Source organism: Balaenoptera ricei, chromosome 4, assembly GCF_028023285.1.
Source record: "Balaenoptera ricei isolate mBalRic1 chromosome 4, mBalRic1.hap2, whole genome shotgun sequence".
Classification (NCBI taxonomy): Eukaryota; Metazoa; Chordata; class Mammalia; order Artiodactyla; family Balaenopteridae; genus Balaenoptera; species Balaenoptera ricei.
In genome coordinates, this window is record NC_082642.1 from 149918994 (window position 1) to 149991082 (window position 72089).

Sequence of the window (72089 nt, forward strand, 5' to 3'; positions counted from 1 at the left end):
AATGAAGAAAGTAAAACTTCCTACTAATAAGAAGAGAACAGAGAAAATGGAGAGGAGAAAGTATCTGAAAAGCAGTACAATGATGGGACTCCTGGTTCTGGATCTATATCAATATGCAGCTCAGGACAGCGATCCTTGAGAGAAGAGAAACAACCGAGATAAGTTCTGTGATTGCCCAGGCTGACTTTCTGGAGAGAACTGCCAGGAATCAGCACAGAGAGGAGGAACCCAGAGCCCTGTGGGTTGAGTAGATGGAACTAGGAATCCACGAAGGCTGAAGCAGCTAGATTTCACAGGGCAGAATAACAGGGTATAAAATCTGGATATCAGAAGAGAGATCTAAGTTGAAGACAATTTTGGGAGCCACCGGGATAAATGATAGCCAATGAACTCATGGAGGGGAAGAGGCCATGAGGGGAGATTGCTTAAAATGAGTAAAAAGAGGGGTTAGGACAAAACAGTGAGGGACACCAATATTAAGTAAAAAGCAGTGGTGTGGGTTTGCGATGGAGCTTGAGAATGGCCAGAGAGACAGAAGGAACAGCAAATGAGTGTGAAATCATGAGACCCTGAGAACAAGGGAACAGGGAACGATGTGGTATATATATTCAATGGAATACTAATCAGCCATTAAAAAGAATTAAATTTTGCCATTTGCAACAACATGGATAGACTTGGAGGGTATTATGCTTAGTAAAATAAGTCAGAGAAAGACAAATACTGTATGATATCACTTTAATGTGGAATCTAAAACACACAACAAACTAGTGAATATAACAAAAAAGAAACAGACTCACAGGTATAGAGGACAAACTAGTGGTTACCAGTGGGGAGAGAGAAGGGAGGAGGGGCAAGAAAGGGGTAAGGGATTAAGAGGTACAAACTGCTATGTATAAAATAAATAAGCTACAAGAGTATATTGTACAGCACAGGGAATATAGCTAATATTTTATAAGAACTATAAATGGAGTATAACATTTGAAAATTGTGAATCACTATGTCAAAAAAACAAACAACCCAGTCAAAAAGTGGGTAGAAGATCTAAATAGACATTTCTCCAACGAAGACATACAGATGGCCAAAAAGCACATGAAAAGATGTTCAACCTCACTAATTATCAGAGAAATGCAAATCAAAACTACAGTGATGTATCACCTCACACTGGTCAGAATGGCCATCATCAAAAAGTCTACAGGGAATTCTCTGGCAAACCAGTGGTTAGCGCTCTGTGTGGCACAGGTTGGATCCCTGGTGGGGAATTCCCGCAAGCCACATGGCACAGCCAAAAAAAAAAGCCTGCAAACAATAAATACTGGAGAGGATGTGGAGAAAAGGGAACCCTCCTACACTGCTGGTGGGAATGTAAATGGATACAGCCACTATAGAGAACAGTATGGAGGTTCCTTAAAAAACTAAAAATAGAACTACCATATGATCTAGCAATCCCACTCCTGGGCATCTATCTAGAGAAAATCATAATAGAAAAGATACATGCACCCCCAATGTTCATTGCAGCACTATTTACAAAAGCCAAAACATGGAAGCAACCAAAATGTCCATTAACAGAGGAATAGATAAAGAAGATGTGGTACATATATACAATGGAATATTACTCAGTCATAAAAAAGAAAGAAATAATGCCATTTGCAGCAACATGGATGGATCTAGAGATTGTCATACTGAGTGAAGTAAGTCAGACAGAGAAAGACAAATATCGTATGATATTTCTTATATGTGGAACCTAAAAAAATGGTACAAATGAACTTACAAAACAGAGTCGCAGATGTAAAAAACAAATTTATGGTTACCAAAGGGGAAACGTGGTGTAGAGGGATAAATCAGGAGCTTGGGCTAACGTACACACACTATTATATATAAGATAGATAACCAACAAGGACCTACTGTATAGCACAGGGAACTCTACTCAGTATTCTGTGATAACCTACATGAGAAAAGAAATGAAAAAGAATGAATATATGTATATGTATAACTGACCTGAAACTAACACAATGTTGTAAATCACCTCTACTCCAATAAAATTTTTTTAAAAATTATAAATCACTATGTTGTACCCCTGAAACATATAATATTGTACATCATCTATACTGCAATTTTTAAAAAATTAATAAATAAGAAAGAAAAAGAAAGAAAGGCTGTGTCACTCCCTTGGTTTCCCTTTTTTCTCTGGATGGCTATTCTGGGACCCATTTGTAGATTCTTCTTTTCCTTCCTGAATTTATGTGTCTGTGTTCCTTAGTTCTCTATCATTCTCATTCCATACACTTTCCCTCTTAGGGACCTCATATGCATGCATGGATTCATTTAATAAAATATAAAGCTGATGACTACCAAATCTATTTTTCCAACTCAGACCTCTACATGCAACATTTACCTGCTAAAGCAGGTAATGTGTCTCAACATAAACTCATTGTCTTTTCCACCCTACTCTTCATTCCTCTTCTATTTTCTGTCTTGGTGATGGGCTCACCGTCAAGTCATTCTTCAAAGTGGAAACCTAGGAGTTATCCTTGTTGACAGAAATAATCAATAAACAGTCTATAACTGGAATAGAAAATAATTTTATTTGCGCCAAACTGAGGACTATTGCCTGGGAGACACAGATTCAAGAAGCACTTGAATTCTGTTCCGCTGGACTACAAAAAAGGGGAGGCTTATAAAAGTAAAACCCACAAAATTATATAAATTTGTCAAGAATTATAATTGGAACTGGCAAGAAGTAAGGGTGTTTGTGAAGCAAGGATTGGTTGGGGTCTGAAATGGTTGCATAGTTACAAGGGGAGACCTCGAGACCAGAAGGTTGCAGCTGGCAGCCGCTAACAGATATTGTTTTGAGAATGGCTGTTGGTGTCCTTGAGTCTGATACAGTTCAGAAAATTCAAGTTCTCAGTAATGCAGGAACATGTCTGAAACCACATCCACAATGGCCACCCAGTTCCATTTTGAATGGTTGAACTACAGCTACTCCATTTTGAGTTTTAAATGCATTCTTTTCTTTAATGGTTAAAGCAGATGTACAATGCATGTTTAATAAGCCACAAAACAGGCTGTTCTAGTTAGCATAAAGTTAAGCCAGAATGACTTCCCCATATCTCAACATGTGAAAATTTCTTCCATCATCCTCAACTACAACCTCTTCCACAACTAATTAGCAAAAGATAGACGCTGCTCCCTAGTATTCACTAGCTCCTTACCTTATCCATGACTCCAATCCTACCTTAAAGGCCATCCCTTTTACCCTGGCCTAACCGCAACCATATTTTAAGAAATCTTTCAGTCTCCCACTGTTCTCTCTAACTCACTCTCCACACTGCTGCCAGAGTGTTTCTACTGGAAAATTGGATCAGGTTATTTCTCCTTTTAAAGAAATCCATTTATATATTCTCCATAGCCTTCAATTCCAAAATTAAACCTCTCAACTTAAAAAGGGTTTAAAAAAAGAAGAAAGAAAGAAAGAAAGAAAAGGAAAGAAGAGCTGCAAGTTCAGATGCATGTGAGATTTTGGTGGTGAGAAACTAAAGTCTGATCTGTGGTTGCTTGAATTTTCCAAGAAAGTAGGAGTTGAGTGGGACATCTGTTGAAAATGAGAAGTGGTGGGGCAGAGATTTGCAGTGAGTGCAGAAGGTTTTAAATGTCAGCCCAGTTGAGGTTAGACAAGAAAGTTTTGATTTGGGGATCACATGATCCTTCAGAATAGCAGACCTAGATCTTCCCCCTGAGCCTTTCTGAAATAGAAAATACAAAAACCATAATGGCCAGGGGAAAAATTAGCCAATATTTATTGAACACCTTGTGCCAGATTCTGGTGTTGGGGTTCAGGGAGGGTCACCCCAAAATATGCTGATGGCATGTTGATTATTTTGAATTGAAGTTGTTTGAGAAGCAGTGGATGCAAGAAGAAAACGGACCCTCCTCTGTCCCCCTGAAAGCAGGAAATAAATCTTCCATGTGAAAGGTGCACTCCCTTGCATCTGGAAGTAGGACACCCTTATCACAAGAGATAGGGAATTCAGGCCCAAGAAGCCTATATAAACCAACTTTGTTACTTCTTTAATTTACTACCCCAAACCCAAACTCTGTTTAATATTTATTTATTTATTTGGCTGTGCCAGGTCTTAGCTGCAGCATGCAGGCTCTTAGTTGAGGCACGCAGGATCTAATTCCCTGACCAGGGATCGAACCCAGGACCCCTGTATTGGGAGCACAGAGTTTTAACCACTGGACTACCAGGGAAGTCCCCCAAACTTTGTTTAGATTCTGCACTAATTAAGCACCCAAAACTAAGTTTCTTTGTCCTGACAATTCCTCACAAATTTATTATTTCTTTATCAAAAAAGTATAAAAGCTGCCTGCTTTGGCCACTTCTTAGGGCCCATTTCTATGAGAACTCCATATATACAAGTTAAAATTTGTTTCTTTCCTCCTGTTAATCTGTCTAGTGTCAATTTTATTATTAGTCCAGCTGCAAGAACTCAAGAAGGGAGGGGAGGGGGAAATTCCCTCCTCCCTGACAGTTGGTAAGCCAGCCAGGAGACTGGCCAGACCCTTGCCACCCCAAGGCTGCTACAGCTGAGAGATCCTGAGACACCTGACAAAGGCCAGCAGAAGCTAAGATTTCTTATCACATCAGCCTCCCAGATCTCTGCCTGCAGGGTCTGGTTGAAGGGAAAGTGGTGGGAGTCCCTTTTCTCTCTCTCTCTGTTTAGATTAGCAGGAGATTAGTTTTGGAGCTAGTTCCTTGTGACATAGAGCCTCTGGCATTTGGTAAATGAGTACGCTTGCTTTTTATTGATTCTGTCCTCCCAGATGGTCACTGTTTTTCTTTGTCTCTATCTGTTTTGTCATTTGTCAGAAGGAGGAAGAACTATAGGGCAGAACACATGAGTAGGCCCTATAAGCCTGCTGTTCAAGCAATAGTAGAAGTCTTCCCCCCCAGATTAATTGGTCTAAGGTCAAACTATACACTCAGAAGAATGGGGAACATCCAAAAGCCTTTGTTGAACGTTTTATACAAACTTTTCAAAGACACACCGCACTGAACCCAGAAGCCCCAAGAACACAGGAATCTCTTCATATCTGCTTTAGTGGGAAATTTTCTCCCTGTTATTAAAAACAGATTCAAAATAGTGTGGTCAGTTGGTCTGGGCAACCGCTAAGCTAATAATGGAAGCTGTAGCTCAATTCTTTGAAAATAGTTTGCAGGAATGCCAGCGGGGAAAAACAGTTAAAAGCAAGAGTTCTTGCTTTGCAACTGGAATCTTTAGAAAAACAAAAGCATGATTCTAAGAGCAACTCCACGCCCACTCAGAGCTCTTCCAGACAGTTGCAGATACTGTAAGAAATCCAGACATTGGAAGAAAAATTGTCCTGCACTTAAGAGAAAGGAAAGTTTAAGAAACAACCCCTCTAGGTCCCATTACTCCCAGGTTCATTTTTCCCCTCCTGACAGACAATTCCCCCTCAAATGACAGTGTCAGCGGATCCCCAGTTCAACCCCAAAAGCCTACCATTAAACTTAAAACAGAGGTTCCGAACTGGATTTCTTAATTGACGCTGGTGAGATTTTCTCTACCATCTGCTCAGAGGATTTATCTCTACCTGTCACCTCTGAGTCTATTCAAGCAGCTGGAGTCTCTGGGCAGCCTACCTCATTACCCATGTCTCAGCCCACCCTAATATCTTGAGGGCCTCTTAACACCTGTCATGCTTTTCTAGCTTCAAACTCCTCACCAGCAAGCCTTTTGCTACCTCCTTTGCAGCCTTAAAATTAGCTCTGGCTATACCTCCAGCTCTTGGCTTACCTCATTTTGACTAACCTTTTCATCCATACTGCCATGAAAATAATGGAATTACTGCAGGCATTATAGGACAGTCTTTTGCCTCTCAGATGAGTCCTATAGCATATTTCTCATGCCAGTTAGACACTGTAGCATTAGGTAAGGCCCCACATTTACATGTGGTGGCCACAGCTGCCACCTTGATTGACAAAGCCAGTACTCTAACAATAGGGTCTCCCATGCAACTTTCTGTTCCCCATGCTGTGTCTGCTATCTTGCGAGTTCATAGGATGCAGCATCTCCCTACATGGGCAACCAACCACCTATGAGCAGGCTCGCTTATTCATTCATTCATTCATTCATTCATTTATTGGTCACGTTGCATGGCATGCAGGATCTTAGTTCCCAGACCAGGGATCGAACCCACGCCCCCTGCAGGGGAAGCACAGAGTCCTAACCACTGGACCACCAAGGAAGTCCCCAGGCGCTTTTTTTTTTTTTTTAATAGATCTTTTTTGGAGTATAATTACTTCACAATACTGTGTTAGTTTCTGTTGCACAACAAAGTGAATCAGCCATATGCATACACATGTCCCCATATCCCCTGCCTCTTGAGCCTCCCTCCCACCCTCCCTATCCCACCCCTCTAGGTCATCGCAAAGCACCACCCAGGCTCTTTTAATTAACCCTTCCGTCATCTTCCATCGTTGTAATACTCTAAATCCAGCTACTTCATGCCCCCTCCCTGGTGATGGAGAGCCTGAGTCCATTCTACATGATTGCCTTGAAACTACAAAAGTGGTCTCAAAGCCACAAGAAGATCTCTCAGACATCCCTTCAGACAACCAAGGCTTACTTCTATTTTGTGATGGCTCTTATAAATGAAATTTTGAGAGAAACATAATAACTAGTTATGCCATGGGTTCCCCACATGAAACACCTGAGGCATAATCTTTGCCCACTGTCAAACCAGCCCAAGCTGCTGAACTTGTAGCTTTTACTAGAGTGTGTACATGAGAAAAAGGGAAAACCACCTCTCTTTTGCAGTCTGCCAAGCTGTTGGCTCAATTTGGAAATCCCGTGGATTCTTAACCTCTGCAGGGACTCCTATTGCTAATGGGCATATAATTGCTGCCCTATAACAAGCTATCCACCTCCCTTCTAAAACTGCTACTGTTCACTGTTCAGCCCATACTGAGAAGACAGATTCTATACCTTTAGGGAACAATAGGGCTGGCAGAGCAAAACGGACCCCCTTATCCTTTCTCCAGACAGTTTTTAAACCTGCCTTCATCCCTGACTGATATTATCAGGCAAATGTCCCACAATCTGAAAAAAAAACAAATAAAAATAAAATGGTACCAGACAATTATGAGATGGATTAGACATTGAGCCAAACGAATTTCCCGTAGCTCCTTTTCTTTTGACTTTTTGATTTGCACTTCTTTAATTAAAACAAAAGTTTTAGTGCCCCCATCTTGGTTTCTAAATACTATTTCCCACTAAAAGAAGCCTGGGCCCCTTGGAGAAATGGTTGATTTCAGGGCTGGGGCAGGAAAAGTATAAAATGAGCCTAGAACATTTTATGCCCAAAGGTAAAGAAGTGCTCAAAAAAAAAAAAAAGATGGGATGTATCAAAAGAAACAGGAGCCAGCTTGAAATGGCTCCCCCTGGCCAAGACTGGGACAATTTGAGCACTAAAATAAAAAGGGTGAATAGCTGGAGTACAGGGGATTTTGGGAGCAGTAAAACTATTCTTTTTTTTTAATAAATTTAATTATTTATTTATTTTTGGCCGCATTGGGTCTTCGTTGCTGCACGTGGGCTTTCTCTAGTTGCAGCGAGTGGGAGCTACTCTTCATTGTGGTGCACGGCCTTCTCATTGCAGTGGCTTCTCTTGTTGTGGAGCACGGGCTCTAGGTGTGCGGGCTTCAGTAGTTGTGGCACGTGGGGTCAGTACTTGTGGCACATGGGCTTAGTTGCTCCGCAGCATGGGATCTTCCCAGACCAGGGCTCGAACTTGTGTCCCCTGCATTGGCAGGCAGATTCTTTTTTTTTTTTTTTTTTAGAAATTTCATGTAATGTCTGAAACATTTATATTAACATATTTCCATACAAATAACCCAATGAAAGTTTAGTATTAGTTGTTTTGCTTGTTTGTTTGTTTTTATACTGCAGGTCTTGTTAGTCATCAATTTTATACACATCAGTGTATACATGTGAATCCAAATCGCCCAATTCAGCACACCACCATCCCCACCCCACCGCAGTTTTCCCCGCTTGGTGTCCATATGTCTGTTCTCTACATGGCAGACAGATTCTTAACCACTGGAGCAGTAAAACTATTCTGTATGATACTGTAGTGGTAGATTAATGACATTAACCATTTGGCAAAACCCATAGAACTATACAACACAAAGAGAGAACCCTAATGTAAACTATGCACTTTAGTTAATAATAACGTATCAGTATAGAATCATTAATTGTAACAAGTGCACCATACCATTGCAAGATATTAACAATAGGTGAAAGGTGGTGTGGGGGGGGGGGATGGAAGGGAATATATGGGAACTGTTTATACTTTCTGCTCAATTTTTCTATAAATCTAAAACTGCTCTAAAAAGTGAAGTCTATTAATTTAAAAAGTTTTTAAATAAATAAGGATTGGGACTTCCCCGGTGGCTTAGTGGTTAAGAATCCGCCTGCCAATGCAGGGGACACGGGTTCAAGCCCTGGTCCGGGAAGATTCCACATGCCTTGGAGCAACTAAGCCCGTGCACCACAACTACTGAGCCTGTGCTCTAGACCTCGCGTGCTGCAACTACTGAGCCCACGTGCCACAACTACTGAAGCCCGCGCGCCTAGAGCCCGTGCTCCACAAGAGAAGCCACCACAATGAGAAGCCCACGCACAGCAACGAAGAGTAGCCTCTGCTCACCACAACTAGAGAAAGCCTGCACGCAGCAACGAAGACCCAACGCAGCCAAAAAATAAATAAAATTTTTTAAAAATCATTTTTAAAAATAAATAAGGATCGTAATGAACTATAAACACTGAATAAAATAAGAATCTATGAATCCATACTGATAATAAATGGAAAGAAGAGAAAGCTCTCTCCTATAATATGTCAACCAATACCTGCATTTGGAGAGGCAGGGTTGAAATAGGAATTTCACAACCATCAGAGTAGACTGGTTCAGGCAGGCATCATTAATGGATGCTAATTCTAGATGTAAAAGTTTGATGAAAAGCTGGGTATTTGCAGCATCTTAGGGCATCTCTCCATAGATTATTGCAAGGAGACGAAGGACTACAGAGTGGAGACATTGGATTAACATCTTGATCATCTGTTCAAAATGAGCATCACCAGTGAGGGGCTAGGAACATGGTGTGCCTTCAGATGGAATATCTGAGAACACAACACAATTTATGCAGTATTCCAGCCAGGAATGCATAGTCTGATCCCAATCATGAAGAAACATCAGACAAGCCCAAATTGAAAAGCATTCTGTAAAATAATTCGCCTGTATAAAAAAAAAAGTCGGTGTTGTGAAAGACCAAGGCCAGGTAACTGCTCCAGATTAAAGAAAGCTAAAGAAGTTCAGGGAAAAAGAAGTTTGTATGCATACTTGTATGTGTAGACAGAGATGACACATGTGACAAAGTATCAATTTGGTGAATCTGGGCAAAGGGTATGCAGGAGTTCTCTTACTATTTTTGCAACTTTTCTGTAAGTTTGAAATTATTTCTGTGGGAAGCATGCAGTCTTAGCCGGAGGTAACTCCTGGAGGAGACAGTATGTCTCTCACAAAAAGCAAAGCCCTTACCTTGGAATGCACTCTTTTTCCCAGGCCTGAGGAATGTAAAAGAGATTAGCAAAGCTATCTCAAGCCAGGAGACCTCAGGGAGCTGAGAGTCCTGGTTGTTCCTTATGGCTGGGGGCTGTGTGTGAGCCTGGTTAAGGGAAGATAATGTTCAAGGATAGTTGTTGTAAACTTGTTGACGTCTGTCAGTGGTAGTGACTGAACTGAGACAATAAGCAATTCCATGGGATTATTGTCTAATAATGAGCTCCTCTTCTGTCTATATAAGATTCAGTAAATTCTAAATAAAGTGCCTTGCAACCATCAGTTGTCTTGATCCTTCTGACCCCCATACTCACGGTGCTATTCAGTCCCTTACCCCTCTCCGTTGGGACCTGGAAGACCCCCTGCGGTGGCTGGACCATCGCAATTTCAGAATAAAAAGTTTAAAAGAACATGTTTTATGGAAAAACTGCAAGTGTAACTGATGCCGAATTTCAGCCTCTGCACACTGGTGCTGGATGAAATCTTGGAGACAGAGTTTTGGGTGAAGTAGAAAGAAATAGCTTTATTGCTTTGCCTGGCAAAGGGGGCCACAGTGGGCTAAAGCCCTCAAGCCTGTGTATCCCGTCCTGCAGCGGGTAGTGAAGAGTCTTATAGTGTTCAGGGAGCAGGGTGTGATCAGCTTGTGGACATTCTTCTGATTGGTTGGTGGTGAGGTAATCGGGAGTCAACACTATCAACCTTCTGGTTCCAACCAGTCTGAGGTCTACATGCTTGTGGGCAGCATGCAGTTAACTTCTTCCACCTGGCGGGGGTTTCAGTATCTGCAAAACAGCTCAAAGGCTGTGGCTCAGAATATTATCTATAGCCCTTGAGAAGGAACTAAAGGTTCTTGACTCTGTTTAATGACTAAACTATTATTATTTTGCCTTGCTTGACTGCCTTCCTTTCTTTCTGCATTTTCTCCCTTCTCAGGTCAAACTTATTCTTTGACTAAAGTTTTTCTACAGACAAAAGACAGGTGGAGGACATGGAGGGGTGGGAGTAGGGTCTATTCTGGGAAGGCCTGATAGGGTCCTGCTCAGTTACATAACCTCTGATGGATCATTTTGACTTGAATAAAGGGGGCGAGGGGGAGGTTCTAAGTTAAGGTTACAGAGCTAGCACCACACAGGAAATTAATTCATGTTTCATCCAGAGACAAACTATCACAGCAAACAAGTTGAAACTGAAGTGCACAAAGTACTACAGGGTGTCACGCCTGTGGTAATTTTTTAAAATTCAATCCAATTTTATTAAGATACAATCCAATCTTTACAATTATTGTATTAAGATGGGAAAAACTATGAAAGTCTTCTGTGCCATTCAACTGGTTTTACAAAATATATTTACTGACCTTTTCTTTAATAAGTGTAAAACATTAGCATGTCATGTAGCAATACTGAAAAACAAAACAAAGCATTTAATCCATTAAAATTGCTTTTATTGTGAACAAATGAAAATCAAAAGAAACTATACAGGTATTCAGTATATATAATTCTTGCATTTTAAAATAGATTTGGAGGACTTCCCTGGTGGCGCAGTGGTTAAGAATCTGCCTGCCAATGCAGGGGACATGGGTTCGAGCCCTGGTCCGGGAAGATCCCACATGCTGCGGAGCAACTAAGCCTGTGCTCCACAACTACTGAGCCTGTGCTCTAGAGCCGACGAGCCACAACTACTGAGCCCACGTGCCAAAACTACTGAAGCCCGCATGGCTACAGCCCGTGCTCCGCAACAAGAGAAGCCACCCAATGAGAAGCCCGCGCACCGCACCCCACTCGCCGCAACTAGAGAAAGCCCGAGCGCAGCAACGAAGCCCCAACGCAGTCAAAAATAAATCAATTTTAATAAAATAAAATATACTTGGAAATATTTCCATTTGAATGTGATTTTTGTTGCCAAAAATGCTATGTGCATCTAAAAAACCTCGAGCTGCCCACCAAAGTGGAGGGAAATTTTTCAACATATTTTAAAATATTTCGAATGAAATGTTTCAGTCCATGAAATACTTTGGGCCCATTGTTCTATTCCAACTAGTTTGCAAGAACAACTTTTGGACGGCAGGAAATAAAAACTTTAATGAAAACCATAAGCCGTTGTCAAGGCTTTTAATGAGAGTATGATTAATAAGTGCAATCAGGAACTTCCTTCTTCCATTTAGAGCCACATATTCTCATCTGGTATTTTTCCATCTATGACCTCAATGGAAGCAAGACACTGACATACTCAGAACCAAACCTAAAATTTTATGAATCACAAATTAATAATCCAAGGTTTTTAAAAATGAGGGCTAACAACTGGACAGATTTACTAAAAATCATTGTTCACTTAAAATGGGTGAATTTCATGGTATTCAAATTATACCTCAGTTGTTTATAAGGCAATATTCAAGCACATAGTTCTTTACCAAAACTCATTTGACTTTATAATTGAGCATTAAATTTAGTTCTTATAATTAACAGCTACGCCTTTGACTACTTATTTCATCTTTCGTCCTTTACATTTTCCCTTTTGTGTATTTTTATAATGTACATAATCTGTTATTAACGTACTTAAATAACCATTGAATAATGGACTCAAATTATTTACTGATAAGGGTAGGCGATCAAAAGACCTTAGAGACCTCTGTTCCGGACACCACCCCCAAGGCCCGGACGCCGTCACGACCCTCTCCAAGGGACCCGTGCTGCCCCCGGCCAGATCGCTCGGAAAACGGGAGCTCAAAGTGTCTAGGCTTAACTCTGGACACGCCTACCCTTCGCGGCCTGACCCGCTCGGAAGCTTCCTCATTGCTTTCTCCCTTAATCCCCAAGCCTCCCCAACACCGCTTTCCCAGGCTCCCTTGTCCGCTACCCGGGCTGGGGAGGGCGAGGGACGAGAGCGCCCGACAGTGGCCTCCGGCTGCTACTAGCGGGAAGTGCGGGGGAGGCGAGGAGGACGGGGGAGCGGAGGCCAGGCCGCGAGGCTTGCGCAGACGCACTGGCAAAGTTCCGCGTTCCCGCCCGGGTCAAAGCCTCCGGTTAGACGCGGTCTTCCCGGAACCCGAGGCTGCACCGCGAGCGTGCAGTCTCGGGCCGGAAAGAGGGGTCAGAGAGACGGCAACGGAGGCTGTGCAGCCCACCAGTGTCCGACGCGCGTGCGCGGACGCTGGCACGCGCGCAGAAAGAACGGCGCGTGCGCGGGAGTCGGTGGGCAGAGGGGCGGGGCGACGCGGAGGTGGGCTCGGCGAGTTTGGGGCGCCGGCCCGGGGCCAGCCAGTGCGCCCAACTTTCCTTCGCGCCGCCTCGCCCTACCTGCGGTGGCAGAAGATGTGACTGGAGGGCTGCCGGCGGCCCGCGGACGATGCTCGCGCTCCTGGGCGCGACGACCCTGGTGCTGGTCGCTGGGGCGCCGTGGGTGTTGCCCGCAGCCTCAGGTGAGAGATGGGGGTCCATGGGTCGGGGGCTGGGCGCGAGGCTGGACAGCGGCGGCGTGGGAAACCTCGGACCCGGGAGGGACAGAGGTCCTCTCTGGGAGACCTCTGGTTGTCCGTGGTCGCAGCGCTCACATTGAAACCGACTTAGGCTCGAAAATCAAACGAGAGAAAGTGATGTTCAAGATCCTTCCACACCGCTTGCTTGGGGGCGCCCTCCTCGCCATCCCTTCGGCCCTGTGCCTGTTCCCTGGGCTCCTACCCCGCGGGGCTGGGTGTGGGAGGGCTTTGGTGTCGAGTTTGTTTCCGTCCGGAAATTCCGGCAGCTCGACTGGACTTTTTAATAATAAACAAGGCTTTAGCCACGAGCTATGTGCTGCTGTTTCCTCAATTTAGTAAACAGTTACTTGGTCCCATGTGGGAGGGGGATAAGGTTTGCAAGCATTTCTCTGCCCTCAGGATTCGTACAATCTAATCAAAAATAATAATAATAAAAGAAAAATACAAAGCCAAAATACAAAGGCTGGGAGCCACCAAGCTAATTTGCTGCCTTTCTGAACTTAGCTGGGGTGCATGGAGGAATGGCAGCTATCATACGGTTGACTTTGTAGTGAGAAGGGGACTCGGTGGCCCCCTTTGTCTTTGGAGGCCCAAAGACAAACAGGGCCTAGCAGCTGAGAGCAGGAATCCAGGAGTTGGTGAGGCTGCCTCGTGGGCTTAAGATACCTGTTTGTTTAGAAAAGCATATCCTTATTTTCTGGGGTACATGGTATCCTATCTATCTTGTCCTAAAAAATAAAACAGCCAGTTAGTTATTTTACCAGCATAATGGGTTTCTTCCAGAATAGCAGAGGAATTGCAATTTGGGACAAGCAAGTTAGGTCAAAAACCTTAGGCAAGTCCAACAACAAAAAGAGAAGAAGGTTACTTTATAGAGAAAAAGGAGGAAGTTGGGTGGGGCTGTTTTGAGAGTAAGTCCATTGGAGGAAAGCAAGAGTTCAGGATGGTACTGCTTTTCCCATTGGCTGGGCTTGTTGCTGGTAGAGGAGAATTCTTCCTCCTGGGGTCTGGAATTGATGGTGAGTGAAAGTGCATGAAGGCTCCAGCTTCTGGCCTCCTGACTTCATTTTAAATGATGTTTCCTTTATTCTGTTTCACACCTATTTCTCAAACTCTTCCACATACATAGTATATAGTATATGGGTACTAGGGTCCTGGTGTAACCCCTGGTAATTTCTTTGGAGTCTTTTGTTCATGAAAATTTTGCCTTCAACTCATGTTTGCTTTCGTATAAAAAGTCTTTCCCCAGAATTTTCATGTAAAATTAACATTCCAGGAGGTTGTTCATTAAGATCACAATTTTAATCTAGATTAGAGGAGAGCTAAAATAAACTTCATACACAAGTGGCATTTATTGTCCTCTTAACTATGTACCAGGCACTACTCTTAGTGTTTTAAAGGTATGAACTCATTCAGCTTTCAGAACAAAGCTAGGCACTGTTATCCTAATTTTACAGAGGAGTGGACTGAGACCATATAGCTAACCAGTGCTTTAGGAGGAAATCAAACCCTGAGAATCTGGCCTCAAAGCCCTGGGGCCTAAGGCTAGACTTTTTCAAAAGGTCACACAATTTAGTTCTTGATTATCCACCTATATGTTAAGGGCTTAGTTATCTTTCAATTAACTAATCTACTTTTTTCTCAAAGGAATAGCAGTGTTGAAAACTAAATGAAATGTTAACCCTAACTTGAGATCATAATGTTGCTCTATGTTTCAAAATCATCAAACTGTTCATACTTTCAAACCTAGTAAATGCAACTCTGGGATCCTAGTCTAAGAAAACTATCCAAAATATGGGAGGAAATTTATATTTGTATAGATGTATGTGTCTGGATTTATGTCAGACTTAAAAATATAGTAAACCATGGGACTTCCCTGGTGCCGCAGTGGATAAGACTCTGCACTCCCAGTGCAGGGGGCCCGGGTTCAATCCCTGGTCAGGGAACTAGATCCCACATGCATGCCGCCACTAAGAGTTTGCATGCCACAACTAAGGAGCCCACGTGCCGCAACTAAGGAGCCCATGTGTTGCAACTAAGGAGCTGGTGAGCCGCAACTAAGGAGCCCATGAGCCACAACTAAGGAGCCCACCTGCCGCAACTAAGACCCAGCGCAACCAAATAAATAAATACTAAAAATGTATATATATAATAAACCATTTCTAGTCATCAATATGAATGTGAAGGGTTGAAGCAACCAATTTTATAAATAGAAATATTGGATTAAGTACCCTTTTATATACTTTACATGCTAAATGTTGAAATAAACTGTTATCAAAGGGATATTGCTAATACTAATAGAACAAAATCTATGAACTCTAAAATCCTATTTAATACCTATTTCCAAGTCCCTGTCCATTTATCAGTCAATTATTTGTTTGTCTCCCAAATGCCAAGATGCCTCTAACTCCAGGGTCTCCTTCCCTTAGTAGCAGAAGGATTTCATCTCTGAGGAAATACCTGGCTGTACCCCAGGTATCAAATTGCTGCATCCTATCTCAGGGCCCAGAATTACTAGAATTAGAATATTCTGGGCTGGAGACTACAGATGCCATCAGGCCTTTTGTTAACCCCATAAACGCAGTCACTGTCCTCTGGCTGCACAGAATCTCTAAAATTCCAACAACTGGGATGGGGATTAAGTTTAGAGTGGGACACGGGGTAGTAATTCTATTCGGTGATGAAGTCTCGGAGAATAGGAGTGTAAAATAGAAAAATGTGGATGAGGAGACTCAATGAGTACCTCCCCAAATTAAAAAGAAAAGTCAGAGAATGTTTCCTCAGGTGTCACTTCTTTTTTTGACTCCATACCATAATATCTCTAACTGGAAAGTAGAGGCAGCAATCCCAATAAAAAAAAGTTCTATACAAGGACCCCTGTAGTAGAAAGTCTGTGAGGAGATAACATCCTTGTCCTGAAGCAGAAGTAAAGGCTAGAAATGTTGTAGGGAAAAGAGTAAACTTAAAAGCTGGTCTTTTAAAAATTGTAATTTATCATCATGAAAGATCAGTCCTTTGTGATATGGAAAAAGTTCCTGTGAACTCAGCGTTAGTCTGAGGACTCTGAAAAATGCAGGTTAAGTGTGAAGCTGTATATACCTTGCCTTAAGGAACTTCCAGTCTGGTTGGAGGTTGTGTTTAACATAAAGAAGCAATTTTTTTTTTAATAAATGTATTTATTTTATTTATTTATTTTTGGCTGCGTTGGGTCTTCGTTGCTATGCGCAGGCTTTCTCTAGTTGCAGTGAGCAGGGGCTACTCTTCGTTGCGGTGCGCGGGCTTGTCATTGCGGTGGCTTCTCTTGTTGCGGAGCACGGGCTCTAGGCGCGCAGGCTTCAGTAGTTGTGGCTCACGGGCTCTAGAGCACAGACAGGCTCAGTAGTTGTGGTGCACAGGCTTAGTTGCTCCACGGCATATGGGATCTTCCCGGACCAGGGCTCAAACCCGTGTCCCCTGCATTGGCAGGTGGATTCTTAACCACTGCGCCACCAGCAAAGTCCCAAAGAAGCAATTTTTAAAAAGACATCTTCAGTCAGCAAGTTTTGGGAGCCTGTTAGATGTCGGGTACTGTGCTGAGTACATCTACTTTAGTGTGAAATTGAGTGGTGCAGATTCATGATGCAATGTGTAAAGAAAGAGCAAGGTTGGCATGAACTGCAGTATTTGAGGAAGGTTTTCTGTTAGGGGGCAAACTTGAGCTGGGTCTTGGAGGATTTGGGCGGTCAGAGAGGAAGAGAAACGCTATTTGGAGGGGCCAAAAAGGAAAAATCAGAAGAGAGGGCATCCAACTGGTGGAAGATTTGTACTAGAAGTATAAGAAATAAAGGGCAAAAAAAAAAAAATAGAAATGGCAAGGGGGGGTTATAAATTAGGAGTATGGGAGTAACTGATACAAACTACTATACATAAAATAAGCAACAAGGATTTACTGTATAACACAGGGAAGTATATTCAGTATCTTGTGATAACCTAAAATGGAAAATAATCTGCAACATGTATATATAAAACTCAATCACTTTGCTGTACACCTGAAGCTAACACAATATTGTAAATCAACTACACTTCAGTTTTTTAAAAAAGCATAAGAAATAAAATAGGTCTCTAGATGGAAGTCCTTAAAAATAAACAGAAAGGTTCAGACTTGATACGTTCAGTGGTCAAGAACTTTTCAGGTTCCTGTAGGGCTTGGGTGACGTGATAAACTTATGTATCTCTATTGATTTTGTTATGTGAATGTTTGGTTCCTATGAATAGTTGTCAGCTCTGAAACCACATCTGTTCAGCTCTCTATCAGAGTATATCCCTCTCTGAACATAATATGCGAAACCAAATTGAGGCTGTTAAACAGTCCAACCCCGTATCCTTTACGTCAGTATCACTTCTAAGACCAAAGAAAAATACTACTTTTATACAGAGACTTTTTTTCCAATTAAAAGACAATGCTTACCTTTTTATGATTTATTTTTTCCACCTTTATTGAGATATAATTGATATATAATGTTTGCTTTTTATAGATTTTAAAAACTCAACCATTTTCCAACTCTCTCGAATGCAGAGATAGAAATAATTAGCAGCCTCCCCATGCTGAGAGCAAGCACTAGGTTTTTTTAGATTTTTTTTATATGCTTAACTTTTATATTTTATATTTAAATGTATTCATTCTCCAATCAGTGATGTGAAGAATAACATTTTAAAATATATAAAATATCTTTAGTATGTGTATATGTATGTATGTATAACTGTCTTCTTTCTTATTGCCTTGACAGGGGGAACAAATCTAAAATCTCCTGAAAATGGCAGGGTCTGCATCATTGATGACAACTTTATCCTGAAGTGGAACAGCAACAGTGAGTCTGTCAGGAATGTGACTTTTTCAGCAGAGTATAAAATGTACGTTACTCTACTTATTGATTTGCTGAATAATTTTTACCATTTCAACACCATAAATTTTTTTTTCAGATTTCGGAAACATTTGGTTTTTCCATTTTTTTAAAGAAAATGTATGGCTATTTTGCATAACACTTATAACTTCATTTCTACAAATAGAGACTCAGTCAAATTCATCCTTGGGTATTGAAACAAGAGATTTTGGGGACGAGGCTAGCAGACAACTTCTGTAGTCCACAGCCATACCTTCTCTGTTCTGTATGCTCCAACTTCTTTAAATATAAATTAGGGGCTGACCTAGAGCATACCTTGAGGATAGGGGAGAGTGCCCCTAAAGGCCTAGCCACAGTCTTGGAATAGGCTTCTGTGGTCAGGCTTTCCTCTTGTCTCCATCATACACAAAGTTTTAATTCTAGATACACTTTATAAACATCAGTATATTGGACCCTGCCTTCCCACAGACTCAGTGTTTCTGGTGTTTCTGCCTCTTCCCTAGTGCTAACTTTCTACTTAACGATTGCCAAGAGGATAGGCAGACAGGGAGTTGCGGAAGAAGGGATTACAGAAGGAAATGCCGCTCAGGAAGTACAGTACTTTGCTTTGGGTTCTGGGCCCTGTCTGCTAACCATGATCCCTGTCCAAGAAAGAGCAGGCAGGGAATCAGGCAGTGAAGAAACAGGGTGTAGGACCTCTAGAACCAGGATTCCACCACTTCAACCACAGCCCGGTTATTCTCCAGTTGTTGATGAGTAATTTGTGCGTGTGTGTATACACAGTTGACCCTTGAACAATGGCGGGGGTTAGGGATGGTCACCCCACCCTACCCCCGTCCCGTGCAGTCGGAAATCTGAGTATAACTTTACAGTAGGCCCTCCGTAATCTGCGGTTACGCATCTGTGGATTCAACCAACCCTAGATCGTGTAGTGCTGTAACATGTATTTATTGAAAGAAACCTGCGTGTAAGTGGGCTCACACAGTTCAAACCCGTGTTGCTCAAGGGTCAACCATATATATGTATACACATACACACACACACACACATATGTGGTTTTTCTCAGAACTGATAATTTAACAGTTTTCATCTTTAGAGATTTTCTTTAAATTGAACTCTGAGTTTTGTTACCAAATTTGTTCTTTGCCTTAGTTCAGAATGTTCTTATGAAACAACTATTTTAGGTATAACAGAGATTATTTCAGATTCCTTTATTTAAAATTACCCTTGTAGGGGCTTCCCTGGTGGCGCAGTGGTTAAGAATCCGCCTGCCAATGCAGGGGACACGGGTTCGAGCCCTGGTCCGGGAAGATCCCACATGCCGCGGAGCAACTGAGCCCGTGCACCACAACTACTGAGCCTGTGCTCTAGAGCCCATGAGCCATAACTACTGAAGCCCGCATGCCTAGAGCCTGTGCTCTGCAACAAGAGAAGTCACCGCAATGAGAAGCCCGCACACCGCAACAAAGAGTAGCCCCCGCTCGCCGCAACTAGAGAAAGCCTGCGTGCAGCAACGAAGACCCAACATAGCCACAAAATAAAAAAAAAAAAAAAAAAATTTTTTTTAAATAAATAAATAAATAAAATTTAAAAATAAAATAAAATTACCCTTGTAATAAAGAACAGAGCCATAGACAGTGCACTCGTGTTCTTGTTCCTTCACACATTCTGTCACTTCTACTGAATTCTCCAGTTCATGATAATCTGTCCGTTCTGATTTTAGTATCCAATGCACTATTTCAGCGTGTTCTTTCTCTATTCTGTTCTGCTTGCTTTATAAACAATTGCCTTGTGAGAACATGCCAGGTCACAAGTTTGCGGAGCCAGTTTAGCGGTTAGTGTGGTGTAGTGTTGTATGAACTTGAGCCAGGCTGCTTGGGTTTAAATCCATCCTCTGCTACTTATTCTCTCTGTCACAGTTTCCTTATCTGTTAAGTAAAGATAAAAAATTAGTATGATCATATGTAATTTATCATTGAAACCAGGATACTTCTGAGAGTGAACAGAAGCACTTGATTTTAGATAAGCTGGAACAGTAAGCTTAAACCAGGGCAGTCCCAGGCAGACTGGCCTGGGACACCCCAGTGATGAAGCATCTAACTCGGAAGGCTGTTGTGAGTGTTGCACAATTGTGTATCAAGTGCGCATAACAGTGGTGTGGAGAATGTGATCAACCAAAGTGTAGTTAATGTCAGCAGCGGACAGATATTTTTTTCCATATAGTGTTTCTCAGAACATTAGACATATCACTGGTGATAAATGATACACAGACACATAAATAAGCTACTGGGATACCAGTGCCTGTAGAACATATGCTTATCTAAGACGTCAGTGTTTGTGACTTATACCTAAAATGTATTATGGGGACTTCCCTGGTGGCACAGTGGGTTAAGAATCCACCTGCCAATGCAGGGGACACGGGTTTGAGCCCTGGTCCGGGAAGATCCCACATGCCATGGAGCAACTAAGCCCGTGTGCCGCAACTACTAAGCCCCCGTGCCACAACTACTGAAGCCCTTGCGCCTAGAGCCCGTGCTCCGCAACAAGAGAAGCCACCACAATGAGAAGCTTGCGCACTGCAATGAAGAGTAGCCCCCACTCGCTGCAACTAGAGAAAGCCCACATGCAGCAACAAAGACCCAACACAGCCAAAAATAATAAATTAACTAAAAAAAGAATTTATTTATTTATTTAAAATAAATAAAATAAAATGTATTATGACGTATGTAGTGTGCAGTCTTCATTCAACAAACATTGAATGCTTTTTATGCCAAACACTCTTCTGGGTACTTGGAATACATTAGTGAATAGGAGAGACAAAGATGGCATGAAGTTTTATTATGAAACTGGTTTTATGAAATGAATTTTCTATTGGTTACACATTTATTTTCAAGTTATATTTCTGTTGTGATCAAACACTGTATATGATAAAGTTTGGGGTTTTTTTTAAGAAAATGTAAATGTAGCTACCACTGCAGTAGCTCCCTTACATGCAAAAGCAGTTGTAATAGAGTGGGCAGCTGCATCTCCTGGAGCAGGATAGACAGATGTAAAGAGTGAGGGTGGGTTGAAACCATATCAAGGCTTAGTTTTAAATTTTTTATAAGGTTTTCTGTTGAGTATAATAAAAGTTCTCCATATAAATGGACCAGAAATGCTATACTGGCTTTTTGCCTGGAGCTTATTTTATTTTGACCCTCTGTGCACCTGATTTAAAGAGGTCTGTGTACCATACCCACTTCCCAGACTTCCTTAATCTCCTAATTTCTCTGGAATTATATTTTCTAATAAATGACATTTGAGGAGAAAAACAATCTGAATTTTTGGTTTAGATTTTTAAAGTCTGGATTTTAAAAAAATAGATTCTGTTGTGGAGGAGTTTCTCAGGAAGATTTGTATTTAAATCAAGGTATTATCAATGCCAACTCTAATCTCAAAGCTCAGATAGGTAAAGAAGGGGAAACTCGCCAGGAATGAAGTGTATATGGTAGTGTATATTTTTGGTAACTTTTTTTTTTCTTTTTGGCTGTGTTGGGTCTTCATTGCTCCAAGCGGGCTTTCTCCAATTGTGGCGAGTGTGGGCTATTCTTCATTGTGGTGCACGGGCTTCTCACTGTGGTGGCTTCTCTTGTTGCGGAGCACAGGTGTTAGGTGCGCGGGCTTCAGTAGTTGTGGCACGCAGGCTCAGTAGTTGTGGCTCGCGGGCTCTAGAGCACAGGCTCAGCAGTTGTGGCTCACGGGCTTAGTTGCTCCATGGCATGTGGGATCTTCCCAGACCAGGGATCGAACCCTTGTCCCCTGCATGGGCAGGCAGATTCTTAACCACTGTGCCACCAGGGAAGTCCCAGTAACTTTTTAAAAATGTTTCTTTTTTGAAAAATAAGGTAGACTTGAATTGGAGTCAGCACAAACATTGTTTAGATATCATCCCTAATTTCTATTAGCTTTTAATAGAGCATCCTTAGCTTTTTATTAAAGATGCTTTAGGGACTTCCCTGGTGGTCCAGTGGTTAAGACTACATGCTCCCAGTGCAGGGGACCTGGGTTCAACCCCTGGTCAGGGAACTAGATCCCACATGCATGCCGCCACTAAGAGTTCGCATGCCACAACTAAGGAGCCGGCAAGCTGCAACTAAGAGCCCGCATGCCGCAACTAAAAACAAAAAAAGATCCCGCATGCTGCAGTGAAGATCCCCAGTGCCACAATTAAGACTCAGTGCAGCCAAATAAATAAATATTTTTAAAAATAAATAAATTTTTTAAAAAATAAAGATGCTTTAGCATCTTTAAAAAGAGGTCTACAATATTACCCAAAAAATAGAAATCAGCTAGTGCTAGAACTATGAATTAGGCTTGACAAAAATGCCTTCTCAGAGGATAGTTTCTCTCTTTGGTTTAAGGCAGACAGGGCTTACCACAGGCAAAAATTTTGAAACGTAATGTTTGTTTTCTGTCCCTGACCTTCACTTCAGCTCCTGTCCCCTTTGTAACAACATGTCCTTTCTGTTTAAGGCACTCTGTGCCAACTTAATTTCTTCACGTGCTTAAAAAAAATCTAATATCACTCAGACTTTTTAATGGACTAAATCCACATTGAGAAGTTTGTTAGTTTATGTTAACATTTTAAGTTCTTTGTTTCTAGTCATGTAACAAAGGAATTACAGAGATCAGTATGCAGAAGGAATAGTTTGGTTTTGAGAAGAGCAGAGGAAATTCTCAAACCGTACTGATTCTGAGGTCTTCCTTAGGGTTAGTATATCTCTTCATAGGAGGAGGTCAGAAGGGAATCATCAAATCTACTTCCCAAATTTTCAGTAAGGAAGAGAGGATCCAGAATACAAAGTAGTTGGCCAAAAGTCACACAACTATCTTTAACAAAGCCGACAGTAAGTCCACTTTTATCTTACGGGTTCTTTCTTTCTCTGCTTTTTTGAAATCCTAATGCATTAGGATTTTTTATATTAAAAAATTATATGTCAGAATTATTCCATTGTATAAATAATAACTTGGTATATATGTATTGAAAAAGAGTAGAATATTACGCACAAAAATATTGTCAGGACATTAACTCAAGTAGAAGAAATAACTACTTACACTAGCTTTATAATGTTAATGTAAATAGAAAACATGTTTGTCACTCTTGTATTTATAATGTTCATTCATTTATTTGCTATTTTATCTTGAAGACCAGGGATGGATAATTGGAAAAAATTGCCTGGGTGTCAACATATTACTAGTACCGAATGCAACTTTTCTTCAGTCAAGCTTAAAAATGTTTATGAAAAAATCGAATTGCGCATAAGAGCAGAAAAAGGAAACAACGCTTCTCAATGGCATGAGGTTAAGCCATTTATACCATTTCAAAAAGGTAAGAAGTTGCCAGCTGAATTACATTGTATTTTTTATTAAATATTACCAGAACAGTTCTCTTCCCAAACCCATTCATTTGCATGATATAAAGTCTCCCATCTTTAAAAACAAACAAACAAACAAACAAACAAGGATTCCCTTAAACCGGTGTCTCCTTCCTGCTATGGCCTCATTTTCCTGCTTTCCCTATGGTGCAGGGGTCCCCAAGCCACCCCTTCCACCCCAGGCTGCTCAGCAGGAGGTGAGCGTCGGGCAAGCGAGCGAAGCTTCATCTGCCGCTCCCCATTGCTCCCCGCCGCTCCCCGCCTCTCCTCACCGCTCCCCGCTGCTCTCTATCGCTCCCCATCGCTTGCATTACCGCCTGAACCGTCTCCCCCCATCACCACCGCCCCCCCAATCCGTGGAAATATTGTCTTCCACAAAACTGGTCCCTGGTGCCAAAAAGGTTGGGAACCGCTGCTATAGTGGTTGTTCTCAAAGCGTGGTCTCCAAGACCCTTTCAGGAGGTCTATAAAGTCCAAACTATTTTCTTAATAATTCTAAGACTTACTAGTCTTTTTCATTTTCATTCTCTCATGAGTGTACTGTGGAGTTTTCTAGAGGCTGCATGATGTGCAATGGTGACTGACTGAATGCAGAAGTAGGTGTGAGACACAGCTGCCTTCTTTATTAAACCAGACATTAAAGAGATTTGAACAAAATGTGAAATAGCACCACTGTTCTCACTAAGCTTTTTGGGTTGTTTGTTTTGGGAAATATAGTCATTTTTTATCACAAATGTTTTTTATCACGTAGTGGGTTTTATCATTACTATTTTTTAATGAATTGGTAGATATTTTAAATTTTTATCAAGTTGAATGTTTAATATGCTAAATATTCAATGACATAGCCCATGCAAACAAAAGCTCTTTAGGACCCTCAGTTTCTCTAAGAGTGTAAAGGGGTCCCAAGACCAAACAGTTTGAGAACCACTGCCCTGTACCAAAACTCACACAAGAATGATCTGTACCCCCTCTCTGTGCACTTTTCCTCCTACTCCCTCTTCAGCCCTCTCCATTTGAGCTTTGTTCCCCATCACTAACCTAAAACTACTCTTGCGAAGGTCACCGTGACCTCCACAATGCCTGGTGGATTCCCCGTCCTCTTCTGGCCCAGTTCCCCTGTGGCATCGGCGTGATCATCACTCCCTTCTTCTTGCAACCCTTCCATCTCTGATCTCTAGGGCACTGCTCTTTCCTGGCTCTCCTCCTGCTCCTTGGTTGCTCCTTTGTCAGTTTCTTCTCATCCCCCAGACCTTTAAATGTTGGACAGCTGCAGGGCTCAGTCTGCAGGGCTTGGTCGTTGAACGTCTTCTCTCTACACACCCTCCACCAGGAATCGTATGGTTTTCAACATCATCTGTGCTCTTGACTCCCCAAATTATATCTCTCCAGCCTCATTCCTTCCCCTTACCTTAGACTCATATCACCAGCTCCCTATTCAGCATCTCTACTTAGAGGTCTACGAGTTGTTTCAAATTTTAAATGGCCAAACAGAGCTCTTGATTTTCCCCCTCCAGACCTGCTCTTCTTGCAGTGTTTTTCATCTCTGTTAATGACATCACCTATTTATTTGCTCAGGCCAAGAGCCCTGGCATCACCTTTGACATCTCTTTCTCTCATGCAACATCCAGTCCACCAACAAATTCTGAGTGATCAACCTTCAAAGTATATCCTGAATCGGATCCCTTCTCACTTCCACCCCTGCTACCAGCCTTCGCCAGGCCACTTTCATTTGTCACTCAAACTGCTGCAGTAGCTTCCCTGCTTCCTCACACATCAACCAGGGTGATCTTTCCCAGATGTGAATCAGGTCTCAGCAGTCCTCCAGAGACTGCAGACTCAGACTACAGAGTTCTGCCTGTTACCTGGCTTCTAGCTGCCTCTCTGATCTCATTTTCTACCACTCAGCCGTTCGAGCGCCCCCTACTGTCTCTTGAAAATGGTGAGCACATTCCCATCTCAGGGGCTCTGCCCTTGGCGCCCCCTCAGCTGGGGATGCTTTTCCCCTCGAGACTTGCATGACTGACTCCCTCACCTTGTTCAAGTCTCAGCTCAAACGCCTCGGGGAGCCTCCTCCTCACTAACTTACCTAAAACAGCTCTTGCTGCCATTCTCTGTCCCTTGATGTTGCTTCATTTTTTCTTACAGCACACATGACCTTATAACATTATATGCATTTGTTTATTTGGGATTTTTGGCCACATCCGTCACTAAAGTATAAGCTCCATGAGGGATTTTCTCCGTTTTATGTGCCAGGCACATATTAAGTGCTTAGAATTGTTTGTTGTATGAATGTTTTAGCTTGTATTAGTGAACTTATATAGTAAATGTTTTTATTTTTACAGCTCAGATTGGTCCTCTAGATGTACATTTAGAAGCTGAAGATAAGGCAATAATAATAAACATCTCTCCTCCTGGGACAAAAGATAGTATCATGTGGGCTATGGATCATTCCAGCTTTATGTATAGCTTAGTTATCTGGAAAAACTCTTCAAGTCTAGAAGTAAGCATTATTTTTATCTTTGTTTGATGTGAGAGAAGAATGACATGAATTAATTCTAAAACTTGACTTTATACTTTTTTAAAGAACAGACTTCTTTTTTTTTTTTTTAATTATAGGAAAGGACTGAAACTGTTTATTCCAGAGATAAAATTTATAAACTCTCACCAGAGACTACTTATTGTTTAAAAGTTAAAGCAGAACTACGTTCACCAAGAAGAGTTGGTCTCTATAGTCCAGTGTATTGTATAAACACCACAGGTAAGGAGGAAGTCTTGCTTCAGATTCAATAACTATGTATACAAATCGGCAACCTATTAATTTTGGCATTTTTCCAATAGTTGCTAAAGCTTATGTGATGGTTTAATAGACATTAAAACAAAAGCGTTCTAACAGCATTTACGTAAGCAACAAATGTTATTTGGGATTTTTGTCTCAAGTAAATAGTAATGAAAATTTTGCGTAAAATCCAAGTATTTTCTAATGAAAAAAACTGTTTTTATTCAGAATCCACAAGAAAGGGAGGTAGTTGCTAGAAGAACAGTTAGTCTTCCAAAAAGTTTACCTTTATAGATGAAATGTTAAAATATGAAAGCATCCTGATACATTTAATCAGTGACATCTTGCCAACAATTAAGGTTTAAGGGCAGGAGCTTGGATTTATTATTTCAGTTATAAGTTTAATATGCTTTGTTTTTAAAATCAAACAGTATAGAAGGGTTTAAAGGTTTCCTCTCCTGCCTCCTGACCCCCAATTCCATTTACCAGAGATAAGTATCACCAGCAGTCTGTGTACAACCTTTCATACTTTTTTCAGAGCTTATATAAGTATATACTTGGACTTAACAGTTTTGGGGTTTTTGTCTTTTAAATTAAAAAATAAGGTCCTGCCAGATATATTTTAAACTTGCTTGTTTAACCCAATAGATTGAGGCTCTCTTTTTATGTCGGCACATATAGATCTATCACATTCTTTTAAATGGCTGCATAGTATTCCCTTGCGTGAATATACACTATAACTTATTTAGCTATTAGGTCATTATGATAAAATGCGAGCCTTTTATCTTCTTGCTCATGCCATTAGGAATTCTAGCCATCTGTTATCTCACTAAAGAAAATGTGTGTGTGTGTTTTTGTGTGCTCTTTGTCTTCTAGAGAAACATAAAGTGCCTGCACCAGAAAATATACAAATCGATGCTGAAAATCAGGTCTATGTTCTTAAATGGGATTACGCATATGAAAACACGACTTTTCGAGCTCAGTGGTCCCAGTAAGTTCTATTGCATAAATGTCCTTTGGCAGTTTATTTTGCCCAGTTTGTTAGGTTTCTTTTCACCCTGCTTCAGCCACCTGCTGCTCCGTGCACACGTGTGGCCTGATGGAAAGGTGGTTGTGATATACTGGAACTGGAGTGTTTCATTCTAGTCCCAGGATGTCATTGAGCTAATCACTTAACTTCTTAGGGCCTCAGTTTCTTCACTTGTTGTAAAATGGGTACATTCTAATACTATCTAGTGTTCTTACCGGCTCTCTCTCTTTTTTTTTTTTTTTTTTTTAAAGGTGTGATTCTAGTTGCATGTGCTATTTCCTCAGTCTGGAATACTTGACCCATGGCCGTGATCTTTCTTCAGAACCCACTTCTTCCATGAGCCCTTGAAATGATTTGACTCCAGTCACTCTGTCGTGTTCAATTCAAGTTAGCCTTCCCATTGTCTTGATTATTTTCGTGGCTTTGGCAGATTTTTTAGTGATTACTTTAGTGGGAAATTAAGAAAGCTGGAGAGAACTGTGCTCTGTGTGATTGAGTAGAGACCAGCCAAATATGAGTGAAGCTTAGCACCACGTGAGTGGAAAGGGACTGCATATAGTTTATACTGATTGGAAAACTCTAGGGGATAAGTAGAGAGGGAGAAGAGAAGAGGATAATCAAGTGGAAGGTGAAGTGCACCATGGGGAGAAAAGGGACGGGAAAGAAAGAGCTACTGAGGGCAGAGGAATAGAGGCACCAAAGGCAAGTATAGGCAAAGCAGGAAGGGAAGAGTGAGAAGAAAGAGACTAGAAAGACACAGAAAAAATGAGGGAAAAGGGAAGTCAATACTGCTGTGATTGATGACTCTCAACCCTTTGGTGTTAGTTTTGAAGCAATAACAGTTTGTATAATAAACACATTCATGTCATACACGCCCTTACAGATATACATACATACACACACACACACACACATACACACACTGATCAGGAAACTGTACAGGAGTCTTTTATGTATTCTTCACTTTCAAAAGCATGTTAAACATTAGGGCCACAGACTAGACAGGGATAGGGGTTTCTGATGGCTGGTCTCTAAGTTTCTTTTGGGTACTTAGCACACTGTACAAAGCACTGAAGGAATCGTAAAGGTACAGCAGAATAAAACATATGGTGCTAGAAATCCGAAGCAGTTATCTGCCTTTGCATAGCAAAATGTGATTTAGGACTGAGGAGTGGAGTACAGATTTATAAGGGTTACAGAAGTCAGAAATGTAAAGGTGGTTGGGGCTGGAGAGACCAAAGAAGCCCTCTGGAAGGAGATGCAGTGTCAACCAGGCCTTGATTGCTGAGTCACATATTTGTAAACGACAAGAGAGGGCATCCCAGGCAGGGGCTACACACAGGGGAAAGCTCAGGATAAGAAGAGACAAAGTTAGGTCGGGGTAACAAGAAGGGGTTCATTTCCCATTGCTCTGTAATAAACTACCACAAATTTAGCAGCTTAAAACACACTGTTTATTATCTATCTGTCCATGACTTTGGGTGAGGAGTCCAGGTGTGGCTTAGCTGGGTTCTCTGCTCAGGGTCTCGCAAGGCTGCAGTTCAGGTGTCAGCTGGGGTGCTGTCTCGTACACGCTGTCTCGTGCTGTCTCCTTAGCTCATGTGGTAGTTGGCAGAATCCATTTCTTGCAGCTGCAGAACTCATGGTGACCTGCTTCTTGGAGGCCATCAGGAGAGAGAATCTCTGTCCTCTAGACCCTCTTTTAAAGGGCTCATCTGATCAGGTCAGGCCCACCCAGGATAGGCTCTCATTTGATTAACTCATAGTCAACTGGTTTGGGACCTTGATTTCATTTGTAAAATCCCTTCACCTTTGCCAAATAATGTAACCCAATCAAGAGTTCACGGATCCTGCCCACACTGAGGCGGAGGGGATCATGTAGGGCTTGTGCACCAGCGGGTAGGAATTTGGGGGGCCAGTTTGGAATTTTGCCAACAAGAAGGGAGGACCTGCTTTGAGAGTAGCAGAACATTTGGGCCTGGGAGAGCAATGAGAGAGAACATTGAATTAATAGGATGGCATAAGCTTAGGCTTGGCCTCAGACTGCCCTGTAGGCATTTGAGTGCCATTGGGAATTTTGTGTTGAGGGACCGGTAACAGGGCTGTGTTTGAGGAGGGTGAAGGTGGCCACATTGTGTGTGGTGCAGCGGGACTAAGGAGACAGGACAGACAAGGGGACAAGTCAGGAGGCTGTTACAGTTCCAGGCTTGAACTGAGATGCTTGGAGCTGTTTGTTTCTGAGCAGCTTACTTAACCTCTCCAGGCCCAGTCTTACTCTGTGCAGACTTGCTCTTAGGACACTGGTGTGTATCTCTGATACAGCACTCGCCCACAGGTGTGCTGGTACGTTTAGCAGCTGGCTTTCCAGTAGGGAAAAGCCTTATCTGTAGCATTTGCCAGTTTTTATAATATAACTACTCCTATTACGGCCACTGTCAAGCTCCCAACAGCATGTCACTGAACATGCATTTGGGAAGATGCACAGTAAGCCCTCCGTCATGTAGCGTTTCTGCTGTATAGACATGATAGACGTAAATAGCCTTGAGCATAGATAATAAAATGTAGGAAAATAATTAGGACAAGATGAGTTTTGAGTATTTATTACCTTTGTTTTTAATACAATTTATTTATTTGTAAGTTTATGTAACTTAACTTTTAATAATGGCTGTATTTAACAACTAGCTGGCAGCATTCCTGAAAATTTAGCAGTTGTTTTTGTGCACTGGTACGAGCCAGCTCTAGCACACCACTACCTTATCACACTCTGGAGCAAGATCTTTGGTTTTCTTTTGTGAACATGTCTCTTCCACCGTCCTGTGAGTTTCCTGAGGGTGAGGACCGTTTACCTCTGTAACCTTAGCCCCTAACAGAGTGTCTAGTGTATTATAGGTATTCAGTAAATGTTTACTAAATTAATGTGTTTAGAATAAAAAACTTTTTTTTGTCTTAAAAGTGAGTTTTTAAAAAGGATTCCTGGGAGTCATTCAGACAAATGGAAACAAATACCAAACTGTGAAGATGTCAAAACTACCTACTGTGTGATTCCTCAAAATGTTTTCCCAGAAGGAATTCACCGTATCCGTGTCCAAGCATCTAATGGAAATAACACATCTTTTTGGTCTGAAGAGAAAATATTTAATACTGAAATGAAAAGTAAGCCAATAGTTTTTACTTTACATTGTAATTCTCCAAGTTGTTGCGAACTCTTAAAATTGTTTTTTAGTCTAATTTGAACTTTGTGTCTTTGCACATTTTTTCTAGCTATAATATTTCCTCCAGTCATTAGCATGAAATCCGTTAATGGTGACTCACTGCACGTCTCTATCGGTGCTCCAAAAGAGTCTGAAAACAAGTCTGTGAACCAGCTTTACCCACTAATTTATGAAGTTATTTTTCGGGAAAACACTTCAAATGCTGAGGTAAAAAGACTATGTAGTATAGGTTTATAACTTAGAGTTATAACTGTGGTTTGGGTAAACAAAGCTTGAAGTTAAAATTCTAGGGAAATTTTTAAACTTTATGTGATTAACTCAGATATTTACAATAGGAAGAAATGAGCATTTCCCATGTTTTACACAGTAAGAGTTACGATCACCTGCATCTGGGCCCCAGTTAGTTGTTGTTGTTGTTATTGTTGTGTTTTTGGCCACGCCACGTGGCATGTAGGATCTTAGTTCGCCGACCAGGGATGGAACCCGTGCCCCCTGCAGTGGAAACATGGAGTCCTAACCACTAGACCGCCAGGGAATTCACCCCCCCCGCAGTTAGTTTTTAAAATTCAGATCCTGAGTTTATTCCTACTCAGTCAGAATCTCTGGGGGTAGAACTCAGGAATTTGTATTTTTAACAGGATTCTCAGGTATTCATGAACCAGGGTTTCTCAACACTATTGACATTTGGGTTGGCTGAGTCTTTGTTGTGGGAGCTGCCTTGTGCATTATAGGATGGCTAGCAATACCGTTGGCCTCTACCCACTAGGTGCCTGTAGCGCTCCCTCCCAGTTCTGACAACCCAAAATACCTCCAGATATTGCCAAATATCCCCTGGGGGGTGGGGCACCTCCAAGAGGGCAAAAATTGGTTTTTAGGGTGCAAAAGAATCTTACCTGTTACAGTGGTTCGTGACCCTCCAGGAGGAAAACCTGCCTCGAGTGTTCAACTTCGCCCAACAAAATCTTACTCAACTTTGTAAAGGGGGAGGGATTAGGAAAAAATGGTCTAAAAAGGCTCCTTAGGGGAGTAGTCATGACAAAAAGGTTGAGAAACACTCGTTTAAACCCTAAAATTCAAAAACCACTGACAAAGCTAATATACATCAGATAATCCACATTATTCCTAGATCACTTGTCCCTGTGGAATTACAATCAAGGAATCAACCTTTAAAAATCTTGTGCAAATAAGTTGGTAAATTCTGTAACTTCATTTTCTGTTGAAAATCTAAGAAAATTCCAGCGACTTGGCTGCTTTCATTTTAACTATCTGAACGCTCTGTAACCATAGCAGAATTTAGCCCTGTTGAGCACTGTGGTTAGTTCTCAGTCATCCCTAGATCAGAAAGATCTAAATTTGTGTCTCAAGCCACCAAACTGTGTAACCTTAGGCAAGGTGGTTAACTGCTAAAGCTTTGTTTCCTCTCCTCTAAAGTGGTGGTGGTCATAGTAACTCAATTTTTTTTGTTGTTTTAATTGGGGTGTAGTTGTTTTACACTGTTGTGTTAGTTTCCACTGTACAGCGAAGTGGAGTTCCCTGTGCTATACAACAGGTTCTCATTAGTTATCCATTTTATGCATATTACATTGTAACTTAATTTTTTTGAAAGGATGTTTATAAGGTTTAAAATGAGGTAAAATATATGAAAATACATACCACATTGCTTGACAAATAGTAGATTCAATAACTTTTTTTTTTTTTTTTTTTTGCCATCCTATGCTGGGTAACACATCAATAATTACAATCGTAATAACAACTCAAATTTATTGAATACTCATTATGTATCAGGTACTGGGCTAAGTATTTTACATGAATTGTCTCAATCATTCTTCAACCCTGCCAGACAGTTTGATTGATTAAATTACTATTCAGCAAATACTTGGGATGGAATATTCGTTACTGCCTCACTGATACTAGGCTGTAAACAGTGGAATGGGAGTGGATGTGGTGTGAGCAGAGGCCTTAAGTGCGCATTCATGCTTCTCCCATTTGTCAAGAGGAAAGCAAGCTCCACGTGGTCTCTGGCCCCAGGCGGATGGGAGACCGTGGAGCAGACCTAAACCTGATCCACGGCCTCAGTGAGCGTTCCCCCAGCACTTTGGGACACTCACGAGTAAGAAAAACAAATATCTTTTGAGCCACAGGCTGTTTTGTTACACAGCATTGCACAACATTATTTTGTTGGCCTTGTAATGTTTTGTTATACAACATTATTGTGGCAATAGCTGACTAATACAAATAGGAGTAATAATTGTCCTCACTTTACAGATCTGGGAGTAGGGCCCAGGGAAATTAAATAACTTGCCTAAGGCCATGTAGCTGTGAGTGATATCTTGATGCAGGCAGTTTGAGGCCAGAACCTCTGCATTTAATTGTTCTGCCACTAAACAGAGACAACACGATGGTGATTAAACCAAATCAGCGTGTACTTATAAAGTAGAGTCATCTTAGGAACATATTGTATTCTTTTTTTGGCAGCAGCCATGTTTAACTTTTGAGTTTGGTTATAATGTGTTGTCCAAAAGAAATTTATATTTCTCAAACATATACCAACTAAGTGTTTGGGAGAGGCCAATCTTGACTATTTAAGGAATTCAGAAAATAGATATTCCCTATATGATTTCTTGGGGTTCTAAATTTTATCAATGATTTACTTATTTTTTATAGAGAAAAGTTGTAGAGAAAAGAACTGATTTTACCTTTCCTAACTTGAAACCGCTGACTGTATACTGTGTGAAAGCCAGAGCACTCACTGAGAATGACAAGTGGAACAAAAGCAGTGTTTTTAGTGATACTGTGTGTGAGAAAACAAAACCAGGTCAGAATCTTTTATTGTATCTTTTCTTTTTTAATGTAACAAGACTTAATTGAAAATTGTAAAATATTTCTTTTTTACCACAAAAATATAGAGAATATTTTCTTCATGAACTGTGTGAGTACTTCACGCTGAGCCTTCCAGTTTTAGAAAATATTTTTAATACTCAACTTAGTTCAGTGGTTTTTGCATGCTTTATATTTCATGGATATCTGCATAATTAATTTCCTTTTATTATTACTCAGAATTTAATGAGACTATTTTAATTTTTTATATAATCCTTAATATTATTATTATGTGGAAATCCCTTAATTAGTTCAGTTGTGAATTTTTTTATGTTATTGTTGGTATTATTTAATAGAATGTATATTTCCTTTCACATGGCTGTATTTGTTTCACACAGACTGTCAGCAGTCTTAATGTATGTGTGTCAAAACCTATATTGATGCTAAACACCATTTATTTGTTTTTAGGAAATACTTCCAAAACCTGGCTTATAGCTGGAATTTGCACTGCATTATTTTCTATCATTGTTGCCATTTATGTTGTGAAAGTCCTCTTGAGATGTATCAATTATGTGTTCTTTCCATCAAGTAAACCTCCTTCCACTGTAGATGAGGTATGTTACTTTTCTTTTCAACAGCTAACTGGATTTTTCTTAAAATGAATGGGAAATATATTTGATTTCAACAGAATATAAATGTTTTCTTGATATTCAGAAAATAATACAGACTGATTTGGGTTTTTTTCTTCAGAGTTTCAGAAAATTAACTTTAGAAACAGTCATTTAATAGAATATAACATGGAATAGTAAGGTGTGTCCTTAATCTCATATTTTTCTGGCAGTTTGGTTACTGTGGCACTTGTTTTACCATTGAAAGTCTATATTCACAAAAAGATTAAAACATTATCATCAGTGCAAAAACTGATTTCTGTGGATGAAATCACAGAAAACGAAGTAGCAGAACGTGAGTTTCCTTTCACAGCACCTCGGTGTTCTGGTTGGCATAGTTAGTGAAAGCACTGAGTGGTGGAGACCAGAGTGTGGACACCACCCTGGGGGTGGTGTGTTCACCTGGAGCAGCTTCCGCGCTACCTGCCCAGTTTCAGGTTCCCCAGGCTTTGGAGGTAGAGACCTGAAGGTGAATTGTTGGTGGGCTATAGTGTATTTGCACTTACTGGCTCTGTGAACTTGAGCAGCTCTCTTAAGGGTACTTGAGCAAGTGCCCGTAGACTGTAAAACAGAGCCAATAGTACCATCCTGCAGACTTGTGAGGAGCGAAGGTGATAAACCAGAAAGGCCTAACACTGTACAAACGTTCTGTAAATATGAACTGTTTTACTCTTTTATGCCTGAGTTTTTTAATATCATTTCTATATACTCTTCTCTTCAGAGCTGCTATTTAAAGAACTTAAAACTAACAAGTTACAATAGCTCTTTATTCTTAGTGGGACAGGGAAAAATTAATTTCTCCCTGTGCTTTTTCTGGGTATTTGTGGATTAGATACCAAAATTTTTATTATGTCAAAATAAAATGTCCCAAATCCCAGGGCTCTCCCTTTCCTTCCTCACCCACACTTTTCCACTCCCCACCCCTGATAGCACAGTGGACCTTTCTTAGGGACTCTTCATATAATTCCCAAAAACGATACTAACACGTACGTGACCTCACTAGTGATGGTTTTATTCTGAACATTATAGTGCAATCGATATGCTCTTAGCTTGCTTTTTAATATGCATGTCAAAAGACAGGGTTTCTAGATAACTTAAGAAACCACAGCTTATTAGAACTAGAAAACTAATTTTTGTTATTTTAAATAATCTGTTTCTGTTCTTTCCCTTTTGAATTAGTATTTCTCTGAACCGCCAGTAAGGAATCTACTCCTTTCCACTTCTGAGGAACGAACAGAAAGATGTTCTATAATTGAAAATGCAAACACTCTTACTGTAATAGAAGAGACTAATCCAATTGATGAAGATCACAAAAAGTACAATTCCCAAACTAGTCAAGATTCAGGAAACTATTCTAATGAAGACGAAAACAGTGGAAGTAAAATAAGTGAAGAACTTCTGCAACAGGAAACTGTGTGACCAAGAATGAACTCTAAAATATTAGGGAGTCTTGCGGGAGTTGCAGTGGGAGCCTGGGCTCCTTGGTCCTCTCAGTAACTATCGAGAGAATATTTGCTTGTGGGGGAAGAAAGATCATCTTCAGATCGTAGGTCCTAAAAACACAGGCAAGCACTTAACTATTTGAAAGGAATTTGGAGAAGAGTTTTCTACATTCTTTTCCATGTGTAAGGTCTTGAAAGACCTGTCATTGGACCGCCCTGGATGAGAGGAGTTAAATCCAGAAGATGCCCTCTGTCTTCCTAATGATCCCCTAAAGCCCCACCATGCCGTCGTGTGGTAAGGGCGGCGCTTGTGTTCGCATCAGCTGCTACCGTCGCCGTGCTGCTACTGCCGCTGCGTATACCATCTGTCCCTTCTCCGTCCCAGTATTACAGTCCGTTATTTTTCAGGACATATTTAGAACATTTGGTCTTTTCTTTGGACACGAAAGTAGGCCCTTTGGAAATGGCTTTAGAAAAGCCTGAATACCACCATCACTTGGTTTTCTGAAAAAGTCGCTTACTCTGGGAAACAGCTGCAGATGCCAGAAACACGGTATGGTCCTTACAGTTTTTTCAGGGGAATTCTATCCGTTTTACCAATTACATTGGCTTCTACGTCACAGTTACCTGTCCCTTCTGCGGTTTAGGACTAAAACCAGACAATCTTTTGCTATATGTCCATGAAGTCTTCCTGATTCAGAGCATTGGAACAATAGCCTCTGATGACAGAGTGCATAATCACTAAAATTACAGAGAAATGGGAAACTATCTGAGTAGATAACTTACTATTCGCTTTTAAGATATGGGAGTATGTGACATTAGTCACAGTGGATGTAAGAAGTCTTGGGACCAGAAAATAGTACTGAGAGAAGAGACAGAGTAAGACGTAGAGTCATTCCGTAGGAAAGAAGCAGGTGGCTTTAGCGAAAAATAAGGATGATGTGTGTAATCAACTGCTGATTACTAACATCCTGAGGGTGGTTTGTTTTCGTGGCTTATCTGTATCATTTCTGACTCCAGGCCAGCTTCTCTACGCCGTCTGGAAGTATTAGGCACCCCTTCTGCTCAGCCTACATGCACTCAAGAAAATGTCCTTGATTATTTAGTATCAAGGTGTGGGAGAAAATGTACCTGGGAAGAAAACCTGATTTTTTAAATATATAATGCCTTTCAAAGGCATCTGTAGCTTATTTTTAAATGATTCGCTATTTGGGATTATTCATGGAGAGCCTGCGGTGGAGGGAAGTGTAGGAATTCCGGTGGCCTCTGAGGCCGGGTTCTCGGCTTCAGTCGTTGCAGAAGGACCAGTGAAAGGGAGGGGAGATGGAGCTACCCAGAGCATCACGGCAGGCCAGTCTTATTTACACGGTGGTCCGCTGTGGTCTTCTGGGTGGAAGAAGAGGTTGAAAGCAGCTGCCGTGGGAAGGGCCGTGACGCTCAGCACATCCTCTGCAGAGCACAACGTGTGCTTCCCCGGACCTCGGTCCAGCTCCTAGGGGAGCATACAGTATGGGCCGGGGATCCCCGCCGAAGCAGTTCTCTGCTGCAGGATGCCTACAGGGACCCACACACACCTTTGATCCTGCTGACCGGAGGCCTTTGGTTCAAAGCAGATCTGGGTTGGCCCTTCGCTTGTAAAGGCCCTGTCAGTGGGAATTTGCCTCTGTAGCGAGGAAGTGAGGAACATGCCAGGACCCTGTCAGCCCGGGCCTCCACGCTGTGTCAGTGCAACAGGCCTGGTCAGCACGCGGGCCCGGGATCTACCACAGGAAGAAGGCTGCTTCAGAATGGACATCCCAAAAGGAAACAGCGCCTTCGTGGGATGTGGAAGAGGGAAAACTCGGGCATTAGGATGAAAAGACACCACAGAAGTCGCCAGGTCCCTGGATGTGGGAGTCTGTGTGTCTTTGGGGTTTAGGGACCCCCTGTGATTTTCAGCAAACAAGCATCTGAGCAGCAGCGAACAAAAACCTCTCGATTTTGCCTTGTCTTCTGACCTAAAAATGCAATTCCATCCCATTCTTCACTGTGGCCCACATGTAGCTTAAGCAGGATGTGCTTACTTGTAAAGTAACAAGTATTTTTTCTGAAGGATAGTTTACTTGGAAATACCATATACTTGGGAGCACCAATAAACTGCCTCAGAACTACAATATTGATAGTTCTTGGAGAAGCTAGATATAACCTACGCATTATGTAAAAGATTTGTATCATTACAGCCAGAAATAATGTATTAATACGTAATATAGATTAACATATACGTAAGTGGTGACATAACGTCTGTAAACATACATACATACTTATGCCTACACGTGCACATGCATGATGTGGGCCATACTCCAGTAGTACAGCCATAAAGACTTAGCATAGCTTCTAGTTAGAAAAGTATAAATGCTGCTCGAGAACTGTGAACTAAAGAGTCTGACCAGAAATTTGCAACCTATAAAAAAGTTATTTCAAAAATATAATTTAGAGTTTGTATCTTTTCCCCAAACTGTGAACTTCAAAGCAGCCTCTGATTGCTCCTAAGAATTTGGAGAGTGTACAGAAACTTTTCCTACCTGCCCGCTCCTCCCCGTAACCCTTCGACTACCTGACATGTTTGTTTCGTGGTGTCTGTCTGCCCCCCAGGGGACCAGAAGCTCTGTGAGAGCAGGAATTTACTTTGACTTATTACTGTATCCCCAGCACCTACCACAGAGCGGTGCGTCACACGTAAAAAGTGCACAGGAAATAATTGTCAAATGATTGAAATCTAAAATTTGAACCAAATGGGTGTTTCTGACACTGTGTGTCTTGTTGAGTTGTGGAAGGACACAACCATGTTTCCAATGTTTCTATGCAGTGAGCTTTGTATCTTATTTCATTTGTACTTTGTCTTAACCCCCATTGCTGTTTTTTAAGCAGTTTGTTAAAACAGTTTTCTGTAATAAGCACTGAGGCCAAAAGTCTTGGGTTTTATGGTGGTTCTGCTTGAACTGATTAAACATGCATCACAGGAGTGGCAACTGCTGTCTTCACGAGGTATTCACACCGAGGGGGCTGGTCCCTGTACCCGGTGTGCGCATGCCCGGCGTTGGTATCCTGAAGGGGCCCCACTGCCGTCACCGCCCCACGGAGCTCCTGGACAGGGAGCTCTCTTGCTTGCCCTTTGCTTTTTCACAGCCTCAACTTTAGACTTGGCCGGAGCACAGCCTTGACCCAGTGAGTCTGCAGCGTGGTGCAGACTCCGCTCCGGCGAACTACACTGCTTCCTTTTACCAACATTTCTTCTCAGGATAAGCTCTTTAAGGAGACTCCCTAGTCCCACGTGTAAATTGATCTACCTTCTAGACACGTTTGAATCTGAAGTTAAACACCACTGACATTCAGGCTGGGAACCCTTCGTGTGTTTTTAGTAAGCTTCCGTGAATTTTTTTTCAAACTGTACAGGGAAGTAAATATTAGTAAATTCATCTCTGATGCCTGGGAAACTCCCTGTTACTTAACAGTAATGACAAATACCAGTAACATCCAGTTTTTTCACCTGAGTGAAAAAAAGGCAAGAAGAGAGAATTTGATACGTCTTTCATGCAAAGGATATACCTTCCCTTCCCACGTTCTGTCCCCACTAGAACTCATGTTCTAGCAGAAGATATCTTCTGGGTGAAGAAGTAGTAATTGATGCAGACCAAGAAAAGAAAAAGTGGGCAGAGTCGATATGCTGGCTTAGAGAAAGGTCTTGGGAAGAGGGAGGAAATGGAAAAATTCTCTCAGGAGCAGGTTTAAACATTTCTCCTCACAGTGACTCTGGCCATTCCCGGTCCTCTGTCCCAAAAGTTCCTGGATCCATCAGAGAGAAGGAGCTGAGGGGAAAGGGAATGACTGAAGAAGAAGAAAAACATTTTCCTATCTCTCCAGTAGAAAGATGGTCCATTTTTTCCAAAAGACTGGAATTAGTCCTTAACTGCATAACAGATAGCAGAGTGCCTTTTGTGTACTATTGTCTGTTCCCAGATTTTATAAGGCTTTAATACCCTGGAATTTAACTTTTAAAAAGAGATGGAGAGAAGGGCTTCCCTGGTGGCGCAGTGGTTGAGAATCTGCCTGCCAATGCAGGGGACACGGGTTCGAGCCCTGGTCTGGGAGGATCCCACATGCCGCGGAGCAACTAGGCCCGTGAGCCACAACTACTGAGCCTGCGCGTCTGGAGCCTGTGCCCCGCAACAAGAGAGGCCGCGATAGTGAAAAGCCTGCACACCGCGATGAAGAGGGGCCCCCGCTTGCCGCAACTAGAGAAAGCCCTCGCACAGAAACGAAGACCCAACACAGCCAAAAATAAATAAATTAATTAATTAAAAAAAAAAAAAAGAGATGGAGAATTCCCTGGCGGTCCAGTGGTTAGGACTTGGCTCTTTCACTGCAGTGGCCAGGGTTCGAAGCCTGGTCGGAGAACCAAGATCCCGCAAGCCGAACAGCGAAGCTGGAAAAAAAAAAAAAAAAAAAATGGTGATTGGGCTTCCCTGGTGGCCCAGGTGGTTAAGAATCCGCCTGCCAATGCAGGGGACACGGGTTCGAGCCCTGGTCCGGGAAGATCCCCACATGCCGCGGAGCAACTAAGCCTGTGCGTTACTACGGAGCCTGCGCTCTACAGCCCGCGAGCCACAACTACTGAGCCCATGCGCCACAACTACTGAAGCCCACGTGCCTAGAGCCTGTGCTTCACAACAAGAGAAGCCACTGCAATGAGAAGCCCAGGCACCGCAACAAAGAGTAGCCCCCACTAGCTGCAACCAGAGAAAGTCAGCACGCAGCAACGAAGACCAAATGCAGCCTAAATAAATAAACAATGTTTAAGAGAGTCAACATTGCAAGCATTGCAAGCCAGAAAAATGAATGCCAATCTAATTCTGTCCCAAGGAGAAGGCTTTGAGGAAGGCAGCTCCGTGGGGTTGGGACCTTCTGAAGAATCTGGCCAGCTACCAACTTCCCCTCACTTCTCAGCTGGCTCTGTTCACATGTTCTTTCATGTCACAGTTACTCGCATGCTTGTCTGTCCTGCCGGACTGTGAGCAGCTTGAGGTGAAGGGCTGTGTTCATTTGTCTTTGATTCCTCAGGCCAAATGGTGCCCAACATACGTGAGTAGTTGCTCAAAAAAGGGATCTGTTGAATTGAAATGGATTCACTGTTTGATTTAGAGTTATTTCTTTCAGATCACTCTCCAAGAGTAGGGTTACTTGGTCAAAAAGCCAGAATAGGGCTTCCCTGGTGGTCCAGTGGTTAAGACTCCACCCTACCTAAGCTGGGATGAAGTGAGAGAGTGGCATGGACATATCTACACTACCAAATGTAAAATAGCTAGTGGGAAGCAGCTGCATAGCACAGGGAGATCAGCTCAGTGCTTTGTGACCACCTAGAGGGGTGGGATAGGGAGGGTGGGAGGGAGACGCAAGAGGGAGGGGATATGGGGATATATGTATATGTATAGCTGATTCATTTTGGTATACAGCAGAAACTAACACACCATGGTAAAGCAATTATACTCCAATAAAGATGTTAAAAAAAAAAAAAGACCCCACCCTACCAATGTAAGGGGCACAGGTTCGATCCCTGGTCAGGGAACTAAGATCCCACATGCCACACAGCGTGGCAAAAAAAAAAAATTTTTGCCAGCTGAATTACTGCCTTCCATGTATTGGTCTGCCTTTCTTTCTTGCCCACTAGGCTGCCTTCCTTCAGGGCAGGGAGAGCCTTCACTCTACTCTTTCCAGCACCTCCATGTACTGACCTCTCCTAAGAAATCAGTAAACGTAGATGAAGAAATGAACCTCCAGGCTCCCCTCCACTGCCCTCTGTGCCAGCTCAGGAAATGGATCCATCCTTTTGCTCAGACTGGAAACCACAAGGTGTCCTTGACCCTTCCTTCCTCCTCACTCCTTATCCAATCCTTCCCCAAGTCCCATTCATTCCACCTTCTCAATTGCTCTTGAATCCTTCCGCTTCTGTGTCCATCGCCCCTGCCCTAGTCTACGCCACCATCTGGTCCCCACACCACCTCCTAACCTGTCCTGCTCCTCTCTTGTCCTTCTCCAAGTCATTCTCCTCACAGGAGAGAGTGGCCCTTTAAAGACAATATTTGGGACCTATCAGATGCTTTCCCATTGCTCTTAGGTTAAGCCCTTTCCTCGCCTAATGTGGCTCCTTTTTCCAGCCCGACCTTCCCGGCCTTACTCTTGTTCCTTGAACTGTTACTCTCTGACTATTCTATGTCCTCCTGTTATAGACCCCTCAGCACTCCGTACTTCCACGTTACCCTAGAAAGAACTCGTATAATGACCTTTCCCCTATTAGACTGCCAGCTCCTTGGAGGCAGGGACAGTGACCCTCGTGCTCACTACAATGATCCCAGGCCTCAGCATCACACCTGCTACAGGGTGGAGCTTAATACATGTTTTTAAATGATTGAATAAATTACATGCCTTTACTTGTACTCATGAATCCACCAAATGGCCTGGAATAAAAGAAAGTAGAAAATCATGGACAAGGAGGTCTGGGGAAGGGGCACGTCTGGGTGTCTATTACCAGTGCTCACCAGAGAGCTTCCACCATGGGGGAGCCCTGGGCCACTGGGTGGAGAGAGGCCCACTCATCCTGTAGAGGTCAACCAGTCTCCATCTTCAGCCCCCATGGTGTTTGCACAGTATGCCCAGGACTAGAGCAGCCATGAAAGAAGCTATGCACGGGCCCAACAGCCTCGGTTCCCTGTCACCAAGGCTGGTCGTTCAACCCCACATCAGCCTAGAAGGATGCTGAATCCTACACAGTAGTATCCTTCATCCACCCACGCTCCAAGCATCTGACCACTTCCACCTGGAGGGGTAGCAATTCATTTTACTGGGATTAATGCTATTTCTTACATGCCCGGCAGTGCCTTAGTCCCCATCACCATCCAAAGGTCAAAAGAGTGGGTGGCATTTTACTGCATCAAAATAGCTATGCAGAAGCTACTTTTCCCAGAATTTCCTTCTCTGTATTGTTGCAGGTTAGCAGCCCCCTGGGAAGCAATTTGCCGAAGATGTTGAAGACAGAGGCAAGCATCCATCATGGCATTGGGCAGCTGGGCACATGGTTGCTGACTCGCTTGCTTGCCTTGCTGGTGTGGGACAGCAGCTGGTCAGTTCACGTTCAGCTTTCCTTCCTGACAGCATAACTGCCGAGGGTCTAATCCCTATGATAAATATCAGTATTAGTTTTCCGTTGCTACTCTAACAAATTACCACAAACAGTGGCTGAAAAGAACACAAATTTAAGGACTTCCCTGGTGGCGCAGTGGTTAAGAATCTGCCTACCAATGCAGGGGACACAGGTTTGATCCCTGGTCCAGGAAGATCCCACATGCTGTGGAGCAACAAAACCCATGCGCCACAGCTACTGAACCTGTGCTCTAGAGCCCGCGAGCCACAACTGCTGAGCCCATGTGCCACAACTACTGAAGCCCATGCGTCTAGAGCTCGTGCTCTGCAACAAAGAGTAGCCCCCACTTGCCGCAACTACAGAAAGCCTGCGTGCAGCAATGAAGACCCAACGCAGACAAAAATAAATAAATATAAATAAATAAATTTATTTTTTAAAAAAGAGCACAAATTTATTATATGACTGATTTGTAAGTTCTGTGACTCAGAAGTCCAAAATGGTTCTCACTGGGCTGAAATCAAGGGGTCAGCAGAGCTGTGTTCCTTTCTGAAAGCTGTAGGGGAGAATCATTTCCTTGACTTTTCCAGCTTCTAGAAGTCACCCATATTCCTTGGCTTGTGGTCCCTTCTTCCATCTTCAAAGTCAGCAACAACAGGTCAAGTTCTCACTTGCCATTGCTTGACCTCCTCTTCTGCCTCCCCCTTCCACATTTAAGGACCCTCATGACTATATTGGGTCTACCCAGATAATCCAATTTTAAGGTCAGCTGATAAGCAACCTCAATTCCATTTGCTACCCTAATTCCCCCTTTGCCATCTAAACTAATGCATTCACAGGTTCTAGGAATTAGGACATGGACATCTTTTGTGGGGAGCATTATTCTGCCTACAACAATACGTTATTCTACGTCATTCAGGGTGGTTCTGCTTCTCTGATTGAATCCTGACACATTGCCTCAGACCAAGGGTTCCATTTTATGTCAAAGCAGGTACAACAATGGACACATGATCCTGGGATCCAGTGATCCTACCGTATGGAACATCACCTAGAAGCTACCAGTCCGATAAAACATTGGGATGGTCTGAAACACCACAGCTAAGGCACTAGCTGGCAGGTGATTGCTGAAGGATTGAGGTGCTGGTTTCTGATAGGTAGAATTCAAAGGTCTGGGAACCAAGGGATGGAAGTCTAGTGGCATCTCTCACCATCATTCCCAGGGTCCCCCTGGGGAATCTGCACTTTAGGTTTGGCTGGACTAGAGGTCTCCGTTTCCTGATGGGGATAAGGGGGTGTTTTGCCAAAGGGCATAGGACTCCACTAAACCTGAGTCTGTGGCTAAAACCTAGTTATTCTGAGCTCCTCATGCCAATAGACCAGAAGACAGAAAAAGGAGATGCTGTAAAGGCAAGCGTAATTCACCCCAATTATTATGAGGAGATACAACTACATAATGGGACAAGAAGGAGTGGTTCTGAAACACAGGGAATTCCCTGAGGCATGTCTTCATGCTTCCATGCCAAGTCATGACTGGGAATGGACAATTACAGTAACAGCCTGATAAGGGCACAGTCATGGGGGTACAGATCACTCAGGGATAAAGGTCTGGGTCATCTCACCAGGCAAGCAACCCAGATCAGAAGTGCTGGCCTAGGGGCTTCCCTGGTGGCGCAGTGGTTGAGAATCTGCCTGCCAATGCAGGGGACACGGGTTCGAGCCCTGGTCTGGGAATATCCCACATGCTGCGGAGCAACTGGGCCTGTGAGCCACAACTACTGAGCCTGCGCATCTGGAGCCTGTGCTCCGCAACACAAGCCGCGATAGTGAGAGGCCCACGCACCGCGATGAAGAGTGGCCCCCGCTTGCCGCAACTAGAGAAAGCCCTCGCACAGAAACGAAGACCCAACACAGCCAAAAATTAATTGATTAATTAATTAATTAATTAAAAAAAGAAGTGCTGGCCTAGAGTGAGGAGAATCTCAAATTGGTGGGAGAAGAGGGAGAAGATGAGAGTCTATTATGGCCTTAAGAACATCTTCAGAAATAGGGACTGTAGCTGTCCCTCTAATCTCCCTATCATGATGATTTTTTAAATTCTTTTTTAATCGTGACCAGCCATCACCTGGAAGAACCAGTTACAGCATGAAGTGAGTTAACATGGGACAAAAATTGTTCTGATGGTATAAGGGTTAACTATAGCCGATGCTATTGGTGCCTCCCCATATCTCCTTGGCATTTAATGTTTCCAAGCCTGAGGGAACTTCCAAATCTCTAGTTTCCAAAGCGCATTTTACCCGAACATTGATGAGAGTTGACATCAAGCAGGTGGAGGCCAGAGATGCTGCTAAATATCCTACAATGCACAGGACAGTGAAGAATAAATTTTAGGATCAGCTTTTCAATTTCTGCAAAAGAGCCAGTTGAATTTGATAGGAATTGCATTGAATCTCTAGACCAGTTTAGGGGAATAGTGCCATACTGACAATATTAATTCTTCCAATCTATGAATATGGGATAGCTTTCTGTTGATTTAGGTCACTTTTAATTTCTTTTAATATTTTTTAGTTTTCAGTGTGTAAGCCTTGTACTTCTTTGGTTACATTTATTCCTAATTGTTTTATTGTTTTTGATGCTATTGTAAATTGAATTGTTTTCTTAATTTAATTGTCAAATTGTTCATTGCTAGTGTATAGAAACAAAATTATTTTTATATTTATCTTGTATCCTGTAACCTCACTGAATTTATTAGCTCTTTGTTCAGCAAGTTTTTTGTTTGTATGTTTGTTTGGGTGGGGTTTTTTGGTGGATTCCTTAGGATTTTCTATATTCAAGATTACATCATCTGTAAATAGAGATAGTTTTACTTCTTCCTTTCTAATCTGGATGCCTTTTATTTGTTTTTCTTGCCTAATTGCCCCAACTAGAACCTCTAATACAATGTTGAATAGAAGTGAAAGAATGTCCTGTTCCTGACCTTAGTGAGAAAGCTTGTGGTCTTTTACCATTAACTATGATGTTAGCTGTGGAGTTTTTTGTAGATGCCCTTTATCAGATTGAAGAAGTTCCTTCTATTCCTAGTTTGCTTTGTGTTTTTATCATGAACAGGTGTTACATTTTTGTCAAATGCTTTTTCTGTGTCTGCTGAGATCATCTTTTTTTTTTTTTTCCTTTATACTATTAAAATGGTACATCACATTGATAAGTTTTTGTGTGTTAAACCAACCTGCAATCCTGAGATAAATCTCACTTGATCATGGTGTATAATCCTTTTTACATGTTGCTGGATTCAGTTCGCTAGTATTTTGTTGAGGATTTTTGCATTTATATTCTTAAAGGATATTGACTTGTAGTTGTCTTCTGATGCCATTGTCTGGTTTTGGTATCAGGGTAATGCTGGCCTCATGGAATGAGTTGGGAAAGGTTTCCTTCTCTTCTATTTTTTGGAAGAGCTTATGAAGAATTAGTGTTCATTTTTATTTAAATGTTTTGCAAAATTCAACAGTGAAACCATGCTGATTTGAGCTTTTCTTTGTGGGAGGTTGGATTGTAATTGCCTTCTTTGGCATCTCCTAATATTGACAATTTTTAAATTATAATATTCCTTAAATATGTGTGAATTTAAAACCAAATATAATCTTCAGTTCGTAGCTCTCATACAACCACAAAACCAAATCAAATTTATAAATGAATTCTAATCAAAACTGAAAAACAATAAAGTTAAAGCAAAAGCATTAATTCAATATTTAAAATAATGTTATTTTGACGAAGTTAAATTGCCACTGACAGAATGAATCTGGTCAGAGAGAAGGTTCTTCTGAGTTCAGCACGGCTTGTCTCCCATGCACCCTATAATTAACCAATTTAGCCATTGCTATTTTTTAAGATCAAACTACCATGACTATCTGATTGTACAGTATGGTTAATACCATTTGATTACATTTGGCTGGAATAGAACATATTAAGTCTGTCTCTGTTTAGGTCCCATTATCTGGAAATGATCAAAATGGTGCTAGTACATCTCAAGGAGGAGACCCTAAACACAAACACACAATAGGTTTATTCTGATGATTCCAGAATATGCTTATATTAGTTTTTTAAAGATTACCACCAAAGTGAAGGCAAATTCTTAAATTTCTGGAAGCGAATTAGGATACCCTACAAATAAACCTGCAATTTGAAAAACACTGGCTTAAAACTTTTCTTAAATGGTGTGCCTCAATCCTTGCTAAAGGGCTCCATGGGAATCCTTAGGCATTGTTACCCTCAGAAGATAGTTCCTCAAAGTATGGTTACACAGGGAGCTTCGTCAAGTTCTTCTATTTGTGAATGCCTCATCTTGAACAAGGAGGAAAGGAAAGAAAAAGTAAGACTCTTGTGCTGGTTGCCACGACCTGCCCCAGAAATGGTTTGGTTGTTGGTTTTACTAAAGCAAGATAAAGCAATTGAGCAAATACGTAGCCATCACCTCCTTTACTACAACCACCTTTGCCTTTTAATAAGTAGGACGTTGTAGTAAATGAATCATTGAGAAGGAAGCCCCACATCCGTAGAAATACCCTTGGAGAGGATGGGAAGAAGTAGGCCCTGCTTCAAAGCTGAGCTGGACCTGAAAGGAGACGGCCCTGGCCCCTCCTGCACACTCTTCTGGCTGAGTTGACTCTGACTCATCTTCTTTCACCTTTTGAACAAGCTACTGAAGACAGGGGTGGTACAGAACAGTCAGAGCTATTACCCAAGACAGATAGCTAACACTGTAGCTTCTCCTGCCCCATCACCCCCAGAGAGAGGCCAGACCATGCCAGGTACAACTTTGAGGTTATGGGTAGAGTGCAGTTTGGGGACAGAGTTTGGTATCACTCCTTCCTTCTTTGTCCACTGAACCCAATAAAAATTTTGAGTATACATATACTCAAATGACCTTTGACAAGGGTACCAAGACCATGCAATGAGGAAAGGACAGCCTCTTCAACAAATGGTATTGGGAAAATTGGATATCCACATGCAAACAAATGAAGTTGGACACTTACCTTATACTATTTACTAACTCAAAATGTATTAAAGACCTAATTGTAAGACCTAAAACTATAAAACTCCTAGAAGAAAACATAAGGGAAAAGCTTCATGACATTGAATTTGTCAGTGATTTCCTTTTTGGGGGGGTGGATATGACACCAAAAGCACAAGCAACCAAAACAAAAATAGACAATTCAGGTAATATAAAACTTTAAAATGGCTGCATATTAAAGAAGAAAATTAACAGAGTGAAAAGGCAACCTACAGAAAGAAGAAGATATTTGCAAATCACATATCTGTTAAGGGGCTAATGTCCAGAATATATAAGGAACTCCTACAACTCAACAACAAAAAAAACAAATAACCTGATTTAAAATGGACAAAGGAGGGACTTCCCTGGTGGTCCAGTGGTTAAGACTCCACGCTTCCACTGCAGGGGGCATGGGTTCAATCCCTGGTTGTGTTAGGGGAGCCACTGACTGAAACCCCCCGCTCTGGCCAGGCAAGATAGTAACCACTTGCATGAGTTATCTTACAACAGGAGGTCCTGGTAAGGAATGCAGAACTAACAAGCTACTACCAACTGGAAGAATTCAGGAAAGGTCAAAAAGAGAGAGGAGATGCCAGTCCGTACGTCCCGCCAACCTCCCAGAATTCTTCTCACTGGAATCCATCTTGGCTGAGCAATGCGCACGCCACCAAGAAGGATCCTGAGTGAGAATGATTGGCCAGAGACAACCCGGAAACTAACCCCATTACTGTAAAACCTGAGACTGCAAGCCACGTGGCAGAGCAGTTCTCCTGGGTTCCCTTACCCTGCTGCTCTCTGCCCGGGCGCCCCTTCCCAATAAAATTTCTTGCTTTGTCAGCACGTGTGTCTCCTCGGACAATTAATTTCTGAGTGTTAGACAAGAGCCCATTCTCAGGCCCTGAAGGGGTCCACCTTCCTGCAACAGCTGGGGAACTAAGATTCTGCATGCCGCACGGCATGGTCAAAAATAAAATAATATTAAAATAAAATAAAATAGGACAAAGGACTAGATACTTCAACAAAGATGTACAAGTGACCAATAAGCATATGAAAGATGTGCAGGGCTTCCCTGGTGGTGCAGTGGTTAAGAATCCACCTGCCAATGCAGGGGACACGGGTTCGAGCCCTGGTCCAAGAAGATCCCACATGCCGTGGAGCAACTAAGCCCGTGTGCCACAACTACTGAGCCTGCGCTCTAGAGCCCGTGAGCCACAACTACTGAAGCCCACACACCTAGAGCCCGTGCTCCGCAACAAGAGAAGCCACCGCAATGAGAAGCCCATGCACCGCAACGAAAAGTAGCCCCCGTTCACCGCAACTAGAGAAAGCCCGTGCACAGCAATGAAGACCCAACACAGCCACAAAAATAAAACAATAAAATAAATAAATAAACACACCACAATGTGATACCACCTCACAGCCATCAGGATGGCCACTATCAAAAAACAACAAGAAACAAACAAACAAACAAAACCAGAAAATAGCAAGCTTTCGTGAGAATGTGGAGAACTTGGAACTCTGTGCATGGATTTTTGGGAATGTAAAATGGTGCAGCTGCTATGGAAAACAGTATGGATGTTCCTCAAAAAATTAAAAACAGAACTACCATATGATCCAATAATCCCACTTCTGTGTATATATCCAGAAGAATTGAAAGCAGAATCTTAGAGAGAGATTAGCACAACCATGTTCGTTGCAGCATTATTCACAACAGCCAAGAGGTGGAAGCAACCCAAATTTCCATTGATGAATGGATGGATAAAAAAAATGTATTGAATATTTACAGATGATGCACCGCTTGCTGGAGGAGCACGTGACCATCTGTGGACTACTTTGGCCAAAAAAATAAATCCTCATCTAATCCAGCCTTAGATCCAATTACTAACTTACAGGAAGTACAGGCGACAAAGAAACATCCTACATACAGATGCAATTAGCAAACCCCAGACTCTGAGCAAGTCTCCAAGACAAGTGTTCTGGTGTCATTAATAAATCAAGTGCAAGGAAAAAGAGAGAGTTCATCTATTTTCAATTTTGACTTAAGCAAACTTGAGAGAAATGGGGCGGGGGGAGAGTCATGACACTTATGAGACCATTTAAAAAATTAGCACTAACTACATTTTTATAATAAGAATTATTAATTTAGTTTGGATGAGATAAGGATATCATAGTTTCCTGTATTTCAAAGACAGACTGAGGGGCTTCCCTGGTGGTGCAGTGGTTAAGAATCCGCCTGCCAATGCAGGGGACACAGGTTCGAGCCTTGGTCCGGGAAGATCCCACATGCCGCGGAGCAACTAAGCCCGTGCACCACAACTGCTGAGCCTGTGCTCTAGAGCCCGTGAGCCACAACTACTGAGGCTGCACTCTAGAGCCCGCGAGCCACACTGCTGAGCCCACGGGCCACAACTACTGAAGCCCGCACGCCTAGAGCATGTGCTCCACAACAAGAGAAGCCACCGCAATGAGAAACCCGCGCACTGCAACAAGAGTAGCCCCCGCTCGCCGCAACTAGAGAAAGCCCGCGCGCAGCAACAAAGACCCAGGACAGCCAAAAATAAAAATAAATAAATTTATAAAAAAAAAAAAAAAGACAGACTGAAATGTTTATAGATGAAGTTATATGATATCTTGGATTTAATTCAAAATATTACTGGATGAATGGGAGTGAGAGGGGAGCAGAAATGCAGTGCAATGCAATCACTGTAATGTATCAATCAGAAATGAAAAGTTTATTCCCTTACCTCCTACTGTCAGCATTTTCAGGGAAAACCTTGCTGTGGATTGCTGCCTTGCCCTCAGAGAACCCCTGCCTGGGGCAGCCCACATCCAGGGTCTTGTCCATGCAGAACTGCCCCACCTTGAAACACCTCTGAAGGACCATCCCAGCTTCCGCCTCCCTCTTCCCAGCCCCACCTCAGTCTCCTCCCTTGCATAGAGCTGATCCTGAGAGCACCCTCGCTAAGCTTCCTGCAAGCTAACCTTCATCTCAGCGCCTGCTTCCCAGGGAGCTGATTCTGCAACAAGATGAAACAACTTTGGCCATGAGTTCCTGAAGCTGGGTGTGGTAGGCAGAATTCAAAGATGGTTCCCAAGATCCCCACACCTGGTGTAAACACCCTGTATGATCCCCAGCCCTGTGAGGATAATGGATTTTACTCCCGTGGTTAGGTTGTATTATAGAGCACAGTTGACCTTGAGATAGGGAGATTATCCTGGTGGGCGTGACTTATGAGCCCTTTAAAAGCAGAGCGTTTTCTCTGGCTCATCATAGAAGAGGAAGTCAGAAATTTGAAGCACAAAGATTCAACACCTGTTGCTGGAGGGAAAGAGCCCCATGGCCAGGAATTCAGGGGGCCTGTAGCCATTGGCTGACAGTCAGCATGGAAATACAGTCCAAGTCCTCAGTCCTACAGCTCGAGGACTGGAATTCTGCCAACAAGAAGAACAGGCTTCACGGAGGGTTTTTTCCCCAGAGCCTCCAGACGAGAACTCAGTCCAGCCAACACCCTGATTTCTACCTTATTATATGTTGAGCAGAGCACTTAGCCATGCCTACTTGCTGTGGTCAACAAACCTGCAGGCTTAGATATTGGGAGAATTCATCTTAAATGACCAATGACTTACAGGATTTGCGTACATATTTACCCTGAATGAGACGTGTTCATCTGAGTTTATCAAAATCATAACCATATGGAAAATAATAGATGCATTTTGATTTTTTTTTTTTTAAGAAAGAGAGGATTTGGTAGAATGAAGCATTTGTCTTGCATATTTGTTTTCCTTGGAAACTATACTGAGGTTGTACCCAAAAGCATTCTTCTGTAACTGGCCCTGTACTAGCTGGTATCTGCCTCCTGTAACTTACATCTTGATGACGATAACCATCAAGAATAAATACGTCAGCTGAAGACTGGGTCTTCCTAGTTCTGTTGCTGTCTGTCATTTCAGGGAAAGGAAGTCGAAAAAAAAAAAAAAGGCCAAGAACATTCATTCATCCCACAAACCTCGATTGCGTACTGTATGCCCCTCACCATGCAGGTCTCTTCATTACCATGTTCAGGGATCATTGACTTAAGACTGATTACAAATTAAGATGTATACTGCTTTTGAGCTGTCCATTCAGTTTTAAACAATTATTATGGAGAAGTGTGAATTTCTCTGATTCTTTGTTGGCCTCTTGGGCAATGGCCTGTTAACCCACTTCCTCAAATGTATACTGTCTCTTATTTTGAAAATTTCCCCTTGACTAAGCATGCAGTTATCTAGCTACACTTCCTCTAACGCAGGGAAGCTTATTTTTTCAAGTGTGGAACTCAGGCAAAAACTCAAATGCCATAAGAACAAATAACTTACTGAGTTCACTGTTCTCGAGCATGGGAATGGATAATTCAGAATTACTCTCAAGCACTTCTTCCTGATGTGGCACAACATTCAGTTTTGCAATTAGGCACCAAATTGTGTGTCAAAGGGATAGGAGCTTCAGGGTCCAGCAAACTGGTTCAGATCCCAGCTCTGCCACCTACTGGCTGGATGAACTTGGGCAAACAGCTTCACCTCTGCCTGAAACACAAGAAGTGCTCAGTATGTATGAGCGATCATTAATTACAACACAGGTATAACATAATACATCAGACAGTAATAAACAGTAATTTGGCAGGTCACACCATGTCACATGGATGTGCTAAGATAAGCAGTTACTGAGCTAAGCAGTGATGGACATACAGTTTTTAGGACAATTTATGGGTTGCAGGATCATCTAGAAGATTCTAGAATCATGTGCCTCAGAGACAGTATCTTTTTTTTAAAAAGTCTTCTGGGACTTCCCCGGCAGTCCAGTGGTTAAGACTCCATGCTTCCACTGCAGGGGGGCTCGGGTTCAATCCCCGGTCGGGGAACTAAGATCCCACATGCCGCATGATGCTGCCAAAAAAAATTTTAAAGTCTTCTGTTATAAAATAAGATATGCTTATGCTGATTTGAAACCAAATCAAACTTCCTGCGCCCTCAGTCTTCCCCATCACAGTAAATGGCAACTCCCTTCTTTCATTTTTTTGAAGCCAAAAAACTTGTGCAACTCTTGACTCCTGTCTCACATTCTATCTGTTGGGAAATCCCACCAAAACATCTCAGTCTGACTACTTTTACCCACTCTGCGGCTACCACCTGGTCTAAGCCACCATTATCTCCTGGTAGATGATTGCATTGCTTCCTAGTTGACCTTCCTTCCTCCTTCAGCCCTTTCCCCTCTTCAGTCATTTTAGGTGACTATTCAGCATTGTAAGCCAATCACACTACTCATGGACTCCAAACCCTCCCATGGCTCCCTTCTTAAAGCAAAGTCCCACATCCTTGCAATGATCTACGGGGCACCTCATCACCCCTGTGGCTTCATCTCCCCCTTTGCTCCCTTCTCTCCAACCACATTGGCCTCCACTGTTCCTCAGTCACACTGGGCATGCTCCTGCCTCAGGACCTTTGCACTTGCCAATTGCTCTGCCTAGCATGCACTTCTCCCATGTTTATCCCCATGGCTCACACGTTCACTTCAGGTTTGTTTGGATTTTTTAAATAAATTTATTTTATTTATTTATTTTTTTTTTTACTTTTGGCTGAGTTGGGTCTTCATTGCTGCGCGCCAGCTTTCTCTAGTTGCAGAGAGCGGAGGGCTACGCTTCATTGCAGTGCACGGGCTTCTCATTGTGTTGGCTTCTCCTGTTGCAGAGCACGGGCTCTAGGTGCACAGGCCTCAGTAGTTGTGGCCCACAGGCTCAGTAGTTTTGGCGCATGGGCTTAGTTGCTCTGTGGCATGTGGGATCTTCCTGGACCAGGGCTTGAACCTGTGTCCCCTGCATAGGCAGGCAGATTCTTAACCACTGTGCCACCAGGGAAGCCCTTCACTTCAGGTTTTGACTTAAATGTTATTTTTTCAGGGAGGCCTGTTCTGCTCACTCTACTTTAAATTGCACCCCCCTCCCCCCAACACACACATTTCCTAACCCCCTTCCCTGATTTATTTTTCTCTTTAGGAAAAAAAAAATTATCTTACATCTCTTAAATATTTTCTGTCTCCCCCACTAGAATGTAAGTGGGATAGAATTTTTGGCTTTTTCTTTTAATCTCTTTTGATCACTGCAGTGTCCCTGACCTTAGAAATTACCTGGCACATCTACACAGTAGATGCTTACTAATAATTTATGGTTAAATGATGAATGAACAGATGAATGATCTATTCACTAAATTACAAAGTGTTAAGAGAAGCTAAAAGTGTTAAGCCCTATTTGTTGACTTTACTTGGAGGGATGCGTAGGAGGGGAAATCAGACTGGGAGAAATAAAACCTTCTTTACAGAGATTTCAGTTTACTCCACGCCTTTGAAAACTCAAGCAAACACAGGCAGCCACGGCCACAGTCATTTTCCAGACATCATCACTTTGACAAGAATGTTAAGTCAAACCCTTAATGAGCCCACATGATTAAAAATTAAAATCTGACTTTCCAATCTGGGTGTTGTGGACTGAGTGTTTGTGTCTCCCCAAAATTCATATATTGAAACCTTACCCCTCACGATGGTATTAGGAGGTGGAGGTTTGGGGATGTGATTAGGATTAGATGAGGTCACGAGGGTGGAGCTCTCATGAATGGGATTGGTGCCCCTATAAAGGTCACCAGAGAGCTTGCTTCCCCTCTTTGCTCTCCTCCGGGTAAGGACACAAGAAGAAGTCAACAGTGTGCAACCCGGAAGAGGGCTTCCACCAACACTCAACCCTGCCTACATCCTGATCTCGGACTTCCAGCCTCCAGAACTGTGAGAAACAAATTTCTGTTTATAAGCTACCCAGTCTATGGTGTTTTTGGTATATCAGCCCAAACTGACTAAGACACTGGGTGAAACTCTTTTTTTCAAGTGAATGTCTCAAGAGGAAAAATGATAAAAGAAGTTTAAAGGAAGTTAGCCAAGTAGACTAGCTTTTCATCTGCTACGGGATGAATTGTGTCTCACTCCACCCCCTAAAAATTTAGATGTTGAGGCCCTAACACCAAGTACCTCAGAATGTGACTGTATTTGGAGACAGAGCCTTTGAAGAGGTAATTCCAGTAAAATAAGGTCATTAGGGTAGACCTTAATCCCATAGGACTGCTGTCTTTATGAGAAGAAGATATTAGGACACATCTAAAAAATATCTTCACAAAAACATCTAGAATAATGCTTGACCAAATATCTGGGTGCCATGGCCAAGCCAGGTTGACCCATAGAATGAACCATTATGTTATGCTTGATAAATTTTTGAATAGTTGATTGATTCATTAAAATGAGTTCAATTGGCTTAGTTTAAGCTATTGTCACTGAAAGCAAAAACACTACTTTAAAATACTTTCAAATTTCGGGGTTTTTGAAAAATAGATATCCATATTTTCTCTAACACTAATTGCACTTAAGGTGTTTTTAAGAGTTAAACAAAAATGAGCAAATATTCTGGACTGCAGTAGTGGTTGTACAACTCTATAAAATTACTAAGAATTATTGAATTATACACTTAAGATGGATGTTTTATGGTATATAAATTATACCTTAAAATCTATTTTTTTTAAAATTAACTGGGCAATAAATGAACTGTTAGTCATAAAGCATTTCTATTTCATGAAAAAACATCCAAACAAGAGAATTCCAAGGCTGCAACAAAACTAGACTCCATAGTATTTCAACATAATTAAGATAAAGTCTGGGGACACTTGAAATATAGTACCATGAAGAAAATTCTGACAAGCATAGAAAATAATCATTTAAAAAAACCCTTTTTTTCTGTTTACAAAAGAAACAAGTTTTTTTGTTATAAATTTGTATGACACTGAAAATGTCCACTGCTTTGGGATAAGGGGACTAAAAAGCATCTTTTGGATTTAACCACAAAGAAGTCATGGGTCCCCTGGAAAAGGTTGGGTCTCCCTTCATGCTAGAAGGACATTCACACTGGGCTCACAGCAGTGTCTGGAGGAAGGAGCTTCCTTCCTGTCTCCTCTGGCAAAACCTTCCAGAAGACTCAGACACTATTGCTCACCTGGCCCCTTGTTTTCTTTCTTTTTTTTTTTCTATCCTACTGAAATTTCCCACCCTCACGGCATGACCGCAGTATTCCCAGACTTTTGACACGTGTCAAATGAGACTCAATTGACCAAGGCCACTGTCTGCTCAACTGACCTTCTGAAGGGCCCTGGACTATGTGAGGACACAGACACAGACACCCAGTCACACCTACTGATGCACATGAGGCTCAAGGACCCACCTGTACAAACTCCACCCCCAGTGGCAGCTCCTGGAAGGGAGATGAACTGGAGGAAGAGAAGGCACTGTCCCTTTGAGACATGCTCCGTGAATGCAGAGGTCTGGCTGGTGGGCCAGGGTGACAGAGAGGGTGGCAGATCCCGGAGACTGTGAGGTGCCTTCCTGACCACCCCTTGGGCCAAACTCTCGATCACCTGCTTCCCTCAGTGCCCAGGAGCCATGGGAAAATCAAGGCAGCACCAAGAGGACCATGGGATCCTCTCTGCAAGGCCTGGCCGGCAGATCCCGGATGTCAGCAGTACAGTGTGGGGGAGGACTTGGAGTGCCAATAGCACACAGTAGGGCTCCTCGCAGCAGGCACAGCTCTGATGATATATGTGAGCCCTCATTCTCTGCCTCCCCATCTTGTCTGCCCTTTTTGCCCCATCCAGGAGCCCTAGAAGGAATGGCTAGGGAACAGGAACCCTTGAAAAGCCTAGACTCCTAGCAACATGAGCCATGGATTGTTAAGATTCCAGATTTGCTATAAAGGTGACACAATGGACACACACACACACAACACACACACACACTGTGTTGAGCCTGGGACATTCCAGAGATGCTGGTATATGGGAAAGTGATTTGTCTTCATATATTTATCATTTATCCAGCCACTTTAGCAAGCTAATGGATACTAGTAAAGCTTTTAACTGAGTCTCTTGAGTGCTCCAGAACAGCCGTTCTCAAAGTATAGTCCCAGAAACCCTTTCAGGAGGTCTGCAAGGTCAAAACTATTTTCATAATAATAACCAAGAGGTTATTTGCTTTTTTCACTCTCATTCTCTCATGAGTATGAAGTGGAATTTCCCACTGACTGCATTACGTATGACAGTGCACCTGCTGAGTGCAGAGCAGACATAAGGACCCAGCTGCCTTCCAGCAGGCCTGAGGTTAAAGAGATCTGTGAATCTACAAAAGAGTAGCACTTTTCTTACCAAATGCTTTTCGTTTGGGAAAATATAATCATTCTTCTTAAGAATTCATTGCATTAACACGTAATTGGGTTTTTTACTTCTGAATGAATTGATAAGTAAATATTTTAAAGGTTTTTTTCTCAGTCTTAATTTCTAATATGGTAAATATATATATATATATATATATATATATATATATATCCCACATTTTTTAAAAAGCCATTTTGCAAATTTTAAGAGGGTAAATGTTAAGAAGGTAAAGGGGTTCTGAGGCCAAAAGGAGAACTGCTGTTCTAGAAAAAGTATTATACTATATGTAAATAGTGGTGATTTTGTATTCTTATTTCTAGCAATTATACATCTTTTTTAGTTTTTATCTTACTTTGTTAGCCAGAACCTCCAGAACCATGATAAATAATGGCCATGAGAGAGTGGGGAGCTAATTTCATTCCTGGATCAAATGAAAAGCCTCCTAATGTTTCCCAAAACCTGGTAGTACTTTCCAAGCCAGGTCCTGTTCTGGGAAATGTTGACAGGAGTTCTAAAAGAACAACAGTTTGGGATGCACTGCTCTGGTGTTTTGGAATTGTTTCAAGGGAAAGGTTTTTCTATTGGTATTTTAAAAAAAAAAAAAGTAGCCTTTGATTGCTAGTTACTGTGTGATTTTTGAGCAAATCTTTATACCTACCTGAACCTCAGTATTTCTCCTCTGTAAATGTGGCTATTGGACTGAATCGCTGCTTCTAAACCACGGTTGGTTGACATTAAAATCATCTGTGAAATCAACAAGGGAAAGCTTTCTTCATAGAAGAATTCCAGCCAATAAAGGCAAAATGAGTGAAAGAATCATACAATTAGCATTTTGCAACTCCCAGTGGTATAATTGACTCCAGAAAGGCACACCAATGCTTGTTAAAACCATTCAGTGAAAAGTTGGGGAGTGGAATATTTGCACGGTGACAACATACTACTCCACTGACTGCTTGCTAATTGCAATGGCACAAATGGATCTTTGCAGTGGACAGATCTGGCTGTCACGCCTTAACTGAATAGTCATTAAAATTGAGACACACAGATATTATGGGAGCACTAATGTGATATATGTGTGAAATATTCTTGCCAAAATGTTAAACTTGAACCTAAGTGAGCCTTTAGACAAGAAGCAGATCCCAAGTGTTTTGGGGCACAAAACTCATAGAATCTTGGGAGCCCCTTTTTGAGAAAAAGAATACAAAATTTGGTGCAAAAGTGAACAGTTGTGTAGAATGAGAAAATAAAATTACAAGTTACAAATCTCAAAAAGGAATCAAATATCATGGACATTACAAAACCCAGGAAAATAACACAATATTTGTATTAATTAACTGCCTGAGACATCTCTGTAATACTTACCCCCTCTGTTTTGCCTGCACGCACTTTGATCTATTCTGTAATATTTTCTGCAGAAGAGAGGTTCTCATCCTGGCTGTATAGTCAAGGTGTGGGTGCTCACCACCCACCGCAATTGACTCAAGAGACTTTGGGTACAAGCCTGGGCGTTGCTAGTCTTTAAACAGACCCAGGTATTTCTAAAGTGCAGCCAGAACTGAGAGCACTGAGCTGGGCCGTCTCTTGGCCTCCCACACCCCCAGTTATGACTTGTTCTAACTCACACAAAAGGATGGCAAACAGAAACTTGGCAAGAGAGAGGAAACCAAAACCTCAGGGCAAAAATCAGCTCTGTGACACAGAAAACCCACATTTGAGCAAAAGAGACTAAGAGCGTTGACAGCATCTGGGCTGTGTGGTCCTCCCTCCCCACCACCTCCATGCCTCAGAGACTCCTTCACAAAGAGCTGGTCTTGAAGCATAAACAGAGCCCGTGGATAATGGGCCCACAGAGGTTACACAGCATGACTCTGGGAGGCACACTGGTAGAATGTGTGACCCCCCAAGTTGACCTTCTGTACCCCGCAGCTGTCCCTCCCCATCCCCCTCCTCCCATCCCCTGGCATCCGTTAATCTATATTCTGTCCATGGATTTCCCTATCTTGTACATTTCATGTAAAGAGAATCATACATGTGACCTCTGACTGGTTGCTTTCATTTAGCACAAGGTTTTCAAGGCTCATCCATGTTGTAACATGTATGCGCACTTTGGGTTTTTTTTTTTTTTAGCTGTTTCTTTGTTTTTTGTTTTTTAATTGATCTCTCAAATAACCAACTTTTGGTTTCATTGACTTTCTCCAATTTTCTTTTTTTAAATTTTATTTATTTATTTATTTATTTATTTATTTATTTATTTTGGCTGCACCAGGTCTTAGTTGTGTCATGCAGGATCTTCGTTGCGGCACGTGGGATCTTTTAGTTGCAGCATGCGGACTTAGTTGCGGCATGAGAACTCTTAATTGCATCATGAGAACTCTTAGCTGTGTCATGCATGTGGGATCTAGTGCCCTGACCAGGGATCGAACCCGGGCCCCCTGCATTGGGAGCGTAGAATCTTACCCACTGGATCACCAGGGAAGTCCTTGGGGTTTTTTTATTGCTGAATAATTTCCGTTATATGGTTAGACCAGTTTCTTTATCCATCCATAAACTGATGGATATTTGGGTTGTTCCCACTTTGGGGCTGTTACGAAGAGTGCATTAGTGCCTGCTTTTTTTTTTAATATTTATTTATTTGGTTGCACTGTGTCTTAGTTGCAGCATGTGGGCTCCTTAGTAGCAGCAGGCGGGCTCCTTAGTTGTGGCATGCATGTGGGATCTAGTTCCCTGACCAGGGATCAAACCTGGGCCCCCTGCATTGGGAGAGCAGAGTCCCATCCACTGCGCCACCAGGGAAGTCCCAGTGCCCACTTTTGATTCACACAGAACCACTTCTCAGAAGGCACCCCACAATGCACTGGTGGCCGTGTCCCTCATAGGCTGACCCAGACTAACACTCCTCCCCAGTGACTTAGGCTCCAAGACCACTGTTCAGATCCCCTCTGTCCTAACCCCTTCACACACCCGGCCCTCAAGGTGAATGAGGGCCCCCACTGATCGTTCTTCCATCAGCCTCAGTCGAGCTTCCCCACCCTCCATCCAGCAGATGGGCTCCAGTAACACTGAACTTCAAAGCGAAACAGTAGACAGTCCCAGTCACTCTCTCGTGGAGCCTCCTTGGCATCTCTGTAAATCTGCATCTCCCAGCTTGAGGCATCTCCTAATTTCCCCCACTGACTGCATCTAAGCCCCAGGTCCTTGTCCAGCCCAAAGGGTCCTGCCAAGCTCCCCTCAGTACCATTAGCATAATCCTCGGGAGTTTGCCTTGCATCTCTGTACCTTGCATCCTGACCTCAAAGTGGACCTCAAAAGAAATTCCAGTTTCCACTACAAAAGGAGAAACTGCTCCAGCCCCTAATCTAGCGCTGGTTTGGCTTCACTAATCTTAAGATCCAGCCTCCTGCCCTGGCCCACGGGAGCCCTGTCACACATTTGTAATGTGACCCTATGACTTCAAGAGAAGACCATCTCAGGGTGAGAGAACCTGGGACTGTCCCCCAAAACAGGAGAGATCATAGTCTTGACTTCTGCAAAGCATTTGACCAGAGCACAAGATAAGGCAATCACTCACCCCTGTTTACCCGGGCCTTTCCCAGTTTCAGCACTTGAAATTCCCTCTTCTGAGGAAATGCCCCATCCCTGACTAACCAGGACAGTGGGTGCCCCTGCAGAGCCCGGTACATTTCAGCCACAACGTTGGCTAAAGACTGAGGTGCAATGAAGCTTTAGGAAGGGAAACGCAATCCACGCCTTGAGGAGGACAGCAGGAGATCAGCCGGGGTCATGCGGTGCCAGGAGGTTAATTGGCCCAATGAATGTTAGGATCCCCATTTCAGAGACCAGCAAACTGTGGACTGCGGTGATTTGCAAGGCTAGTGAGTAACAAATCCTTGAAGGGAAGAACGCAGAGTCCAGCAATGGGCAGGGCCCAGCATCATTTTGAGCTGTTTTTTGTTTGTTTGTTTGCTTGCTTGTTTTGGCCGCACTGCACAGCTTATGGGATCTTAGTTCCCCAACCAGGGATTGAACCCAGGTGCTCAGCAGTGAAAGTGCGGACTCCTAACCACTGGACTGCCAGGGAATTCCCTGGTTTTTTTTTTTTTTTTAATTGAGATAAAACTCATATAACATAAAATTAACCATTTTAAAGTATGTTATAGTTTCAGTGGCATTTTGTACATTCACAATGTTGTACAACCACCACCTATACCTAATTCCAAAATATTTTCATCACCCCGAAAGGAAACCCTGTACCCATTAAGCCGTCACACCACACCCCTCCTCCCCGAGGTCTCCGGCAACCACCAATCTACATCCTGTGTCTATGGATTTGCCTATTCTGGACATTTCATATAAATGGAATCACACAGTATGTGACCCTTTGTACCCGGCTTTTTTCACTTAGCATAATGTTTTCAAGGTTCATCCATGTTGTAGCACGTGTCAGTACTTTGTTCCATTTCACAGCTGAACACTATTCCATTATATGCATAGACCACATTTATATTTATCCATAGTTGTTATGTTGTTATTGACGGTCTGAGCTGAGCTCAAACTTGCCCTGAGCCCCTCCAGGAAACAAGGTAGACCTCAACAAACACCTGTTCTGGCTGTTGTTTTTAACCTCACGAGTAGGATATTAATAGGTTCTCATTGTAAAGCAAACAAAACTCAAAACAATACTCATTAAGCGATGAAACACCCGTGCTCTGAATGCCTTCCAGCAGTTAAGAAGCACGGCTAGGTCTGCATACGGGGCACAGAGACAGCTTGGTGATCACTGTCACGTGTTCGGCATCGTTAATGCCTCCTCCACTGGTTCCTTCTCCACATCTATAAACATCCCCAGGTCTTACTCTACGTAAGAAAAATGACACAAATTTCCTGCAGCCCTACCACTTCCTGGGCTCACCACCATGCCTCATCACCACACTTTTCTCGGCTTCCTCACACCCACTCATTGGTGAATCCCTCTCAGTTTGGCTTCCCTGCCTGCTGCTCTCTGAAAGCCACTGCTGCCCCCGGCAACCACACCCCAAGATTTGCTCTTTGGTCTTTGGTGTGGTCCAATCTCTGCCATCTCTTTGCTCTGCAGCGGTGGACCTTGTTGACCAGCCCCCTCCTTCTAAGAACTCTCTTTGCTTTCCTCCTCCTCTGCTTTATTTGAGTTCCCATCTTATTCTGCTATTTGATTGCAAGATCCTGGAGGCAGAGTCTATGTTATCATTTTACGTCCTTTGGAATGTCACATGCCTAGTCAGTTCATCAGTATTTGTTGATGTGAAGTCACTTGAGCTGTTTGTTTATATCTATTTCCAGAAGGAGACAGAGTCCACCCATCCTTCTCTAAACTACCCTGCATCTCAGCGACATGATTAAAAACCTCTCAATCACTCTTCTATGGGACATTAGAATGTACCAAGTACGTATATACAATGGAAGAGTACTCAGCCATAAAAAAGAACGAAATAATGCCATTTGCAGCAACATGGATAACCTAGAGATTATCAGACTAAGTGAAGTAAGTCAGAAAGAGAAAGACAAATACCCTGTGATATCACTTATATGTGGAATCCAAGATATGGCACAAATGAACTTATCTACAAAACAGAAACAGACTCACAGACATAGAGATCAGACTTGTGGTTGCCAAGGGGGAGGGGAGGGGGAGGGGTATGAATTGGGAGTTTGGGGTTAGCAGATGCAAACTATTACATATAGAATGGATAAACAACAAGGTCCTACTGTATAACACAGGGAACTATATTCAATATCCTGGGATAAACCATAATGGAAAAGAATATAAAAGAGAATGTATTTATGTGTATAAATGAGTCACTTTGTTGTACAGCAGAAGTTAAAACAACATTGTAAGTCAACTATATTTCAATTTTAAAAATTTTTTAAAAAAGAATGTACCAAGGAGACTCATTCACCGAGGGTCTGATTCCTCGGCACCCTGAGAGGGGGTTTCAGCATATGCAAAAGCATATGACCTTGATCTGAGAAGAACCTATTTGATTTTTATGCAGTACTGGATGTATTCAAAAGGCTTCGAGGAATAGTCTCCTAAGTTTCTTGATGTTTGCCGTGCTTACTATTACTTTCACACTTAGTTAAGTAACCTTTGATACTGTGTGGTTATAACATAATAACCACATGTCGCTTTGTCTTCTCAATCAACGGTGAAAAATCTGAAGGGCTTTAACCACTGGTAAAAGTGTCTTCTCACATCAACCACATAGCAGCACATCGTATGATGTGAACCAGACGGCTATTTTCACTAAGCAAGTTGAGTACAAATTACAAGGCAATTGCAAAATTGCCTGGGCTCCGCTGAGTGTAGGCGAGCCAAAAAACATTGCTCTCGGAAGCTAACTCTCCTCTATCGTCTCTTTCCTGTTATTCTTAACCAGTCCCGGGGCTGATTCCAGAATCTGTCTGATGATGCCATTAGGAAAGTCCAATCTGTGTTTACCTAAGCATGCTCAGGGCCTTCCCAGCTGCAATCATGCCATCTGTCCTTTCCCCAGCTTTAGTGGAACATGCTCCTAGGAGGTCAGGTCCTGCCCAGTGGGTGTGTGGGGCAGGGAAATGGCCACTAGTATCAAGGGTTCGGGCACAGCTCCAGGCCGCGGCTCCTCTCTCCTCTCCTAGCAGGAGCCCTCCCTTCCCTGAGAGTCTACCTTCCCCAGGGGACCCATCAGCCCAGGCCACTTCACCACCCTACAACACCACCTCTGGGAAACTCGCTCTCCTCTTCTTCTGGCCCCCGACGGGGGTGACTCCTCTGGGTGAACCACCAGCTGAGAAATTCGAATCCCCTCCTTTACGAGTCATCTCTCTCATTCGACTCCTCTCCCCTCCTGGGAGAATTGTTGAAATCCTCAATAATTTCCAGGCATCGCTCTGCCATTGTTGTTGGTGAAACTGACCCCAGAGTTACACTGAGAAATCTGTCCCAGGGGTCCCCCGCGCCAGCCCGGAACCTTGGCATCTTTTCAGGGCTCACCCCCTTCCAGGCAACAGTTAGGACTCTTCGGAATCCTATTGCTCACATACCACATCCCTTTGGGGTGGCCCTGCCAGCTCTAAGGGGAGATGCTCTACGTAAACGGTACCATTAACTGGCAACCAAGCCACCCAGTCTAAATCCTGTCCAGGGCCCGGAAGATAGAGGAGCAGCTATCTGCTCGGGGCAGGCTGGGCAAGAGGGCAAGATCACGAATGCTGACCACGCTAAAGCCTCAGCCCGGGTCCACCCGCCAACTGAGGCCGTGCCGCTGTTTACAAACACCAAAGCATCATCATCAGGGTCTGTGCATTTTTAGGTCTTTGGAAACAACACCTCCGAACATGGGCTTCATCCGAATGGTGTGTGATGGCAGGTGAAAGAGGAGGCAAAATCATTCCCGTTGAAGATGATGTGAGAGTGAAGGTGAGGAAACGAAGACAGTCAATGGGAAAGGTATTAGAAACAATCAGGGAATTTAATCATGGAACACCTTACAAAAGTAAGCTATAAAAAGCAAATTTCCTGCAGAGAAACAAAAACCAGTTCATACAGACATCATGGCTACAATGGAATACTATTCGTCCATTAAAAAGAAGGAGAGCCTGCCACTGATGACAACATAGGTGAACTTTGGGGACATCATGCTAAGTGAGATAAGTCAGAGAGAGAAAGACAAATACTGTATGATCTCACTCACCAGTAGAATCTAAAAACAAAAACAAAAAACAATACAAAGAAGAAAAAAGACCTCATAGATACTGAGAGGAGATTGGTGGTTGCCAGAGGCAGGGGTTGTGGTTGGGGGTAAAATGAGTTAAAGGGGGTCAACAGGTACACACTTCCAGGTATAAGACAAATAAGTCCTGAGGATATAATGTACAGCATGGTAACTATAGTTAACAATACTGTATTGTACATTTGAAAGTTACTAAGAGAGTAACTCTTAAAATTTCTCATCACACACACAAACAAAAATTTGTAACCATGTGTGGTGATGAGTGCTAACTAAACCTATGGTGGTGACCATTCTGCAATATATACATATATCAAATCATTATGTTATACACCTAAGAGTAACACAATGTTATATGTCAATTATGTCTCAGTTTTTAAAAAATTATTTTCAATACCTATGCCTTCTTTCAGAAGCACAAACACATTAAAAAACACTGCCTATCAGAAAAACAAAATAATATAATGGAAGAAAAGGTCTCTTCTACAATCACGGCAATAACACATCAAAAGATGAGAAGCAGGAACTTCCCTGGTGGCTGAGTGGTTAAGAATCCACCTGCCAATTCAGGGGACATGGGTTCGAGCCCTGGTCCAGGAAGATCCCATATGCTGTGGAGCAACTAAGCACGTGCACCACAACCCCTGAGCCTGCGCTCTAGAGCCCGCGAGCCACAACTACTGAGCCTGCGTGCCACAGCTACTGAAGCCCGCTCGCTTAGAGCCCGTGCTCCTCAACAAGAGAAGCCACCGCAATGAGGAGCCCTCTCACCACAACGAAGAGTAGCCCCTGCTCAACGCAACTAGAGAAAAGCCCGCGCACAGCAACAAAGACCCAGTGCAGGCAAAAATAAATAAATAAATAAATTTTTAAAAATAAAATAAAATAAAAAGAAGCTCTTTAAAGAAAGAAAAAGATGAAATGCTGAGGCATAAACTTAGAAAGAACTAGAAGGGATTATTTTGAGGAATATAAAAGAAGATGAATAAATAGAAAGATCCACTTGGTTGTAAAATATGTCAATTCTCACCACATGATTTTCTAAATTCAGGACTATCCCAATTAAAATGCCAACAGGAAAAAAAGGACTGAGATCTGGGGGACATATTTGCAACACACATGACTAAAGAGGGCTAATATCACTAATACAAATCAACTTTAAAAGAGACAATAACCCACCCAAAAAGAGGCTAAAGATGTGATCAGACAGCTCATAGAAAAGGAAATTCAAATGTTCGTAAACAAAAGGTGGTCAGCCTCATTCATGGTCAAAAGATACAAATCTCACAAGTTTTTTTTTTCCTACCACATGGGCAAAAATCACCCAGTTTAATACCTTGGTGCTGGTGAGGCTGTAGGAAAAGAATGTGCCCAGTAGAACTGCCCACAGGTGATGTGAAAACCATTTCTGTCCATGGGGCCCCCAGGCCTGATTTCTGGCTCTTCAAGGATTCTGCTTCCTGATACCCTTTCAGACGCTTGTTTTCTACTTGAACAAGCTAGGGTGGGTTCTGTTGTTTCCAATTTAGACCCTGACTTCCAATGTACAGCCTCAGGTAAGAAGGGGATACCAATTTCCTCTTTACAAATTGGTTGACAAGATTCCCTAAGATACCAGGTACTGATGTGTGATCAGTGGGAGTGGTTATCTGCACAGACGCACAAACTTTTACCTGGAAACCTTGGGCCAGTCATATTTTGCAGTTTGGGGTTTTAGAAAGGTGACATGCTGCAGGTGATATCATGTAGCCCCTGTGGCAGTGTATGGGCCAGCACCCTGTAATCATACAATTGATCATTCTCAAGGGAAATGTGTAACGTTCGCATTTTATGGCATAATTAAAGGGTATATATAGCTTCATGTTAACTCGGGTCATAAGTTACGAAAGCTTGTGATTTTCAGAGCTCTTTGGATTTTGGAGTTGTGGATTGGAATTGTGCACCTGTATTATATCTACTGTATTTTCCCATGGCCTAATTATTTTGTTCTGTGATACTTGGTTTTTTAAAATCCTTCAACACCAGCCTGAAATATGACATATCCAATTCTCAGTGGAGACAACTCTGGCTTCTTGGTACATTTTCACTTCTTATCAGCCCCAGTGACCTTTGGCCAGGCAGGTGGGGTGAGGCCCAGTTTGCATGTGACATCACTGGGTTGTTGGTATTGCCAAGCCCAAAGTGACACTGGAGTTTCCCCAGTGTGGAAACACCTTAGGAGATCAGAGCCACTAGCATTGAATTGGGATCGTTTTCTATGTGGGTCCTGGTCTGATTTCCAAGGGAGAAATTCCTAATTCACATTAAGGATGGAATATCTTTAGAGTTAAAATTCTCTCTCACTGAGGTTTTCTAAAAGGTAGAATTTGATTCCTGGAATATATAGATTGATCTGATGCCTCGATAATCATTGACTAAGCATTTTGCAACCCTATTTTAAGATCTTAAACATGACATGCAATTTTTTTGTTTCTTTTTTTTTTTTGCAGCTTGATTGAGGTATAATTGGTATGCTTTCTGCTGTGCACATTTGAAATATGCACACTCACCTTTGGATGAGTTTTTACATATGTGAAACCATCACCACAATCAAAATAACGAATATCCATCACCTCCAAAGTTTCTTCATTGTGCACAATTTTTAAATAAGGCATGTTGAGATTATAAAGAAATTTAAAGTTTTCCCCCTTAGCAAATGCTTGCTTGTAAGAGACAAATCCAGGTGTTTGTCTTTATTATCCGGTTTATTTTCAAAAAGAACAACAAAACTCAAAAAGAAAAGTGCCCAGATTTCAACCGTACCAGCAGGAAACCATATAATTAACTCTACCCTTTTTGTAATCCTGTATCTGCCACTTCAAAAAGAATCCAGTGTAATGTAAGGTGGTACCCTGGATTTGACTCCAGGAACAGAAAAAGAACATTAATGTGGAAACTGGTGAAATCCAAATAAAGTCTGGGGTTTAGTTAATATTAAGGTGTCAGTTTGGTTTCTGGGTTTTGACAAATGTAAGATATTAACCTTAGGAGAAACTGAAAACAGGATAAGTGGCATACAGAATACTCTGTACTATCTTTGTATCTTTTCTGTAAATCTAAAATTATTCAAAATATACACCGTATATAAAATGAATCCAGTGATAGTTACTCAAAACCACTTTTTAAACATAAAAGATTTTATTGTACCTCTTGGACTTTCCTGGTGGCGCAGTGGTTAAGAATCTGCCTGCCAATACAGGGGACACGGGTTCGAGCCCTGGTCCAGGAAGATCCCACATGCCGCGGAGCAACTAAGCCTGTGCGCCACAACTACTGAGCCTGCGTGCCACAACTACTGAAGCCTGAGCGCCTAGAGCCCGTGTTCCGCAACAAGAGAAGCCACCGCAATGAGAAGCGCGCGCACCACAATGAAGAGCAGCCCCCACTCGCTGCAACTAGGGAAAGCCCGCACGCAGCAAACAAAGACCCAACATAGCCAAAAATAAATAAATAAATAAATTTATAAAGAAAAAAAATACTTGCATATGGGGGAGGGATACTTTGAGAGCATGGGATTAACAGATGCACACTACCATATATAAAATAGGTAAGCAAAAAGGATTTACTGTATAGCGCAGGGAACTATATTCAATATCTTGTAATAAACTATAATGGAAAAGAATAGAATATATATGTATAGATAGATAGATACATTTATATGTGTATAACCGAATCACTTTGCTGTACACCTGAAACTAACACAATATTGTAAGTCAACTACACTTCAACAACAACAAAAACATGCGTATGGTATACACCGCCATATAGTGTATTTATTATTCTAGGCTGCCTTAAAACTCTACAGAATGAGGTATGGAACTTTTTTTTCTTACTGAGTTCTAGAAATCAGCTAATGTTTCATAGGTCCTGCCCAAGCTAAGCCAATGTGCTGATCCAGGTGACTGGCATTATTACATCAAACACCAGCTTTTCCTGGAAGTCTCAACTCTGGCACGAGCCTTTTCAAGGGGAATGTGTACCCAGAAAGAATTGTTAGTGTTGAGGAAGGAATTAAATGAAGAAGACTGCTGTTCCCAGTAACGCTTTCTCTTCCCTACCAGTACAGTAAGTCCCCTACATACGAACGAGTTCCATTCCGAGAGCACATTTGTAAGTCCAATTTGTTCGTAAGTCCAACAAAGTTAGCCTAGGTACCCAAATAACACAGTTGGCTGTATACCCACTGCATTTACGCTTGCTTCCAGACATCCTGGGCTTGAAATAAAGATACTGTACTACTGTACTCTACACACAGTACTGTAAAGTACACAAAAGCACAACCACTTGTAGAGGATGCACGCACGCGACAATGTACACCAGACACATGAACTAACTTACGTGATTGGACATGCGAACGCACATTCACATCTTTGAAAGTTTGCAACTTGAAGGTCCATACGTAAGGGACTTACTGTCCCCTAATGACTTGCCTAATGACTGGCCAGCACTACCCACATCATGGCCCAAAGAATGCCCTTTTGCAAACAGAAAGTCATAGCCTATTTCACAAATAGGTGTATACAGATTACTAGAGAAATGCAGCCAATCCTTTCCACCCTCACCCGCTGTAACCCCAAGCTCTAGAAAACGAAGCTAATTCTTCTATCCCTTCTTTTTTTAAGGTAGGCTTTTACACCCACCAAGTTAACGGTGCACTGAGTTTAACAAGAAAAGGGTGAATGCCAGTCTTAGGAGGCAGAGCCCTGCAAGGTCCACAGCTTTCAGATTTTGAGAGAGAGGGAGTGTTGGTGTAGTGGCCAGCCTGGGGATGCCAGGATTTAGAGGTGTGGGTGTGCTGGGTGAGGCAGCATGCAAGGCTGAATTGGTGCAAGAGCCCAAAGCAGAGGTGCTAAGAGCAGCTACCCACCTGTCTGGTGTCATTCCGCGCAGCCCCTCTGGTGTGCTCAATAACGGCCCCTGAAGGTGTCCACATCCTAATCCCCAAAACCTGTGAATATGTTACCTTACTTGACAAAATGGACTTTGCAGGTGTGATTAGATTAAAGATATTGAGATGGGGAGATTGTCCTCGATTATATATGTGGGCCCAATGTAATCATAAGGGTCCTTATAAGGGAATGAGGGGGCAGGAGTGTCAGAAAAGAAGATGTGTCCATTGATGGATGAATGGATAAAGAAAACACAGTATATATACGACGGAATATTATTCAGCCATAAAAAATGAAGGAAATCCTGCCATGTGTGACAACATGGATGGGCCTTGAGGGTACAATGTTAAGTGAAATAAGTCAAACAGAGAAAGACAATTACCATATGATCTCACTTATATATGGAATCTAAAAAGAAAGAAAAGGAAAAAAGGAAGAAAGAAAGAAAAAACTGAACTCATAAATACAGAGAACAGATTGGTGGTTTTCAGAGGCAGGGGGTGGGGTGAAATGTGTGAAGGTGGTCAGAAGGTACAAACATCCAGTTATAAAATAATTAAGTCCTGATTATATAATGTACAGCATGGTGACTATAGTTAATAATACTGTATTGCAGACTTAAAAGTTGCTAAGAGAGCAGATCTTAAAACTTCTCATCACAAGGAAAAAATTCTGTAACTCTGTGGTGACGGATGTTAACTAGACTTACTGTAGAGATCATTTTGCAATATATACAAATATTGAATATTATGTTGTACACCTGAAACTAATATAATGTTATGTATCAATTATATCTCAAATATATTTTTTTAATGAAAAAAATTTTTTTTAAATTTTTGGCCACACGGCTAGGCTTGTGGGATCTCTCAGTTCCCTGACCAGGGACTGAATTGGGCCCCAGCAGTGAAAGCCCGGAATCCTAACCACTAGACCACCAGGGAACTCCCTCAAATTTTAAAAAAAGAAAAAGAGATGTGATGACAGAAGCAGAGATTGGAGAAAGAAATGTTGAAGGCACTACATTGTCGGCTTTAAAGATAGAGGAAGGGTCCACAAGTCTAGGAATTCAGGCAGCCTCTAGAAGCAGGAAAAGGCAAGGACACTAGATCCTTCCCTAGAGCCTCCAGAAGTAAGGCAGCCCTATCAACCTATTTTGGACTTCTGGCCTCTAGACTGTAAGATAATAAATATAAAATTTTTTTTTCTTCATTGCTGCATGCGGGTTTTTTTGTTTTGTTTTGTTTTTTTGAATTTTTGAATTTCATTTTATTTATTTTTTTTACACAGCAGGTTCTTATTAGTTATCCATTTTATACATATTAGTGTATACATGACAATCCCAATCTCCCAATTCATCACACCACCACCCACTCCCCCACCCCCGCTGCTTTCCCCCCTTGGTGTCCATACATCTGTTCTCTACATCTGTGTCTCAATTTCTGCCCTGCAAACCAGTTCATCTGTATCATTTTTCTAGGTTCCACATATATGCATTAATATACGATATTTGTTTTTCTCTTTCTGACTGACTTACTTCACTCTGTACGACAGTCTCTAGATCCATCCACATCTCTACAAATGACCCAATTTCATTCCTTTTTATGGCTGAGTAATATTCCATTGTATATATGTACCACATCTTCTTTATCCATTCATCTGTCGATGGGCATTTAGGTTGCTTCCATGACCTGGCTATTGTAAATAGTGCTGCAATGAACATTGGGGTGCATGTGTCTTTTTGAATTATGGTTTTCTCTGGGTATATGCCCAGTAGTGGGATTGCTGGATCATATGGTAATTCTATTTTTAGTTTTTTAAGGAACCTCCATACTGTTCTCCATAGTGACTGTATCAATTTACATTCCCACCAACAGTGCAAGAGGGTTCCCTTTTCTCCACACCCTCTCCAGCATTTGTTGTTTGTAGATTTTCTGATGATGCCCATTCTAACTGGTGTGAGGTGATACCTCATTGTAGTTTTGATTTGCATTTCTCTAATAATTAGTGATGTTGAGCAGCTTTTCATGTGCTTCTTGGCCATCTGTATGTCTTCTTTGGAGAAATGCTATTTAGGTCTTCTGCCCATTTTTGGATTGGATTGTTGTTTTTTTAATATTGAGCTGCATGAGCTGTTTATATATTTTGGAGATAAATCCTTTGTCCATTGATTCGTTTGCAAATATTTTCTCCCATTCTGAGGGTTGTCTTTTTGTCTTGTTTATGGTTTCCTTTGCTGTGCAAAAGCTTTGAAGTTTCATTAGGTCCCATTTGTTTATTTTTGTTTTTATTTCCATTACTCTAGGAGGTGGATCAAAAAAGATCTTGCTGTGATTTATGTCAAAGAGTGTTCTTCATATGTTTTCCTCTAAGAGTTTTATAGTGTCCTGTCTTACATGTAGGTCTCTAATCCATTTGGAGTTTATTTTTGTGTATGGTGTTAGGGAGTGTTCTAATTTCATTCTTTTACATGTAGCTGTCCAGTTTTCCCAGCACCACTTGTTGAAGAGACTGTCTTCTCCATTGTATATCCTTGCCTCCTTTGTCATAGATTAGCTGACCATAGGTGCGTGGGTTTATCTC

General features: G+C 42.2%; 1 protein-coding gene across 5 annotated transcripts; it reads left to right on the plus strand.

Annotated features, from left to right (window-relative positions):
• The first annotated feature begins 12605 nt into the window (after positions 1 to 12605).
• Positions 12606 to 42969, plus strand: IFNAR1 (interferon alpha and beta receptor subunit 1). 5 transcript variants are annotated; one of them, XM_059921461.1, is made up of 13 exons: positions 12606 to 13058; positions 17882 to 18005; positions 23182 to 23363; positions 25752 to 25909; positions 26026 to 26167; positions 27062 to 27176; positions 30169 to 30368; positions 30477 to 30634; positions 33092 to 33242; positions 33713 to 33858; positions 35092 to 40472; positions 41059 to 41240; positions 42377 to 42969. In XM_059921461.1, the coding sequence occupies exons 1-11, from the start codon at positions 12986 to 12988 to the stop codon at positions 35329 to 35331; spliced, it is 1689 nt and encodes a 562-aa protein (XP_059777444.1). In that variant the 5' UTR covers positions 12606 to 12985; the 3' UTR covers positions 35332 to 40472; positions 41059 to 41240; positions 42377 to 42969. The 5 variants fall into 5 exon arrangements, with proteins under 5 accessions (XP_059777444.1, XP_059777448.1, XP_059777445.1 ...); XM_059921465.1 differs by having other exon boundaries at positions 35092 to 35907; XM_059921466.1 differs by lacking the exon at positions 12606 to 13058 and adding an exon at positions 22744 to 22881 and having other exon boundaries at positions 17926 to 18005.
• Positions 42970 to 72089: the final 29120 nt, after the last annotated feature.

Bases quoted from the DNA above. Each gene is read 5' to 3' on its own strand.
- IFNAR1 (XM_059921461.1), top strand. From the start codon at position 12,986: ATGCTCGCGCTCCTGGGCGCGACGACCCTGGTGCTGGTCGCTGGGGCG. The intron at 26,168-27,061 runs GTAAGGAGGAAG...TTTGTCTTCTAG, and splicing joins GTATTGTATAAACACCACAG to AGAAACATAAAGTGCCTGCA. The intron at 30,635-33,091 runs GTAAAAAGACTA...TATTTTTTATAG, and splicing joins AAAACACTTCAAATGCTGAG to AGAAAAGTTGTAGAGAAAAG.